Consider the following 72,089-nt stretch of genomic DNA (forward strand, 5'->3'; position numbering starts at 1 on the left):
AAATAAAGGTAACACTACAGTTTTACGAGTGCAGTGTACCTGGTACATTTCACTTGTTATAGTGCCGCATTCAAGTGGTGTCTATATGGAAGTGCCTACTGCATTATTGACGTCCATTATGCCGACTTATTTCTAATGCATTGCTATAAAGGCTTTGTAGATCCAGGCCTCCGTGCTTTCCGTTGTTTAAAGACTGCGGTCATACTCTTCGGCCAGTTGATTTGACAACTTGACTTGGGCTGTTCTTCTACACATCCAAGCAGACAGCAGTGTCTATAAGTTTAAGAGAGAAAGAGAAATGATGTCACAGAGAGTGAGAGAGAGAAAGAGAGAGAAAACAACATTAAAACTGTGTCGCAGAGTCTGGAGTTGAGATTTTTTCTTGAAAAGTCAGACGTAGATTTACAAGCTTCTTGCATCACTTTACCCATGTTAAAAGTTACTGAAAAGTGGCGTAATAAGGTTGTGGATCTGTTTGTCAGACTGTTGTAACCGATCTGTTGTCACTGCTCGGAGGTAATTATAGATTTTACAGAGAAGCTGCTGTACACTACGCACTCTGGGCCATAATATCAAGCCTGGGCGACAACATTATCGCCACTTTATTGGCAGGAAAGTGCCCTTCACATCTAACATGAGCTTCGATTGGAATTCCATAGAGCATGTTATCAAACGCATTATCGCCACTTTAGCAGCACTTTTCTGCCGATAAAGTGGCGATAATTTTGCCGCCCAGACTTGATAATATGTCCCTCTCTCCTTTCACAAATAAAGGTAACTGTTGTATCCTACATAGAGACTCTGGTAGCCATGTTGGCAGTTTCAAATCTTCTTTATTGTGTCCATGTCAGAATATTAACAATCTTAGTCCAGCCAGCTCTAACACTACAGTTTTACGAGTGCAGTGTACCTGGTACATTTCACTTGTTATAGTGCCACGTTCAAGTGGTGTCTATATGGAAGTGCCTACTGCGTTACTGACGTCCGTTATGCCGACTTATTTCTAATGCATTGCTATAAAGGCTTTTTAGATCCAGGCCTCTGTGCTTACCATTGTTTAAAGACTGCTGTCATACTCTTCGGCCAGTTGACTCCACAACTTAACTTGGGCTGTTCTTCTACACGTCCAAGCAGACAGCAGTGTCTATAAGTTTAAGAGAGAAAGAGAAATTATGTCACAAAGTGTGAGAGAGAGAAAGAGAGAGAAAAGAACATTAAAACTGTGTCGCAGAGCCTGGAGTTGAGATTTTTTCTTGAAAGTCAGACGTAGATTTACAAGCTTCTTGCGTCACTAATGGATTTGATAATATGCTCTATGGAATTCCAATCGAAGCTCATGTTAGATGTCCTTCATGTGTATGTAAAGGACTTTAGTGATTATTAGTGCAGAAATAGCCTGGCTGCAAATCAGGACTAAGATGCATTGTAAGAGCTCAAGAATCCAGAAGTGCAGGAGCTCTATTTTCTGAGTACCTATTTGCCCCAGAGAAGTGTAGTACTCTCTATTCAGAGTAACTATTTGCTCCTGAGACCATGCAGTAATCTCTTCCCGGAGAACCTATTTGCTCCTTAGAAGTGCTGGTACTCTCTTTGCTGAGAACCTATTTCCTTCAGAGAAGTGATGTTACCCCTCTGGAAAATCTCTTCAACATTTAAGAAAGGACTTTTTTAATATTGAAGAGATTTCACAGGCGGTATGCTGTACAATTTACAGTGCAAACTTTCAGTTTTCGGCTTGTTGCTAGGGTATTTGAACCAAGCCAAACAGATAGCTCAACTGCCTCGGCTCTTCTTGTTATTTTGTTGTCCCACCCACCCCTAGAGAAGGGCCCATATATCTAGCAAGGCCTACTTCAGGGCCCTTCTTTATCTCTCCTTAGTCTTACAAGGCCCAGTAAAATGCATTATTTTGCAAATCTTTCTAATCGTTAACACTCTGAAAAAGTGCTTTGTTCCCCATGTATGTATGTATGTATGTATGTATGTATAAACCATTTTATAACGCGCTCTGTTACTTGAGAGTATTCTGGCGCAAAGGGAATCAGCAGAGAAAGGAACAACGGTAATCAACTTGTGCCACACTCCTGAATAGATGAGTTTTCAGATTTTTCCTAAACTGGGCAATGCTTTGAGTGGAGCGCAGGTGGAGGGGGAGAGCATTCTTGGCTCGGGCAGCCACCACAGCTATGGACTGGCCCCCTAGTCTAGTTCGCTTAAAGCGAGGGAGAGTCATCTTGAATAAAGAGGATGATCTGAGGGCTCGTGTGGGGGTGTAGAGAACGAATCTCTTCTTCAGGTAGGCAGGTCCCTGATCATGGGTTGCTCTAAACGAGAGTACCGAAGATTTGAACAGGATGCGCTGTGACACTGGCAGCCAATGAAGGCTACACAGCTGGGAGCGAACGCTCTGCCATCTCGGGACATTAAATAAAAGACGGACAGCGGCGTTCTGGATCACCTGCAAACGTTTAACTAAGTAGGCGGGGATGCCGCTAAACAGAGCGTTCGCATAATCCAGCCTTGCTAGAATGAGGGCTCGGGCAACAGTCTCCCTTGCTTCTCTAGGAAGCAATGGAAAGAATCTACGTAGCATTCTCAGAGTAGCAAAGCATGTCCCCGAAAGTTTCTTTATGTGGTCCTCAAATCTTAGGTCCTCTCCAAACCATATGCCAAGATTTTTTGCAGGGCCACCCATCACCTTAGGACAGGGAATATTCGGGGGCCACAGCGAGTCTTTGAAGTCGGAAGGGAAAGAACCATAAAAGAGGACCTCGGATTTGTCCTCATTACATTTCAACTGTGCAATAGTTAGCCAGCGAAAGACTGAGGACAAACATAGCTGGACTACAGAAGTATCCAGATGATCATCAGGCCAGGTGAACAACAGCTGCGTATCATCCGCATACCCTATAATCTTAAGGTCCCTTTCATGGGAAGAGGAGGTTTCTGAGGTGGGAGAATCAGGCCAGTAACACTACTCAGCCTCCCTCGTTGCCTACCTTCAGAGAGAATCTCTCTCATTAATACATCCACCTGACCCATACTCTGCAGCACACTTCCTTCAAGGCCTGGTTATCGATTTTCTACCATCCTTCTACCGTGCACCTTATCTCACAGCTAACCTTGGTCCCCGGCCCCATATCAGCCACCACCCAGCTTCATTTTCCTTATTAAAAATACATTTTTTACAGATATTTATCAAGTTTATGTGTGTATATCTTTGCTGCTTGTAATGAGACGTTTTTGCTTTATTGGTACTTATAAGTAGGTGCTTATCCATAGTCTAAATTTGTTGAGGAGCAGTGTTTTATACAGTGCTGAACTTTTGACCTTTGTTGACAGTTGACTTTTGCATGATCTGTTGGGGGTAGGGTGGAAAGTTATGTCAGTTCGAAAGGTTTGGAATGTTAAATCAATAGAAATGTGTGTTTTGTTTTGAATTAATGTGTGCAGGATTTTAATTGCTTATTTATATGTATGTATGTGTAAAATGAGAGGGGAAAATGCTCCATTTGACGGTTCTGCTGAAAACACGGAACTAGAGAGATTCTGTACAAGAATATCCACTGTGTGAGTGGTATTCTTAATCTACAAACCAATTTGAAAGGTGAGTTGATAAGTTGTATGGGAGTGTGTGCGGTGCATCCTTGTACACTAAGGAATTATGGGGTGTATCAAGACAGGCGATAATATTATTGCCGCTTTATGGGTATTAAACTGCAGATAAAGCGGCGATAATTTTATCGCCTGTCTTGATAATATGCCCCTATATTCGTCCGTTTTTAAACGTTTCATAGTAGTAAATGTGTTTTGCTATAATGCATGCTGTTATGTTTTTTTTGTTTAATATCAGTTTGTGCTTCTCTGTACATTAAGGGATTATGGACCATATTATCAATAAAGGGCAATACATTATCACCGCTTTTATCGGCAGGAAACTGCCTGTAAAGCGGTGATAATGGTCTTGATAATATGTGCTTGTAAATTGCCATAGAAGCCCAGGTTAACACTAGAACCTGGGCTGCTATGGGAATTTACAAGGGCCTATTATCAAGCCCATTATCGCTGCTTTAGCGGCAGTTTCCTGCCGATAAAAGTGGCGATAATGTATCGCCCTTTACTGATAATATGGCACTGATGGGCATAATATCAAGGACCGGTGTTAAAATTATCGACGTTTTATGGGCAAGAAACTGCCGATAGATCGGCAAAAATGGTCTTGATAATACGGCCTTGTTAATTCTCATAGAAGCCCATGTTCTGGTGTTGACATGGACTTCTATGGGAATTAACAAGGGCGTATTATCAAGGCCAGATGCGGCCCGTGGAGGGAATTGTGGTGGGACAGGCGGGGCGGGTGAGGGCAAGGGTGGGGGGTGATAAACAACGCAATCTGGATGATTATAGGTAAGTAAACAATTAAATGAATAAAACGAATTTCGGGCCATATTATCAACAACATAAGGCAATACATTATCGCCGGTTTTATCAGCAGGAAACTATGGTGCGATCACTCTCTCTCTGTCAAATCAGAGCACAGGGAGCACTATGAGAATAGTTAGAAGTAGTCACTTATTGGAGATCCGATTCAGCTGTGTGGCTTATTGTGCAATGTTATGAGGCATTGCTTACATGATTACGGTAACTGAGCGTGTGGTTTGCTATAAAAAAGTTGTGTTTAGTCTTCTGTATGGGAAGCTGGATGTTTCCATCTGGCCGTCGATTCCGACCTTGAAAGAAGAGTTAACCAAATGAGCCATATAAGAGCGCTATTGTCTTAAAAAGAGGTCGCTCTTACATCTGCTAGAGAAACATTTGTCCTTCATGTAGTAAACACCTGCACAGAAGTGTATGCTTTATTAAATACAGACGTGCCCCGGAATTTTAGGGAGTTAATTTAGACTATCTATAATGCGTCCTCGAGTAGGGGGTTAGCTTACTTTTTCAAAGTTATAAGCATTGGCCTTGTGACTTCTGTAGAAACTATATTTGGTGTCTTGTCAGTGTTTTTTCATTCGATTTTTTTCCAGCATCTTTGGTGAATTGTGCTTAATGCTCACATTAGTTGCCGGTGTGCTTGTGTTAATTTGTTTACTTAAATATGGATGCACATTTTGCAGCAGACAACAATATTTCTCGGTTGTTGCTGGTCCGCAACCAAATGCTTAGTTACTATGGAGCGCTGCCTCTTTCAACGTTGAGTGCAGCTTATGGATTATCATTTCGATTCTCCTTTTACACATGCAATCAACCTGTCTTCCATTGCCTGAGCTGCGATTTCGACTTGGCCCTGGATTTGTGTCTCTGCAGTACGGTGTCTCCCAATGTGGATTATGATCAGCTGATGAGCCCCTTAGTTGCTCATGAATTGCTCTGTTCTGGCTGCGGGATTATGGCCTTAGCAGCGACACATGGAATAATGGGACGTTGGAATGTTTTTGCTACGGCGCATGACTTTTTGGCATGCAGTTACATTGAAGATGACCCGAGTTTCCCTCCGATGGTGATAGAAGCTCCGGTGGTTGAGGAACATGTATGTTCATTCCCACTATTGAATTGGATGGCTGAAATGTTTTCAGATGAGAACAATGACTTCCTGTTGGAGGCTGTTGCTACATACTGTGCTTATACGCTGGTGAAATAAGACTGTTTGATTTTTCTACCTATTCTTTATTATTTAGTTACTGCTCTTTATCAAAGATCGAATATTTTTTGGGGGAAAATTAAACTTGACTCTGCTTTTTAGGCTTGGAGTCTGCGTTCGTAATTTGCCCATGTTTACATTATGTGCTTTGGTCAAGGAAATGTGTCGTGGGCTGAGCCTTGCACTCACACCGTGTTAAGTTAGCATGGGTTTATTAGAAGCTTAAACGCCATTTTTGTGTTCCTGTTCTGGTTTGTACACAACAGGCACTTGCAATATTGTTTAGAGAAGGCTGAGTATTTTGCTTCATATGAGAATAATTTGATATACTACATTTGTAGACTGTGTCGCTACTTTAGTGTGTATAGTGAGAGCATGAAACATCAAGGTTATGTTGGATACTGTGTTTGTTATTTGGAATTATGTTCGCACGTTTGAGCCATAAGAGATATGCAGCTGTGGCATCTCTTATACTTGCGCGTTTAGTAATGAAGAGTGCAGGCATGATTACACACAGTTTGAGAACATTCGTATCTTGACTGTTTGTGTAGAACTCAATGCGATCCACTACTGCTGAGTAACAGAGGTATGGGTCTGCCTATGTAGTGGTATGTGATCTTCTGTAGTTATAAACTAACCTGCTAAGTAGGGAGGGTGAAATGTAGGTATATTTTAAATCTGTTTCCCTTTTTGCGTTATAGGAGGCTTTCTCCCTTTGTATTTTATGGAATAGTAACAATGCTGAAAACTTTGTTTCTGATAATATGTTTGCTTGTATTATGTAAGGTACTGAGCATGAGATTACGGTGTTAGAAATAAACATTTCAAAGTTGAAGGTGTGTTTATTAAGTGCTTGTTTTGGACTTGTGTAAGAATGTAACGAAAGAGTGCTCTTGTTATCTACCTTACCTGAGGTAACCTAAGTCGCATGTTGTGGGTTGACTAATAATTGATAAGTGCAGCCAAGAAAGGGAGCAAGTGTGCAAATTTCATAGTGCCTTCGGCCGGGGTAGTTGTTATAATAAAAAGCGTTGATAAAGGGCTTGTAGTTTGAATTTGAATTAAAGAAGAAGGAGTGATAACCCCAGCCAAGAAAGGGAGCAAGTAGGTGTGTGTATGTTTGGATGAAGTGTTGATTGAGCAGAAGATGAAGAAGGTGAAAAATAAGAAAGGCTGCAGACTTGCAAACTTTGTACTTCTTTGTAAGGGAAGAGCCTGTTTAGTTTTCATGTGTATGTGTGTATATATATATATATGTATATATATTAATATGTATATATATATATATATATATATATATATATATATATGTGAAATACCAGAAAATCGCTGCACACACCTTGATACTTGTTGCAGTTCCTTTATTTTAAAACGTGACAAACACCCTACGCGTTTCGAACTGTAGTTCCTGTTCACGGTAGCTTACATGTATGGTCCCTTCATTATTTCTATACATTTCAGCCTCTAAGCACGCCCTCTGGTTAGCTAGGGCATGCTGGGACATGTAGTTTCAATTAATATTTATGCCATTGTGTTTTTCTGGATGTCGTGGGTTTTTGCAGCATTGAGGAAATGTTTGACGTTACTGCATGGAAAGCGTGTCCCCAGTTTGCTAGGACAATAGCGCTTTATGACGCTCGTGATTACACGTGCGTGTATAATCAACTCTCTGTTTACCTGAGGGTTAATTGCAATGCGTAACTATATGGACTAACGTCCATTTGACAATAAAGGGCTGAGTGCCCTACGTCCCCAATGCGTGCAGCCGCTCACGACATCTACATTTTTTCATAAAGTATTGGCAAATCTTAATTAACAAAAAATAACTCAGTTGTCGTAACTGTGATTAGCAACAAAAAAGTGAAGGAAAAGTGGTGAAAAATATTGTTCATGAGAGCGCATTATTATGAAGAATATTCAAAGTTATAATGCTTGGTGTAGTTTAGTCTGTAACAAAGTCCTCATAAGTGAACATAAAGTTCTTCATCGCCGTTAAGGCCAGCAGGCTGTTTCGTTTTAAACCTCATGATTAATTTGGACTCTAGACGTCTCAGTTTTTGAATGCGATTACCTCCTCTCTCATGCTGTGGTACAGTTGCAAGTCCAAAGTATCTCACATCCAACCACGTTTTGTTTTCATGATTTGCTAGATGTTTCGCAATGGCATAGGAGTGATCGCTGTTCTGGATAGCTCGTATATGTTGGAGTATACGTGTTTTAATGGAGCATGTTGTGCTTCCAATGTAGGATTTTCCACAATAACATTGGATCATATATACAACAAATGACGAGTCACAATTAATATTGGTTCTGATTACAAAGTTCTTGCCAGCCGCATCTTTAAGGTTTTTGATGTTACGTCCTATCTTGCATGCTTTGCAGATTGCACATTTGTTAAATCCTTGTTTCCTAATGTCAAGCCAAGATTCCGGTTTTTTATTTTCGAAATGACTTTGAGTTAGTTGGTCCACAGCGATCACTCCTATGCCATTGCGAAACATCTAGCAAATCATGAAAACAAAACGTGGTTGGATGTGAGATACTTTGGACTTGCAACTGTACCACAGCATGAGAGAGGAGGTAATCGCATTCAAAAACTGAGACGTCTAGAGTCCAAATTAATCATGAGGTTTAAAACGAAACAGCCTGCTGGCCTTAACGGCGATGAAGAACTTTATGTTCACTTATGAGGACTATGTTACAGACTAAACTACACCAAGCATTATAACTTTGAATATTCTTCATAATAATGCGCTCTCATGAACAATATTTTTCATCACTTTTTTGTTGCTAATCACAGTTACGACAACTGAGTTATTTTTTGTTAATTAAGATTTGCCAATACTTTATGAAAAAATGTAGATGTCGTGAGCGGCTGCACGCATTGGGGACGTAGGGCACTCAGCCCTTTATTGTCAAATGGACGTTAGTCCATATAGTTACGCATTGCAATTAACCCTCAGGTAAACAGAGAGTTGATTATACACGCACGTGTAATCACGAGCGTCATAAAGCGCTATTGTCCTAGCAAACTGGGGACACGCTTTCCATGCAGTAACGTCAAACATTTCCTCAATGCTGCAAAAACCCACGACATCCAGAAAAACACAATGGCATAAATATTAATTGAAACTACATGTCCCAGCATGCCCTAGCTAACCAGAGGGCGTGCTTAGAGGCTGAAATGTATAGAAATAATGAAGGGACCATACATGTAAGCTACCGTGAACAGGAACTACGGTTCGAAACGCGTAGGGTGTTTGTCACGTTTTGAAATAAAGGAACTGCAACAAGTATCAAGGTGTGTGCAGCGATTTTCTGGTATTTCACGAAATTGGGACACTGCCCTTGTCCCATCACTGGCACCGACTGATCAGCGCTCCCGCTGCGACAGGACAACTCGTAAGATTATATATATATATATATATATATATATATATATATATATATACCTACTGGCGGTCGCCAGTAGGTATATATAGTTAGGATTGTTTTCCTATGCGATTTCTGAAAATTCTATGTCGAATAACTTTGGCGTTTGTGGACGGAATTGGCTGAAATGTTCAGGAAAATGGCACATTTTGTTTCTGAGCAGCCCCTGAAAATTTGGGGGGGTTTCGTCAAGGGGGACCGAGAAAAAAGGGGGGTCCCAAAACGCGTTTTTCCCATTTATTTTTCCATAGGGCGGTTGGAATCACTTTTAGCTCGAACGGCTGAATGGATTTACACGAAACTTGGCAAAATTGTAGATATGATTTGCCCGACGTGCCTTTGCTATGTCTTAATATATGTGCTCCAGTGGATTTTGAGAAATTAACGTTTCAAAAAACAGATATATCTGTGACAGCGTCCCGGTTAGCGCCCCGGTTCGCGTACCTGACGCGTAACGGAACTTCGCGAGGAGAAGCGGATTGGCTCCCCGGTGACTGTGAACAGTCCGGAGCGGCCGCCATCTTGTGTCTCGGTAGGATCGAGACACAAGATGTGGCAAAAACAAAGGGGGAAATGAGCATAAGGGGGCGGAGTACATCCTCCCTGACCCCCTAGGTTTGATGAGGGGGCTTTAAAAGGGCCCCGCGGGGTAAAAAAAAAAAAATTATTTTCGTTTTTTTTGCGGGGGGAGCGCTCGGTACGCGCACCGGGAAGCGGTCCGGGAAGCGTAATATTGGGAAAATAGGATGAAAGAATTTTCAAATATTGTATGTTTATTGATTGTTCTTTTTTTTTTTTTTTTTTTTTATTTAAGTACCAACATGTAGGTACCAATGCAGAGTCTAAAAATAAAAAAACACCGTTTTCTTTGTAAATATCTTGCATGTTGTTTCAGAAGTTATTGTGGTATATGGAATTCATAGCGTAGTCTGTCAGGAAAGCAGAAACACCATGGAGGCAGGAGATGATAAAGAGATGTTAAATACACATTGGAGATAATATAGTGGAAGAAAGGAAGTAACTATGAGCAAACTTACTATGTATAAGTGGGGCTGGCGCACAGCTAGTTTTATATCCCAGTTGATCCTAAAGTTTTAGGTGCTATACGAGTGATGTCAGGCGTCCCGCGACATCCAATGTAACAGGCTATGTTGTGGGGTCAGTGGGACACTGGCCCCATCCTTGTATGCACACTGTATTCCCTCTGTGGTGGCAGGGGTTTCTCACAAATACTTTCAAGAACAGTTTGTAATCATGATTTTTTATTCATAATTTCTCTTTAGTATATGGTAGGCATTTTTTTAGTTCATTCATCCGTTAGTATATTATAGTACAATCCTTATAAGCATCCAATGCATTTCGGGGTATTATGCACCCCTTCATCAGGGAAAGGACTCTGTAAAAATAAAGTGTGTGGGTCGTAAATATCGTAGAAAAACAAAATTAAATTACAAACGGCAAAATGAGCATGCATCTGTTGCAACGATGATAAAGTGATATGGCGTGACGGCTGTTTATGCGAGACACCTATTTGTGGCCCTGTTAACCCCGGGTGCGGTGAACGTGTTGCAGGCAATGGGAGTTAAAATGCTTACTTGTACCGTTCACAAGTGGTGGTAGGTTCCTGTAACGGAAGAACGTTAGGGAACGTATTAGTTGAGTGTGGTACGTCTCGTGTGTACGAGCGTGTTAGTACCGGTTTCTAACTGAAACTAACCTTGGAATTTATGGATGAAGTCCTCCTTTCTTAGTCGCTGGTTCTGGCGGAACGCCATTAACCGCGTTTGGCTTCGTTAAAGAGATGTGTGGTCACGTGGGTTAGTGGGAGGATAGTGGGAGTGGTTTCACTAGTCGTTAAAGGAACAGTCTAGTATTAGCGTGTGTTCAGGTTAGTGAGACATGCGGTGCAATCTGGGAATAGTAGTGTTGTGACAACGGGCTGGTTAATTAGAAGTGAAAGGCAGACCGGTAAACTGAGGGTATATAAGTAGACCATGCATAAGTACTATGATATGTGAAACAGTATCCATTAGCTGTAAAACAATAGAAAAACAATCATAAAAGGCAAAGTCCTTAAATCGATCAGGAGTCAATGACTCAGTCCATGAGCAACTTTTAAAGATAACAAGAAAATTCAATTCTTTCGTTGAGTCCCAGTGGCTTCTGGGTTGAAAGTCTATAGATCCAGAAGTTTTCTCTTTGGAGTAAGAATTTAGTGTTGTCTCTACCTTCTTCTTTAGCAATGGTTTCCAGTATTATAAATTTCAACTGGGCAATGTTATGTGTCTCTTCGTGGAAGTGGACTGCTAGTGCTGATTTGATGTTTTTCAAGCGTATATTAGATTTGTGCTCTGTGAGCCTGGTTTTGATTTTACGTTCCGTCTTCCCAATGTAAAGTTTTCCACAGGGGCATTTCAGAGCATAAATTACGTTGCTGGTGTCGCATGTGGCGTTTACTTGTAACTTAATCTTATTGCCCTTCATCGGATGATTGATTATGTTGCCTCTAATGATGCAGTTACAATTCCCACAGTTATGGCATGGTTTCGTCCCTGTATAGGTGATTTGTTTGGTTGGCTTTTGGCGTACGAGTTCACCTAGGTTGCGTGATCTGGTGTATGCAAACAGCGGAGGTTCTTGAAAAATTTGGTTGAAGTCTGGTTCCAGGTTTAATAATGGCCAATGTTGCTGAATAATCTTTTTGAATTTGTTGGTCATGGTCGAGAACTTTGAAACAATCACTACGCGTGTTTGCTGTTTTTTAGGACTCGGTTCTAGCAATTTTTGTCTTTCCAGGTTATTGATCCTCTGTATGGAATTTTCGATGATCTTTTCCGGATAACCTCTTTTGTGAAACTTCTGTGCCACTTCATTAATCCGCTGTGTTGTGTTTTGGGGATTGGATGTAATCCGTTTTGCTCGTGCCATTTGAGAAAATGGTAGATGCGTTTTCAAGTTAGATTCGTGGAAACTACTGTAATGCAACATGTTGTTTCTGTCTGTCGGCTTAGTGTAAAGATCTGTTTCAAATTCTGTTCCATTAAAAGAAACTTTTACATCCAGAAAATTCACACTGGTATTTGAAATTTCCCAGGTCAGTTGTATCCTTTCATCTATGTTGTTGAATTCCAGCAGTCTAGTTTGCAATTCCTCTTGGGTGCTCTTCCAGACAATGAAGATATCATCTATGTATCTCGTAAACAGCAATAGCTGATCTGTCCAGTTTTTGTTGTTGAGAATGTGTTGTTCTTCGAAATATTGCATAAAGATGTTCGCATACGCTGGGGCTGCTGAGTTGCCCATAGCCATGCCCACGAGTTGCTGGTACCACGTGTTTTGGTGTTTGAAATAGCTATGGTACAACGTGAATAGCATGAGTTCCATTAGGAAGGTTTGGAACGGTCTCTCAATATCAGTTTTAAGTAGGGCTTGTTCTATGGCTTCAATTCCCAAAGAGTGGGGTATTGATGTGTACAGGGAACGTACATCCGCTGTACATAAGATGAGTTCTTGGTTTGCTTCTGGTTTGAGGTTCGACTTCGAACTTCGAACTTCGACTCCGTCATTTTTTTGATAATGTGTTACCCCCCACCACTCAAGTGGAACCAGACCAACTTCTTGGATTAAGACCCCACAGCACATATCAGCCACCGATAAGTCATAAAACATTAGACCTATTCGAAAACAGAGTCAAGCAGGATCTTAACAAACTTAACCCCAAACGTACCAAAACCAAGAATATCACCCAAAAGGACTTAACTACATTGAGAAAAATAGCCAACAATAGTACCATCACATGTGTTAAAGCTGATAAGGGCGGTGCACTAATAATCATGAATACAACTATGTATGAGTCGAAAGTGTTACAACACATCGGTGACAAGACTACTTACATGAAATTGCATGCAAACCCCACAATGGAATACATGAAAAACCTAAACAATATACTAGACAAAGCACATGAAATGGGAACAATTAATACCAAGACTAAGAATTTTCTCACCAAATCCAGCCCCAGAAGCCCGATCTTAAGAATGGTCCCAAAAATCCACAAAAACCTAACGGACCCACCTATGAGACCCATAGTCTCAACGTGCGGGAGCCTACATGAACCTATTGGACAATTGTTGGATAAATACCTTCAACCCACCGTACAAAACATGCAGTCATACACTAAAGACACAACACACTTCATCACCAAACTAATGAACCTCAAACCAGAAGCAAACCAAGAACTCATCTTATGTACAGCGGATGTACGTTCCCTGTACACATCAATACCCCACTCTTTGGGAATTGAAGCCATAGAACAAGCCCTACTTAAAACTGATATTGAGAGACCGTTCCAAACCTTCCTAATGGAACTCATGCTATTCACGTTGTACCATAGCTATTTCAAACACCAAAACACGTGGTACCAGCAACTCGTGGGCATGGCTATGGGCAACTCAGCAGCCCCAGCGTATGCGAACATCTTTATGCAATATTTCGAAGAACAACACATTCTCAACAACAAAAACTGGACAGATCAGCTATTGCTGTTTACGAGATACATAGATGATATCTTCATTGTCTGGAAGAGCACCCAAGAGGAATTGCAAACTAGACTGCTGGAATTCAACAACATAGATGAAAGGATACAACTGACCTGGGAAATTTCAAATACCAGTGTGAATTTTCTGGATGTAAAAGTTTCTTTTAATGGAACAGAATTTGAAACAGATCTTTACACTAAGCCGACAGACAGAAACAACATGTTGCATTACAGTAGTTTCCACGAATCTAACTTGAAAACGCATCTACCATTTTCTCAAATGGCACGAGCAAAACGGATTACATCCAATCCCCAAAACACAACACAGCGGATTAATGAAGTGGCACAGAAGTTTCACAAAAGAGGTTATCCGGAAAAGATCATCGAAAATTCCATACAGAGGATCAATAACCTGGAAAGACAAAAATTGCTAGAACCGAGTCCTAAAAAACAGCAAACACGCGTAGTGATTGTTTCAAAGTTCTCGACCATGACCAACAAATTCAAAAAGATTATTCAGCAACATTGGCCATTATTAAACCTGGAACCAGACTTCAACCAAATTTTTCAAGAACCTCCGCTGTTTGCATACACCAGATCACGCAACCTAGGTGAACTCGTACGCCAAAAGCCAACCAAACAAATCACCTATACAGGGACGAAACCATGCCATAACTGTGGGAATTGTAACTGCATCATTAGAGGCAACATAATCAATCATCCGATGAAGGGCAATAAGATTAAGTTACAAGTAAACGCCACATGCGACACCAGCAACGTAATTTATGCTCTGAAATGCCCCTGTGGAAAACTTTACATTGGGAAGACGGAACGTAAAATCAAAACCAGGCTCACAGAGCACAAATCTAATATACGCTTGAAAAACATCAAATCAGCACTAGCAGTCCACTTCCACGAAGAGACACATAACATTGCCCAGTTGAAATTTATAATACTGGAAACCATTGCTAAAGAAGAAGGTAGAGACAACACTAAATTCTTACTCCAAAGAGAAAACTTCTGGATCTATAGACTTTCAACCCAGAAGCCACTGGGACTCAACGAAAGAATTGAATTTTCTTGTTATCTTTAAAAGTTGCTCATGGACTGAGTCATTGACTCCTGATCGATTTAAGGACTTTGCCTTTTATGATTGTTTTTCTATTGTTTTACAGCTAATGGATACTGTTTCACATATCATAGTACTTATGCATGGTCTACTTATATACCCTCAGTTTACCGGTCTGCCTTTCACTTCTAATTAACCAGCCCGTTGTCACAACACTACTATTCCCAGATTGCACCGCATGTCTCACTAACCTGAACACACGCTAATACTAGACTGTTCCTTTAACGACTAGTGAAACCACTCCCACTATCCTCCCACTAACCCACGTGACCACACATCTCTTTAACGAAGCCAAACGCGGTTAATGGCGTTCCGCCAGAACCAGCGACTAAGAAAGGAGGACTTCATCCATAAATTCCAAGGTTAGTTTCAGTTAGAAACCGGTACTAACACGCTCGTACACACGAGACGTACCACACCCAACTAATACGTTCCCTAACGTTCTTCCGTTACAGGAACCTACCACCACTTGTGAACGGTACAAGTAAGCATTTTAACTCCCATTGCCTGCAACACGTTCACCGCACCCGGGGTTAACAGGGCCACAAATAGGTGTCTCGCATAAACAGCCGTCACGCCATATCACTTTATCATCGTTGCAACAGATGCATGCTCATTTTGCCGTTTGTAATTTAATTTTGTTTTTCTACGATATTTACGACCCACACACTTTATTTTTACAGAGTCCTTTCCCTGATGAAGGGGTGCATAATACCCCGAAATGCATTGGATGCTTATAAGGATTGTACTATAATATACTAACGGATGAATGAACTAAAAAAATGCCTACCATATACTAAAGAGAAATTATGAATAAAAAATCATGATTACAAACTGTTCTTGAAAGTATTTGTGAGAAACCCCTGCCACCACAGAGGGAATACAGTGTGCATACAAGGATGGGGCCAGTGTCCCACTGACCCCACAACATAGCCTGTTACAAACTTACTATGTAACACAAAAAAGTTACACAGTATATTTAAAGTCTGACTTTACATTATAATCAATTTGCTACTAGTTTACAAAATACGTATAAAAATGAATAATGTCTCAAACAATTTTTGAATTATTAAATATAAATTTATTTTTCTGATTCGTTTTCAAAATTAAAAAGAACTTCTAATAATTCATTGTCAGACATTTTTTCATTTTCAATTAGGAAATCTACTGCTTCTACACATTACAGAAGTTCAAAGTCCCGTGATTCATCATAGAATTCAGAGTCAATTTCTGTATCTGTGTTGCTTCCTGCAACAATTTCCAAGTTAGTTTTGTTCTCTCCTTCCATTTTTGTGCTGTAAATTGAATTTTAAAAAAATATATCAGAACAGATAGGGCACTGTTGGGTTTAAGTACAGACAGGTAGTTTGGTTTTTTAAACAGTGATTTTATCTTTGGGCAGTATATGGTATCAGGCTGGAAGTAGAAATATAAAAAAATGTATGTGATAAAGCCTAAGTTAATTCTTAATTATACAAGACAAGCCTAACTCCATCCATAACTAAAACAGAGAAGTCTATCTTATTCTATAACTATTACAGAGGGATAGTATATAACTATCAGAAAATGTTTTCCTAATTAACTTAAAGTGCAGAACATACTTCAGTTTTTAAAATAACATCTTACCTTTCAAAAAGAAGTTTAAGTTCTCAGTTGAAATGCACTTGATATGTACTTCAGGAAGTAGTAGTCAAAATGGCTGTGTTTCTCTCTCTTTCTTTATATATATTCAGGTACATAACCAATCAAATGTCATGAAATAATAGAAGATATTGAAAGTAGCATTTTGATTGGTTGTCAATTCTAACACTTCATAAGTGTTTTTGTTAGGTAATTTACCTCAGTATATTTAGTCAGGCTTACAGCATAATTTTCTCAATGGAATTCCATCAAATTTGGGTAAATGGTAGGGACTGCTATGTAGTAGGGCCTATTCCATATTTGATGAAAGTGTCTGTAGTGGTTTTTCTGTAAATTACTTTCCCACCTTTTTTTATCGAGCGCTTACCGGTGCGCTCCCCGGTACGCGAACCGGCAGCGTTACGGGAGTCCTCCTTTTTGTGTATCGGTAGAATTGAGACACAAGATGGAGGACAAACAATGTTCGGAATGGGTAGAAGGGGGCACGGTAGACACTTTGTGACCCTCTAGGTTTTCTGAGGGGGGATTAGGACGCTGATATATGCAAAAATAAAAAAATAAAAATTTTGGAAATTTCGCGGGGGAAGCGCCCGGTACGCGCACCGGTAAGCGAACCGGGGAGCGTACTTTGGTGAAGAAGAAAAAATAAAAAAAGATAATCGTTTTGAATGATCAGAGGTAGGGTAGCTCTGAAAAGAGCTATTGGGTTCTGTGGCTAATTTAGGTACCTACAAGTAGGTTCCAATGCACACTTTTAAATAAAGGACGAATATTCTATTACCTTCATTGGAGAAGTGCACACCATCTCTTCTGTAGATGTGTTGAATGTTGGAACGCAAGTTATTGTTGTATATTAAACCCATTCCATAGTCTCTCATGTAAGCAGAAACAGATTTATTCACATGTTTCTGTGCTTTCTCAAATTGTGGAAAAAATTGGTTGGACCACTTACATTTCTGTCTTTGACATATATTGGAATATACCAAGGCAGTTTGGGGGAAAAGTGTCATCAAATGAAGAAAGGTGTTCTTTAAAAGCATTTCAAGATCATCCCCAGTCATAGTGCCCAAATCATTTCCACCACAGTGCACTATTAAGAAGTCAGGGTTTGGCAGATGCATAACATTTTTTTAATTAATACATATAAAATATATTTTTCCTTTAAAAGAAGAATACATTTTACAGCTTTTGATATTTGCTATTAAAAACCCATTGAAATGCACTGAAAAAACCATAGGTTATAGACCATATATAGTTAGAAATTAGCATTTACAAAACCTTAAAAATTCACTGAAAAAACCATAGGTTATAGACCATATATAGTTAGGGATTAGCATTTACAAAACCTTATTTTACTCGCACAAAACCATTGAAATTCGCATATATAGTTAGTTCCACTAACTATATATCGCGCGCCCGCAATCCACTGCTAATGATGTCACATATTACATCATTCATGACATGGTCAGTGACATCACTGATGACATCACTGATGACATCTCAAATGACATCACTGATGACATCACTGATGACATCTCATTTGACATTACTGATTACATCACTGATGATATCATTCATGTGATAATACGATGAACCTCTTCAGACTCTTATATAACCTTAGATACAATCAGTGTAAACAGACACTCACAGACTGTCACTCATCCATGGAGTTACTCACACACCCAGTCAGTCATGCAAAGAATCAATCACACCTCCATTTCCTCAACTATACAGTTATACACACCTTACTTATTACAACATATACTAACACATATTTACTCTTTTATAAAATCCTTGATTGAAGTTCACAATGATCCATACAGCCACTCACACATTCACTGGCTCTTATGCACAGTTATTTATATATGTCAACTCTCACATGTACTGTGTTTTACATATGTACTTACTTTGACATGTAGCACTGAGATATCCATTCACTCACCAATACACTCATGCACACAGTCAACCGCCCATACAGCTGTTTCCACATGCACTTTTGAAGTCATACATCTAGTGAATCAACTGCTCACACATCTATGCACAGAGTCATACCCCTCCCAGCCACCCACACACATACTCAGTCTCCCATACAAATTCTTGGACAACCAATCAATAACCCATATACTTACTCATATAGCTACTGATTAACACATGCAGCAGTTTACAGAACAACAGACATAATGATGCACAAATTAAGACAGTTTAGTCACTAACCCATGCACTCAGTGAGACACATTTAATCACTCACTCATACAGTCAGTCATCCACCTACTAAATCCTTCATCCAGACACTTATACATCCACTCATTCTTCAATATGTAAGACATATTTTAACTTTACAGAAACATACAGTCACTGGATGTTGTCATCAGTGATGTCATCAGTGATGTCCTTTGAGATGTCATCAGTGATGTCATCAGTGATGTCACTGACCATGTCATGAATGATGTAATATGTGACATCATTAGCAGTGGATTGCGGGTGCGCGATATGTAGTTAGTGGAACTAACTATGTATGCGAATTTCAATGGTTTTGTGCGAGTAAAATAAGGTTTTGTAAATGCTAATCCCTAACTATATATGGTCTATAACCTATGGTTTTTTCAGTGAATTTTTAAGGTTTTGTAAATGTTAATTCCTAACTATATATGGTCTATAACCTATGGTTTTTTCAGTGAATTTTTAAGGTTTTGTAAATGCTAATTTCTAACTATATATGGTCTATAACCTATGGTTTTTTCAGTGAATATATATATATATATATATATATATATATATATATTCACTGAAAAAAACATAGGTTTCAGGCACGTTATAGTTAGGAATTAGCATTTAAATAACCTTTGAAATTCACTGAAAAAAACCATAGGTTTCAGGCAAGTTATAGTTAGGAATTAGCATTTAAAAAACCTTAGAAATTCACTGGAAAAACCATAGGTTTCAGGCACGTTATAGTTAGGAATTAGCATTTAAAAAACCTTAGAAATTCACTGAAAAAAACATAGGTTTCAGCCACGTTATAGTTACGAATTAGCATTTAAAAAACCTTAGAAATTCACTGAAAAAAACATAGGTTTCACCCATGTTATAGTTAGCTGGACATTTCTCTCATACAACACCATTGAAATTCCTCTGTTATAGTTAGTTCAGCTAACTATAACTCGCGCGCCCGCAATGCACTACTGATGACGTCACATAATACATTACTCATGACATGGTCAGTGACATCACTCATGACATCACTGATGACATTTCAAATGACATCACTGATGACATCACTGATGACATTATCCTTGTGAAAGAGTGGGAGACCTCCTCTCAGCGTAATATAACCTTTGATACACACATTGAAAAATAGAAACTAAAAATTTCAAAATAATGGAGATACCAATACCAGTTACAACAGCCTGTTCAGTAATTCCAACATCTACATACACATACACTCATTCACCAACAGTTTTCTATAGTCAGACATACATGTACTCACTCATCATATGTACTCATACACCTATACATCCTGTTACACACAATACTCATCCATAGAGTTACTAACACACATACTCACATGTGCAAATACACTATCAAACATCCATTTACTTGCATATATAGCGATACACACACCACTACACTTACTCCTACAGAAACATACACATACTTATTCTCTTAAACAATCACTTATAGAAACACATACTTATTTATATAGGAACTCTTCCAATCTGTCACACTGTCACTGACCATGTCATGAGTGATGTGATATGAGCCGTCATCAGCAGTGCATTGCAGGCGCGCAAGTTATAGTGAGTCCAACTAACTATAACGTGGGAATTTCAATGGTTTTATGTCAGTAAAATTTCCAGCTAACTATAACTGGTGTCAAACCTATGTTTTTTTCAGTGAATTTAATAGGTTTTTTAAATGCTAATTCCTAACTATAACTGGTGTGAAACCTATGGTTTTTTCAGTGAATTTCATAGGTTTTGTAAATGCTAATTCCTAAATATATATAGGGCCTCAAACCTATGTTTTTTTCAGTGCATTTCAAAGGTTTTTTTAATAGCAAATTTCTATTGCTATCAAATATAATATTTTTTATAATGAATCCTATATTGTATATTTATGTAATACAATTTTTTTCATGTATATTGTTCATGTTTTTTTTTATTTTTTTTGCCCTGGAGCTCTCCTGGTGCGCGTACCGGTGTGCGCACCGGAAAGCGCAGTCTTGCGGCGCGCCCCGGTGCGCGTACCGGTGAGCGTCCCATTTGCGCTATTGCCGTGAACGAAAACATCATCGTGACGTATCGCGTAGCCGCGTCCGCATGATACGCACGGTGTAAGCGCACCCGGAAGCACCCGTGCGCATACGATCACGCTACGAAAGCGCCCCGGGTCGCGCCGCGGGGCGCGTAGCGTAAGCACGTCGGGTCATGTGACCTGAAAATAACACTTTTTATTGGTTCAGAACAGTTTTTTTTCCAAATGATGAAAGCCCCCACCTTTTTTCCTCATTCTCACTTTGTACTTTGACTGAGGAAGACCTGTTTGCAGACCTATTTGTACTGAGAAATGGCTACAGTAGCAGCAGCAGCAGGAGCATCTCAACCCCCACCACCACAAGGACCACCACAACACCACAGTGGAGGAGAAGAAGAAGAGGAGGAGGAGGAGGAGAGGCGGTTCCTCCCTGAAGATAATACCCCCTATAAGCCAAAGGAGCACATTGTCTGGGAGTTTTTTAAAATCTCAAGGGGCCTAAAGAAAGTTAATGCTCCGAAAGTTACATGTCTGATCCGTGGCACTGTACTTTCCACTGGGAACCCTGCCAAAAAGTATTCTTTTGGCAATAATACCATGATTCGCCACATGCAACGCCGGCACCCAAACAACTATGCTGCGGCAGAGGTCAGAGAACTGACCAGAAACCCTCCCCAATCTTCTCCCAGCACCTCCCAAAGTAAACAACCCACTCCAGTGGGTCCAGAGACAAGGGAGATGGTCCCAAATATCCAAACCCAGTTTGGAGATTTTAAAATAGTTTGTAAATTTTGCGGGACTACAATTTGCTATGGAGAGCAAAGTATTAAACTGATTAACCGTGCTGGAGACAACCACACGTGCAAAAACAAACCTTAATTTTTTCCTGTTTTTTTTTTGCTCCAGTTGAGCCGTTTACAATTCCCTGTTTTTTGTTTGTCCCCATAAAAATTACAAAAAAAATATAAAATTGTTCCTAAAAGCCAAAAAAAGTAGAAAATGTTCCAAAAAACAATAAAAAAAATATAAAACAACAAAAAGAATAAAAAAACAGTTATTTTTAGAACTACCTCCAATTTATAAAAAAATGCTACATTTTTTAAAAACTCTGTCATTCTTTTTTCCCCATGGTACGCTCCCCGGTACGCTCCGCGGTGCGCATACCGGGTGCTCCCCCCGCGCAAATCGAAAAAAAAAATGTTTTGTTTGCCCCGCGGGGCCCTTTTATGGCCCCCACATCATACCTAGGGGGCCAGGGGGGGGTCTACCCTGCCTCCTTTTGGTCATTTCTCCCTTTGTTTTTGCCACCTCTTGTGTCACGATCCTACCGAGACACAAGATGGCGGCCGCTCCGGACTGTTTGGAATGTTGACAGACACCCGAGAGCCAATCTGCTTTCCGCTCGCGAACTCGCGTAGCGCGCTGGAGCGCGCCCCGGTGCGCGTACCGGGGCGCGCTTATAGATATATCTATTTTTTTGAACCTAAATTACTCAAAATCCACTGGAGCACATATCTTGAGACATAGCAAAGGCACATCGGGCTACCAGTCCCTACAATTTTGCCAAGTTTGGTGGAAATCCATTCAGCTGTTCGGGCTAAAAGTGAGTCCAACCGCCCTATGGAAATTAACATGGGGAAAACACGTTTTGGGACCCCCCTTTTATCTCGGCCCCCGCTTGACGAATCCCCTCCAAACTTCCAGGGAAGGAGCAGAGCGCAACGAGGCAAATTACAGGCAGATCCCTCAATCGGCGCCAAAGTTATTCCCAATAGAATGTTGCGGATTTCCTATAGAAAACAATCCTAACTATAACTACCTACTGGCGACCGCCAGAAGGTAATATATATATATATATATATATATATAATATATATATATATATATATATATATATATATATATATATATATATATATATATATATATATTACCTACTGGCGTTCGCCAGTAGGTATATATAGTTAGGATAAATTCCCTATGGGACTTTTGAAAATTCTATGTCTAATAACTTTGGCGTTTGTGGATGGAATCGGCTGAAATTTTCAGGAAAATGGCACATTTTGTTTCTGAGCAGCTCCTGAAAATTTGGTGGGGTTTCGTCAAGGGGGGGCTGAGAAAAAAGGGGGGTCCCAAAACGCGTTTTTTGCATTGAGTTTTCCATAGGGCGGTTGGACTCACTTTTAGCTCGAACGGCTGAATGGATTTGCACGAAACTTGGCAAAATTGTAGGGACTGTTAGCCCGATGTGCCTTTGCTAGGTCTCAATATATGTGCTCCAGTAGTTTTTGAGAAATTAACGTTTAAATCAAGATATATATCTGTAACAGCGCTCTGGGCAGCGATCCGGTCCGCTTACTTTTCGCTTATCGGAACTTTGCGCGCAGAAAGCTGATTGGCTCTCCGGTGTCTGTCAACATTCTAAACAGTCCGGAGCGGCCGCCATCTTGTCTCTCGGTAGGATCGAGAGAGAAGAAGAGGTGAAAAACGAAGGGTGAATTTAATGAAAGGGGGCAAGGTATCCCCCTCTTGACCTCCTAGGAATGTTGTTGGGGTTATTAAAGGGACCCGTGGGGAAAAGAAAAAAAAAATGATTTTTCACGGTAGAAGCGCTTCACGGGCCGCGAACTGGGCCGCAAACTGGTAGCGAAACGGGAATTCGCCATTTTGTGCTTCGTAAATTAAATTACTAGTTATAAGTGGGTACGGGAGACGTATCCTAATCCCCTATGTTTCCTGAGGGTGGGTGAGGAGGCTGATATATGTTGATACATCTCTTCCAGCGGCTGTGCGTGAGCTTTTTTTTTTTTTTTGCTGCGTGACAGTCCGGAGCGGCCGCCATCTTGTCTCTCGGTAGGATCGAGAGAGAAGAAAAGGTGAAAAACTAAGGGGGAATTTAATGAAAGGGGGCAAGGTATCCCCCTCTTGACCCCCTAGGAATGTTGTTGGGGTTATTAAAGGGTCCCGTGGGGAAAATAAAAAAAAAATGATTTTTCACGGTAGAAGCGCTTCACGGGCCGCGAACTGGGCCGCAAACTGGTAGCGAAACGGGAATTCGCCATTTTGTGCTTCGATAATTAAAGTACTAGGTATAAGGGGGTGCGGGAGACATATCCTAATCCCCTATGTTTCCTGAGGGTGGCTGAGGAGGCTGATATATGTTGATATATCTCTTCCAGCGGCTGCGCCATCTTGCCTTTTTTCGAATGCCACAATTTTGTCGTGCACGGCAGCCATTTTAGATGCCAGGCTGGTCCCAGGCTATCACCTACCCCTGCGGATGTAGTTTATGGCCCCAGCTGTAGAGAATTCAGACATGCCAATTCTCCTGATTCAGGCGTGTGAGTACTGATTTCAGTGCTAGTCTCCCGCCTCCCGATTTCTGCAAGCAAAAACCCGGGGGCATATTACTAACAACTAGCGATAATTTTTGTCTATAACTTGTTTAGAGACAAAAATTATCGCCGCACATCGGCGATTTTTATCGCAGATAAACCTTGCTATTATCGCAGAAAAGTCAGCGATATTCATGTATTATCGACCTAATGCTCTTAGCCATGTTATCCACCTCCCATTGGATAACATGGCTAAAACCTGCTCAGGGCAGGTGTTAGCTTTTGGAGATATTCGCGCTTAGTGCGAATATCTCCAAAAGTTGGTAATAGAAGGTAGCGATGTTAGGGACTGTTTCCAGTCGCTAACATCTTGGCACGCCACTTTGCATGTCATTAGTGATAAGTATCACTGACATGCAAAGCCGGGCCCAAGATGGTCGCTATCTCCTTTTAGGTGTCACTAACTGGTGTTAGCGACAGCTTGATAATAGGGAAATAATTTTATCTCCGCTTTCATGGTTTTTAAAGCCAAAAAAGCGGAGATAAACCCCCTTGCTAATATGCCCCACGATTCCTTGGGGGTTTCAGCTGATAGGGCTTGGTATTGTGTTACATGGTAATTTTTCCATGAAACGTCAGAGGGTCGATGTAGGGGTTCTAGAAGAGGTGATAAACCATTTAAGCCTCATGAACAAGCGCATGGTCTTTTAAAGATTTCTGAAGTACTCGGGGCGGCGGTGTGTGTGTGCCCTCTTTCAGGAGCGGGCGGGGGGGCACTGCCAGCAACTTGCCAGGTCAGGTAGTGTTCAACACGTGCATCACCCTTTCTCTGCTTGCTATTGCGCTCCATGCTTCGGAAAGGTAAGAAAAAGAACGTGCATTTGAGTTTGAAATGTCCGATCCTGCAGCAGCACACTTCCAAAGCCCACACATGACAATAACCCGATTCAAGGCCCCATTCACCCGTTTTTCAAAAAATAGATAACACTCCAACAAAGTAAGGTTATAAAACTTTATTAACTTTTAACGATAATGAACAGAACAAAAACTAAAAACATTTAAACATTTATTAACACAAAAAGCAACAATGGTTAGAAGCTGTCTTTTGTGCGAATAGTCCCAAGGCAGCACAACGTGCAGAGTTCTGGACGGCACCCAGGTGATGTCGCCTGGGTGCCGCACTGGTTTAGGGATCCTACAATGCTGCTCCGAAAATTGGCGTGGGGCGTCCCGGGTGGGGCGGGGGGAGGCCTCGTCAGTAGCGGTCTGTTGTGCGAATAGTCCCAAGGCAGCACAACGTGCAGAGTTCTGGACGGCACCCAGGTGATGTCGCCTGGGTGCCGCACTGGTTTAGGGATCCTACAATGCAGCACAGAAAAACAGCGTGGGGCGTCCCGGGTGGTGCGGGGGGAGGCCTCGTCAGTAGCGGTCTGTGTCCAGTGTCACATGGCTGACACAACATGTACGACAGGCACCCAGGTGATGTCCAGTAAACTGCCGCACTGGTTTTGGTATCCTACAATGCTGCTCCAAAAATTGGCGTGCGGCGGCCCGGGGGGGGGGGGAGGCGGCGTGAACGGGCCTCCCCAGGTGGCGGCCATTCAGCTGTTTACCGCCCGCTCTTGCGACTACAGCGTCTCGCTCACCATGTAGTTGAGTTGTTCCCACTCTTGCGGTGCAGCGATAGGCGGCTGCCACATGACTCTTAAAATGGCGGACGGTTCTTCGGTTTTGGGCCTGGTCCACTGAAATGGCCCTGGGACACCTTGGAAGTCGGATGCTTGCCTGCTAGGGCTTGGGCTCCATTCTCGAAAAGCGTCCCCTCAGCCGTGAAGATTGTATAAAAGTCTTGGGGGCTCCCAACTCCCGCAGGCTTTCGGTGGGGAGCGGCTGCCATGATCGCTCGCGGAATGACCACGACGGAGCCACGAGATGGTGGTGCTCTCATGCTGACGCCAGCTTCAGTCTGAATGATCCAGAAACAAGGTGGGGCTTTCATCGTTTGGGAAAAAAAAATGTTCTAAACCAATGAAAAGTGTTATTTTTAGGTCATATGACCAAGCCTTCCATCTTTAGGAAACCAAAAGTAAAATGAACCAATGAAAAGTTTTATAAACAAGTCACATGACCTGTTATGCGACATAGGGCTACAAAAAGCGTAGAAAATCCGTTGGCACGTGAGGCGGCGTCAGTAGCGGACCGATGTGCGAATAGGCCGAAGGCAGCACAACGCGCCGAGATCCGGATGGCACCGAGGTGGTGTCCAGCAAATTGCCGCACTGGTGTGGCCATCCTACAATGCTGCGCCGAAAGACGGCGTGTCCAGCTGAATTGCGGTCACTGTTGCGGTACAGTGACTCGAACGCGCCGAGATCCGGATGGCGCCGAGGTGGTGTCCAGCAAATTGCCGTACTGGTGTGGCCATCCTACAATGCTGCGCCGAAAGACGGCGTGTTCAGCTGAGTTCCGGTCACTCTTCCGGCACAGTGACTCGAACGCGCTGAGATCCGGATGGCACCGAGGTGGTGTCCAGCAAGTGGCTGCACTGGTGTGGCCATCCTACAATGCTGCGCCGGAAGTCGGCGTGGGGTGCCCCGTTGGCTTATGAGGTGATGTCAGTAGTGGACTGATGTGTGAATAGGTCGGAACCAGCACAAGGCGCCAAGATCCGAATGGCAAGTCCTGGATGTTGAGTGCCTCAGTTGAGATTTCTGAGCAGTGCTTGTAGAACTGTCTGAAGCTTATTTGCACCTGCTGCAGCTTCACTAGGTCCGGCGGAACTTGTTGCCTTTTCCTTTGTGCTTCTTTTCCTACAATGCGTTTCTTCTGAAGACACGACCAGGTCCCTGAATGTGTGCAGGGGGACGCTATTGAATGAATGAACGCGCCGAGATCTGGATGGCACCGAGGTGGTGTCCATCAAATTGCCGCACTGGTGTGTCCATCCTACAATGCTGCGCCGAAAGTCGGCGTGGGGTGCCCCGTTGGTTTATGAGGTGATGTCAGTAGCGGACCGATGTGTGAATAGTTCGGAACCAGCACAAGGCGCCCTGCACTGTTGAGCCTTTTTCAATGTCTGTTTTTTGTTCTTTCCCTTCCATCAAAAACAAAACAAAAATACAAGGCGCCAAGATCCGAATGGCAAGTCCTGGATGTTGAGTGCCTCAGTTGAGAGTTCTGAGCAGTGCTTGTAAGACTGTCTGAAGCTTATTTGCACCTGCTGCAGCTTCACTAGGTCCGGCGGAACTTTTTTCCTTTTCCTTTCTGCTTCTTTTCCTACAATGCGTTTCATCTGAAGACACGACCAGGTCCCTGAATGTGTGCAGGGGGACGCTATTGATTGAATGAAAATGGCGGCTTGACACAAAGCTGACTCAAGCGTTACTGTTGGTGCTATACAGACAAAAATTGGTTTTCAGTTTGTACATTCTTCAGGTTTTTTTTTCCATCCAAGTCTGATTGAGAGTTTGTAGAAAAATGGCTTCAGATTTTCCACATACTACTCTTCAACATTCTTCCTAAATGTAACAATGTGAAACTCACTAGGAGAACGGCTGTTTCTGTTTCCTTTCAAAATGCTGCCACCAATATTTTCTGAATGGAAGACATCATCTTGTAACATAAAGGGCCGAAAGGGGTTCTGGTCTGGCCGATGGTTGGTGGAGACATTTTGACTATATCTTGGACCTGCCCGGCCTCGCCCAAAATGGCGCCGGTATAAATGGGACTCGTAACTCTTTGCCCGCAAATGTATATCTAGAAAATGTTATTGTAAGTGGCCCTGTCGTATTTTAATTACAAAATGTACGTCCACCGATACCGCAACTGTTAGACACCTTTGTTCTTGTCACCTAATGGCCCGCTCGTTACGTTCTTCTACAGTGTAAATGTCTCCTCATCATATACGATTTGAGTTTGCTCCGTGGCCGGCCCACGTGGTTATAGGCCCGTATTTGTATACTGACATTTTCACAATAAAGGTTTTTAAAACAAAACACGGTAGTAGTATTTTCATTTGTAAAGTTTTTACTTTTAGTGACTGTTTTCGAATCAGTAAAAGGCAAGTGAAATAAAGCAGTCCAATTACATGACGGATAAAAGGTATAATATGTAGGAACGCAGTAAAGATAAATGGTCAAGGGCAGTTGTGTTTTTCATGTCTGCAACATAAAGTGATCGATAAGAATCTGATAATCAGGCGCATCGGCGACTAAGACAGCAGGCCGAATCTCTTTTACTCAACGGCTCCGTCATGGAAGGAAGAAACGCCCTTTTTCTCGAAAAAGGAATATATTTTACTTGCCAGACAGTTGTAAATTTTCCGGGAAAGTACATTAGCCTGGAATATTATAACATATGTTTGAAAAAAAAATATTGTTCGAAAATAATAAAAAGCGTAATTTTTAGGTCATATGACCAAGCTTTTCATCATTAAATTAACAAAAGTAAAATGAACCAATGAAAAGTTTTATTAACAAGTCACATGACCTGTTATGCTTACGTTACGCGCTGCGCGCCGCGCCTCGGATCACTTCCGGGTGCGCTAACGCGGCGTGTCATAAAACGCATTACGCGACAACGTAGGTCAAGAATATAGTCTAAATGTCTCCACCAACCAGCGTTCAGAACACAACCCCTTTCAGCAGTCCAAAAAGTTCTGTTAAATGACAACAGAGGGGACAGGCAACAAGAACCATCAGTCAAAGAGGGGAGGGCAAGTTCTTCTCTTCCGGGTCATGTTGGGGCGCTACCGGAACTGATCGAATTGGTAGTCTACAGTGTTTCTGGATGTTTCAGACTAAAGCTGGCGTCAGCATGAGACCACTACCATCTCGTAGCTCCGTCGTGGCCATTCCACGAGCAATCATGGCAGCCGCTCCCCACCAGAAGCCTGCGGGAGTCGGAGGCCCCCATGACTTTTGTAGAATCTTCACGGCTGAGGGGACGCTTTTCGAGAATGGGATCCAAGCCCTAGCAGACAAGCGTCCGAGTTCCAAGGTGTCCCAGGGCCATTTTAGTGGACCAGGCCCAAAACCGAAGAGCCGGCCGCCATTTTGAGAGTCCTGTGGCAGCCGCCTATCGCTGCACCGCTAGAGCGGGCGCATCTCAACTACATGGTGAGCGAGACGCTGTAGTCGCAAGAGCGGGCGGAAAACAGCTGAATGGCGGAAGAGGCACAGTGTAGCAAAAGCGGGCGGAATGGCAACTAAAACGATAAAGGGGCGCCTCACTACAGCTTGTCTTCAGGTCAAACGGATTGTGGGACAAGGTCCAGAATTGAAGAGTCATCAAAAGGCAAAAAGTACCGCCGGACCCCGGGAGCCGGCCGCCTATGTCGGGGGCGATCTCAGGCTACACCAGTGCTATAAGACTTGGGGAGGGTGTCGGAGCCAAGCGTCTTCTCCGAGTCCATGGCCATCACAGCGCCCCTCAGGGGCCTCCGTCAAGCTGTTTAGGAAGGTAACATATCATATTGTTTTCTAATGCAGTCAGGTCCACAAACGACACTCACTTACTTTGAGAATAGTGAAGCTGCAGTAGGAGGAAATAAGCTTCAGACAGTGTTACAAGCGCTGCTCAGAACTCTTAACTATGGCACCCAACATCCAGAACTTATGCTATTTGAGAATGGTAGTGACATCGAAGCATCTCGGGGACCAAAACCATTAACGTACTTTCACGTATGAAAATCTTACTTGGGGAGGGGGCAGGAGCGAAGCGCCCCCTCCCAGTCAGCGCCACCACACCGTATGTTGAAAATCTGAAGCCATCGTTCTACAAAGTCAACCAAACTTGGATTGAAAAATCTAGAAAAATGTACAAACTGAAAACCAGTTTTGGTCTGCATAGCATCAGTAACAACGCTTGAGTCAGCTTTGTGTCAAGCCGCCATTTTGATTCAACAAAGCACAGGCATTGAAAAAGGCTGAAATTCAGAACTCTAAACTATGGCACCCAACATCCAGGAGCTTGCTATCCGGATCTTGGAGCCTTGTGCTGTTTTCGATCTATTCACACATCGGTCCACTACTGACATCATCTTATAAACCAACGTTATGTAAATAGTTTTTTAATAAAATGTTTTACCCTATTTCTTTGCTGGTGTGTTGTCTATATTTTTAATATTTGCATAGGGTTTGTCATTATTTTGTGCGGGATGGGTGATGGAGCCGAGCTGTCTTGCAGCCCTCATGGTGTGGAGCTCAGTTCATCTCACTATTTTCGTATTTCTCAAGAAGGGTTGTTCCTAATATTTCTATTTTAGCGAGGTCAAAAAGAGATCCAATTAGTGGCCTACTGATTTTGCTCGATTACTTTTATTTTTTTACACGATTTTTCACTATCTGCAAAGACTAAACAGAGTATTGCGACTTTGTGCTTGTTTGTAAATAGAGAATGATCCAAAGAGAACCAATTCTAAAACAGTAAATGCTTGGACAACAATCAATCAAATGGAGAGACAAGGAGGTACGACGGATTACAACGGGGGTAAAGGCCTGCGTTAACTACCCTTCTGTATCTGCAAAGAGAGAGTACTAACAAAGGCAAAAGAGGGGAGGGGGGGGGCAGCGTTCAAAGCACATCAGCGTGCATAAATACGAAAATGTTTTTATCTATCACGTACTTGACATTTTAAAGCTTTTCATATTTGCTATTAAAAAACCAATGAAATTCACAGAAAAAACCATAGGTTATAGTGGATATATAGTTAGGAATTTGCATTTACAAAACCTTGAAAATTCAATGAAAAAACCATAGGTTATAGGCCATATATAGTTAGGAATTAGCATTTACAAAACCTTATTTTACTCGCATAAAACCATTGAAATTCCATATATAGTTAGCTAACTATAAGCGCTAACTATATATCGCGCACCCGCAATCCACTGCTGATGTCACATATTACATCATTCATGACATGGTCAGTGACATCACTGATGACATCACTGATGACATCTCAAATGACATCACTGATGACAACTCAAATGATATCAATGATGACATCTCAAATGACATCACTGATGACAACTCAAATGACATCACTGATGACATCTCATTTGTCATCACTGATCACATCACTCATGTGATAATACAATGAACCTCTTCAGACTCTAATATAACCTTACATACACTCAGTATAAACAGACACTCACAGACTGTCACTCATCCATGGACTTACTCACACACCTAGTCAGTCATGCAAAGAATCAATCACACCTCCATTTCCTCAACTATACAGTTATACACATCTTACTTATTCAAATATATAATAACACATATTTACTCTCTTATATAATCCCTGATACAAGCTCACAGTGATCGATACAGCCACTCACACATTCACTGGCTCTTATGTTCAGTTATTTATATATCTCAACTCTCACATGTATTGTGTTTTACATACGTACTTACTTGCACATGTAGCAATGAGAAATCCATTCACTCACCAACACACCCATGCACAGTCAACCGCTCATATAGCTGTTTCCACATGCACTCTTGAACTCATACTCCTAGTGAATCAACTGCTTACACATCTATGCACAGAGTCACGCACCTCCCAGCCACCCACACACACACTCAGCCTCCCATTCAAATATTTGGGCAACCAATCAATAACCCATATGGCTACTCTTATAGCTACTGATCAACACAAGCAGCAGTTTACACAACAACAAACATACTGATGCACGAATTAAGACAGTTTAGTCACTAACCCATGCACTCAGTGAGACACATTTAATCACTCACTCATACAGTCAGTCATGCACCTACTAAATTCTTCATCCAGACACTTATACATCCACTCATTCTTCAATATGTGAAACATATTTTAACTTTACAGAAACATACAGTCACTGGATGTTGTAATCAGTGATGTCATCAGTGATGTCACTGACCATGTCATGAATGATGTAATATGTGACATCATCAGCAGTGGATTGCGGGTGCGCGATATATAGTTAGCGCTTATAGTTAGCTAACTATATATGGAATTTCAATGGTTTTATGCGAGTAAAATAAGGTTTTGTAAATGCTAATTCCTAACTATATATGGCCTATAACCTATGGTTTTTTCATTGAATATATATATATATATATATATATATATATATATATATATACTAGCAGCCCATCCCGATGTTGTCCGGGTATGAATTGCTGCCGGCCAGTAGTATATTGTTTTGTAGGATTTCGTTTTGATAGCATTTCTTATCTATGACAGGCCTGTGAAACGCTCCGATTCACAGTGCTCTGCTGATGCACTTAAGAGTGCGCGTTCAGTAGTGTGTGAACTCAGGTTTCCCTACTTTATTTTTTCTTGCAATATTATATTGCGCGAACTCGTCAACATGGCATGAGCACAATTTACATTACAGAAGAACACATTCATTTGTGGTAGGAACAGGGAGACAAAGCGATTTGCCAGGAAGCACAGGATGTTAAGCTGATGCTGAGATTCGAATGTAGCTCCCTAGCTCTAAAGTTCGCAATTCTAGAACTTGTGGCGGGAGGTGTGTCTAAAAGTGTATGTCAGTGCTGGCCATCAATGAGTGAGACCTGTGCATTTTTCAAATGGGTGGTTAAAAAATATGAGTATGTTGCTGGAGATGTGGGCCGCCGTGCCACCAATGTACTTACCGGGGGAGGGTAAACACCCATTATTCAGTAACTTTCTTTCTGCATACCATCACTCCGCATACTTTCATTACGAAAGTACCATGACTCCGCAATGCCATTATAACGCATGGCATTACATTTTATATGATTTTACCACGCATACATTTACAACGAAATTCGTTGTAAATGCATGAATGGTAAAAGCATGTTTTTTTATGTTTGGATAATGTAAGTATGGGTATAGGGGTATATGTTTTGGGATACTGAGGTATATGTTTTGGGGTGTTTGGGTATTTTAAGGGTTCAGATATAGTTTTGGGTTATGGGGTACCGGGGTAGTTTTAGGGTTTAGGGATAGGTATGGGTTTTGAGGTACAGGGGTATTTTAGGGTTCAGGGGTAGGTTTCAGTTTTGGGGTACAGTGGTATTTTTAGGGTTCAGGGCTAGGTTTGGGTTTTGGGGCACAGGGGTATTTTTAGGGTTCAGGGCTAGGTTTGGGTTTTGAGGTACAGGTGTATTTTAGGGTTCAGGGCTAGGTTTGGGTTTCGGGGTACAGGGGTATTTTTAGGGTTTAGGGAAAGGTTTGGGTTTTGGGGTACAGAGTATATTTATAGGGTTAAGATGGGTTAGTGTTTAAGGGTGTTGCGGTATTTTAAGGAGTAAGGGTGGGTTATGATTATGGGGTGCAAGGGTATTTAAAGGGAGCAGGGTGGGATTAGCACACGATATGAGACATGATATTAAGGGCGGAATATACCACACGCCCCCAGCGTTTGTCACGCCCCAGCACACGCCCACAGCACAACGCAGACACGCCCACAAGGGACTACTTTGCTGGCACGGTTCTTTTACCTTTTAAATGTATATGGTGGGTGTCTGCATAGCCTATGTCCTTCTGCTGCAACTGCCCTTTCTAACGTTGTATTGGGTGTTGTGATTGGTGCTGTGGTTCCTGAGATTACCCGCCTCAAAGGTTTGGGCTCTCTCTTTATTATATTAAAAAAACGGATGGAGGAGAAGTTAAAGCGGCCCCTACTATAGGGTAAATACTGTCCTGTACTACAAGAACCAGGATGCAAAGCAAGTTTACGCCTACTGTGGCTTTAAATGAACTACGAACTGCACATACCGCTTTCTATCTCACCAGCATGCCGAGCCAGTGAACAAGGAACATTTCCGAAACGCGTATGGCGAGAGGCGCAATGAATTGCCTGCAACGGCCCATTCCTCAATGCTGCTGCTGTTTGAACATTAAAGGGTGAATAATAATCGTAGCGTGGGTGTTCTCATTGCACGAGCAAACTTGGTGGAAAATAAATGTGGCCTGCTCTGGCCACGAGGACTACCCCTCTGCTATCACAGCGGATCCCAGTGCCTGATTGTGAGGGCGCGATTCTGAGAACCACGAACCTGTTCAAGTTAGCGCAAAAGAAGCAGCAGGCGGACTGTGTCCTTTGCAGCAACCCGACGGTAAAAAACGGATGGGGGAGAAGTGAAAGCGGCCCCTACTATAGGGTAAATACTGTCCTGTACTACAAGAACCAGGATGCAAAGCAAGTTTACGCCTACTGTGGCTTTAAATGAACAACGAACTGCACATGCCGCTTTCTATCTCACCAGCATGCCGAGCCAGTGAACTGTCATATGGTTACTGCGTTTCTATATATTGTGTTAAGTTAGCATGAGTTTATTAAATGTTTAAACAACATATTTTCCTTCGGCTTCAGTTTGCACACGACACCTAATTGTTATTGTAGCTTTCAACCTAGACGAAAGATGTGATTTATTTGAGAATAATATGTTATTGCTCTGATATCAGTTGTGCTTAGTACACTTGGTACAACTGTCTGCACACTGAGAACTGCACCCTCTAAGAATAACCTAACACAAGGTTGCTGAAGGCCTGATCCTCGCACCACATTAGACATAACACAAATAATGTTGCTGCCAACATTGGGCTCTACGCGGGTTTAAGATAGAGTTACAGGGAATGAATCAACACACTTGATGCTTCGCATGCAGAGAGCTGGTAGCTGTTGATGTGATCTTCTCCTACTGACATTTAGAGGTATGCGCCCGCCCTGCTAAAAACCCAAATGAGACCTTCTTAGATATAATCTAGTATGCTAAATAGGGTGCGCGAAATATAGGTGATACAGATTTCAATAGAGTTTGTATTATAATATGCTATCACCTTTTGCTTACTATGGATTAGTGACTATGCTGATAACTCAGATTTTTATAATATGTATGCTGGTATTATATAAGATACTGCGTTTGAGAACCTTGCATTGAAAAATAAACATTTCAAACTTGCACGTGTGTTCTTTGACTCCCAGTTTTGGTTTGTAATGATTATATAATGAAAGAGTGTTCATGTGTTCCACGATACCTGAGGTACCCTATGTTCATGTTCTGGATTGTCTAAGTCATTGGGAGTTTATTAGAACCAATGAGACACTGTAGCTAGCTCGGTAAGGGGATTTCTGATACTAAGGTGAGTTTTGGGTCACCCTAACTCACCCAGGTTCTAGATCTCTGTGCACAGTTCTGTGGGAGAACGGAAACCCTGCTACATGGCGCCCATACGTTGTTGGCCTTATATCATGACACTCGAGTAGTATATCGTTCAAACCTTAACCCCTTCATTCCCGTTTCCGGAAAACGGTGGTGTCGGACAACCTACCTATTTTTCAAATAGGTCTTTTCAAGCTTGAATTCATCTAAAACGGTTTCCTTGGATTACTACCCAGTTGTGCTACGAAGTGTTCTTTGTTTTTTCATTTTCCTGTGCTGACATGGCACAAGCCGTGGACATCCCGCAATATAGTCGCATTGCGGTGCGTGACCACTTGCGGGCGTTTAATGTTCCTGTGGAAGGCTTGGCTGTGGTTCTGGTGGTGAGTGCGGAACATGCTTACCCGTACGAACTCTTTTATTCGTGGGTGACTTTTCCGGCGGTGGACGCTAATTCTGGGGTGTTCCACTCGTACACTGCCTCAGCTGTACCGGCGGCGTATGCTCCGTACAGGGCACTGGAGGTTCCTATTGATGTTTGGCAGCATGGAGTTTGGTTTGGTGGCGCCCTACCACACGCTTTAACCGCTCCGAGGTTGGGTCCTTTGTCCATTCCGGGCACTAATTGGCCCGCTTTGGCTGGATTCACTCCTCACCCTAATCGCACCACTTGTAACGTGGCTGATCTGCGGCGACTTCATGAGGTTGCTGTGTCAGTGATTCGAGCGCTTGTTCATTACACAAGCCGTAATGTTCAGGACGCGGCCCCTAGGGGTGCGCAGCTTCGAGCAGAACAGGCTGGTTTGAAAATCAGTCCTGTCATGGTGAATTCCGTAATGGGCAAAAAGCCCCAGGATAAGGTTGATTTTCCTTTCTGGCTTGCCGAGAAATTCGACCAGCTGGAGGCTGTGTTTCCTAATACGAATCCTGGTGAAAAACACCGGATTCTTACGCTTAGTTTACCGAAAGATTTGGCCCCTGAACTTGTTGACTGTGAGACCTGGGGTAAGACTTTTGCAGCGGTCTATTCGAGGTGCTATGGCACCCCGTCTGTGACCAACCTGTCTGCGGGCCCTAAACGTGTTCAAGATGATCACGGACCGGAGTCGGCGGTTGAGTTGGGTATGCGCCTGTGTGGCACCTTTGATATAGTTTGCGATCTGATCCTTGCGAATGTGAAGGGGGATGCAGTGAACTTTCAGGTGGCTAACGCTTTAGCGTTAATTCCCGAGGCCGAGAAACCCCGTCAGTTAGCAAGGATAATTGTGGCGGCTTATAAAACGGTTGGCCGCAATGCAAAGGGTCTTAAGACTTTTTCTGATAAAGAGAAAAAGCAGCCCCAGGGTCAGTCTTCGGAAACTAGTGGTCAACCTAAGTCCAAGAAACAGAATTGGCCTAAAAAGCAGAATCAGGGTAAGCAACAACAACAACAAACACAGGTTTCTACTCCTGCGTCTCCGTTGCCTGCGCAGTCGGATCGAGTTTATGATTTGCGCGATCGCGCGATGATTAAATCACCTGAAAGGTTTCAGGCTTCTGAACAACGCTCTCCTCGTTCCTTTCAGGACTCATCGGCTCCGTCAACCGGTGGTGGAGGGGGCGGCAGGGGCCGGGGTGGCCAGCAAGGACGTGGTCAACCCCGCCCGCGTAACGGTGGAGACCAGCAGGAAGGCACTACGCCCAAGAGACCACAGTTTGCCACAAAGAAAGTCGCCGCCTTGACAGCGCATCGATATGCCCCAGATAGTGAGAACGCGGCTTCGGACTCTGACGTGGGCTCTGACCTTGCTGGACAGCGCGGCGGAGATTACCATAGTGAGAGAGGCCCTCCGTCCACTGTTGAAGGTGACAGCGACTGACACTTATGTTGTAATTGAAACGGCTGATACGCATGTTGCTCCCCCTGAACGTCTTTTTGAAATTGTCCTGTTAATCGAAGGTGACATGCAGCGAACTGTAAAAGGGGTATTTTGGGAAAATCTTTCGTCTACGTATGACATTTTGCTATCGGAGGCTGACTGGCCCCCACCTTTTGTTCTCGCAGCTCCGCGAGGGGAGGAGGTGATCCTCCCCAGTTTCGCGCACACTGTATCGAGAGTGGAAGCGCTGCATTTTGCAGAAGAGTGGGCTCTGGCGCTTGCGCCGGCTGTGTACCGCAATCAGTGTGGCTAGGATAAATTGTCTCCAAGCCACGAGATTCCTTTACGGTCTCAGCCGCAGCCTCAACCTCAATATCCCATACGGCGTGAAGCCAAAGCTTCAGTCGCGGCTATCCTTGAACAATTGGAATATCAAGGTGTAATTGAAACGTGTGTGTCACTGATGAATAACCCCCTTTTTACTGTGAACAAGCCGGACGGCTCATATCGTTTGGTTTTGGATTATAGGCATTTAAACTCGCATTGCCGTAACTGCGCAGTACAGAATACTCATGGCTCTGCTTTAGTGAATAGTCTTGAGCGTAAACGGTTCAAAACCACGCTTGACATTTCCAATGGTTTTTATGCCCATAGATTAGATGGTCTCAGTTCCCAATGGACCAGCTTTACTTGCGGCGGTGTGCAAAAAATGTTTCGACGTCTCCCGATGGGCTATAAGAATAGTCCTGGAGTATTCTCCGCACGCATAGTCTCTCTTTTGGAGGGATTCGACCCAGTTGCTTGTTCGTATGTGGATGACATTTATCTCACAGACGACGATCTTTGGGAGCATCTGTGTCGAGTTAATAGCATAATTTGTAACTTTGCAGACATAGGTTACAAGTTTAACTTTGCAAAATCACACATTGCAGAGTACACAGTGTTGTTTCTTGGCTACGAGCTTAACAACGAGGGAAAGGGGTTGGCACCTCACTTCCTGGAGAAATGCGCACAGTTGCGTTCTCCGACAACACTGAAAAAATTACAATCTTTACTGGGCTTTTTGAATTTCGGGAGGACTTACATTCCGGAATATGCCCAGCGTATCAAGCCTTTGTATGCTTTGATACAACCATCTTTTTCCAAATCATGCTGGCTGCCTGAGCATTCAGCCATTCTGCAGTCATTGCAGGCTGATTTGCTCGCTTCTGAATACTTACAGACTCGTGATAACCAGACCAACCTGGTGATAAGAATTATCCCGGGGACGGTGGGTTTCACGTACCTGACCTTTAATGAAGGGGATACGGTACCTATTGTTCGGCTGAACTGCGTTTTTCCACTGTGGAGAAAGTTTTAACGGCTGTACAGATGGCAATCCTTAAGGAACGTGCCCTGTCACAAGGAAAACGCATGTTGGTTGTTACCCCGTGTCCTGCCTTGGAGGCAGTTACGAAAGCCAGTGTACCTAATTCCAAAGCTTTGCACCCTAGGTGGATTCAGTGGGCTGCATCCTTGACATCCCAGGATGTCACGTTTATTTTTGACGCCACTTTACGGTCGCAGGAGTATTTACAGTATGAATTTGTTCATCCTGCTCCTTTAGCAATGCGGCCGTTGGAGGATTTCCATTGCATCATTTACACTGATGGTTCGGCGCAGGTTGCGCATGGCTCTAAACATGCCTACGTTTCCGCATGCGCCATTGTGGTCGGTGCCATGATGAACGATGAGTTCAAGTCCAGTGTCGTGCACACGCAGACGCTTGGGGACTGCACCGCACAATTAGCAGAGCTTCGTGCTCTGATGCTTGCATTGGAGTACGCAGATCCTAGTGTGACGACTTTGATCGTAAGTGACTCTTACTACTGTGTCCAGTCTTACAATGAAAACTTGTTCTTTTGGATTCAGAATGAATTTCGTGATTCCAAAGGTAGCACAATAAAACATAAAATGATCTGGGTCCGAGTGGCGGAACTTAAAGAGAAGTTGCCACTCGTGTTTGTGATTCATACTCTCGGCCATCAGCGCGTGGGGGTCCACGCTGTTGGTAATTCATTTGCTGATGAAGCAGCGAAGTCGGCGGTATCAAAATACTTAGTTGCAGCAGTCACGAGGTCCAAGAGCAAGATAGATGATGACATCTTGGCAGCTGTTGCTGCCACCGAGAAGGGAGGTAAATATCCTGCGGGGTTCCCTTCTAAATACACATACCACTTAAGTCCCGATAAGGTTCCTTATGTGAAAATTCCTGATGTTGGCAAACGTCTAGTTCCCAACTCGGATCGCAGGGCTGCTTTGATTACAGCGGCTCATGAAGGTGTGGCGTCTGCGCATGCGGGCGTCTCAGCCACTGTAACTCAGCTACAACAAAGGTTCTGGTGGCGGGGACTGTACAAACAGATGCGCGATTATGTCCTTCAATGTGACATTTGCCAGCAGATTAAACCTTCAACTGCTGCGCGTCCGCCTCAGACACAGTTGTACATCTCTAATAAACCGCTTGGATGCGTTTATTTGGATCACTGCAGTCCATTTTCTTCTGATACTGCATACAAGTACATCTTGGTTGCAGTTGATTCATGCACACGCTTTGTGTGGGTATGGCCACATCGGAGCGCTGATTCACGGACTGTCATCAAGGATTTGCGAGTCTTTATAGGGATTTTTGCCTGTGGTACCTTCCATTCGGATCAGGGTCCGGCTTTCGCATCTAAGGCGTATAAGGATGCTATGGTTTCGTTGGGGGTCCAAGTCAAGTTTTCGAGTCCGTACCGACCCGAGGGTAATAGTGTAGTGGAACGAATGAACCATGACTTAAAGCAATCTTTGACAGCTCGAGTTATAGGCACTGGCAGAAACTGGTTGGCCCACCTCAATGGCGTGCAGCGTGCGCTTAATATTCTCCCTAGAAGGTCTCTGGGTGGGCGGACCCCGTACGAAATGCTCTTTGGTATCAAGATGTATGTACCTGACCTCGACGGTCTAGACTGCAAGGCCCAGGCAGCGGCCTTTGACGTAGATGAACATTGCATTGTTTTACAGGATCTACAAAAGCCCAGAGACACTCTAGCTAAGGAACATTTGCCCTCCACATCGGATGATGCGTTGCAGATCCCGGTAGTTGGCTGGCTACCCCAAGTTGGAGAACTGGTTCGAGAGAAGATCGATAACAAGAAAGAGTTTGGTCCCTCATATCGTGCACCAGTTCGAGTTCTTGGAGTGAAGGGCACAAGAACAGTCATTTTACCACCACTTCCAGGTCGTAAGGAAAACAGATTTATCTCAATTGACAATGTCAAGACACACAGGGTGGCCGATTCTTCATAGCATGACACCGGCTGTATCCTGTCCTTCCATGGTGAGGCACTCTGTGCTGGCTATTACTTCTGGTGCAGAACCGGAGGTGTCCCTCGAGATGCCTGCTATTTCCAGTCCTTTATTAAATACTATTCCTGTTACTAACATTGATGAGCTGAACTACACCTATCCTGCTGATTTATCAATGCCTGATTTGCAGACTCGTTTGGCCGACCAGTCCAGATTCTCTTTTGACTCTGTTTCGGAACTTTCAAAGAAACCCTCAACTATTGCGAAATATGCCACTTTGTTTAAAAAACATTTTTTAATTCCCCCTTGGACATACATTTGGTTGATTCTATTTTCATTTTATCTTTTTATGTCAATTGGTTTTGTGTTTTATTTTTTCCGCCTGATCGATGGTCATTATGTCAAAGAAAGAACAGGAATTCGGTACCTTAATGGAACATTGGCCCCTCCCTCCTCCTCATATTCAGCACACAGACTGAAACGAGAATTGAATACAGTCAACATTACTGCTTGGCATGTCCTTGATGGGATTGTGTGGGATGCGGTTAGATTTCAAATACATGGCCCCACTGAAGTGATTAATGTTCCGAATGTGCTTAGAGTAAACATGGGGGATGTGATTAAACAAAATATACGTTCTGATGATTGGGATATTCAGGCCGTAGAAGCATTATTCTCTGATTTAAAATATTATGCAGCTTTTGATGCTGAAGACTTATATTTAGATTCTGTTAATTATGGTGATTTGTTTTGCTTCCAACATTATGGTAATCATTTTCTCCATAAGACGAATTCCAGGAGGGTTGCTGTGAATTACACGCAGTGGGAGCACTGCCCAGCTCCTTTGATAGGAAGCTCCAGTACATTTCTGAAAAAATACAGTTATTTTACAGATTTTAATCAATCGAATACTGAGTCATTTTACTTCAGAATGACACAAAAGTCCATGTCCAAAGTTAGACTTACCGATACAAAGTTGCTGTATTCGAAGTCCTTTCTAGACAAGTTGGCTGTAGATGGCTACGAGTTCTGGAAGGGAATAATTGACCTTAAATCGGTTTGGGGTACCAAAGATTGGCAGGTACAAGGCACTGAGGCTTTGCACCGTGCATGTCTCATCCCGAATCACATGTTGTTTCTAAATTCTACTATTTCCCAAACAACATGCTTTGGATTGGCTACTTCTAAAAAATTAAATACACCAATTATCCCCGAATTAGAAGAATATTCAGGTTGGGGTAATTTTTCTGATTTGTCTATTCGTGAGATACAGTCTCTATTACACAATTCGTCCTTTAATGTATCCAGTTTGGATCCAAAGGGTTGGCTGTTGTGGCAAAGAAGTGCTGATTCTTGCCAAAGTCGCTTTCTGGGGTTGGCTGAAGGGTTCACACAAGTCAGACCAGATTCCCGTTTTGAAACTGATTATACTGTCACCACTTATTCTGTGGGGAAACTGTGTCAGAATTGGTTACAACATTCCACGTTAGCTGCAGTTAAACTACATCTGTCTCAGTTAACTGAAAATGTGGATTTAAATGATTTTATAAAAGGCCCGGCAAAGGGTAGATCTAAACGGTGGATTTATGCGGTTTACAATGAAATTTGGAAAGTTTCTCAAATTGAGGCTGCTAAGCGCCTAAGGGCAATTGACCAAGCAAATTTGGAAAAAGTACTTGCAGTTGTCGATAACAGTATTAACATGCTTTCTTCCCGAATTTACACGTTGAACAATATTGTTTCTTCTGTTGTTGACATTGTGCATGATGAAGTGTCCGTATTGTATCATGGTCAAAATCAATTGCGTTCTGTTATGCAGTTTGCTTGGACACTACAGACTCTGAAAGCTGGTCGAGTGCCTTGGAGTTACATGAACGTCTCATCATTATTTGCCCCATTTAATTTGACTGACAAGCAGCGCATGCTTTCCATGCGAGATGCATCATTTTCTATGTTACACATTGAAAAATTAGAATCTTTGCCCTTTTCTGTAGCTGAGGCAGCTGCTGCTACATGGCTTATCCATGGTATTATTACTTTACCATTTGCTCTGTATAAATTTACAAATTGTATGCGATATATTGCTATAGGGAGATATGAACCACTAGGCAGTGCTTTCCTACATGAGACATGGTCTTTACCATATACATACAGATGTCTGAAGGAAGGGAAGGAAGTGAATCTGAATGGTGAAGAATGCACTCAGTCGCCTGACCGTTCACTGATATGCAGACACATCCAGTTGCATGGTTCTTGTAATCAGGACCGGCCTAATTTAGCCTGTGTTTTAAAAGGCACACCGGTTCCTGCAATAGTTCCCACATTCACTTTATTGAGTAACGGTAGTTATTTACTTTTGAATAACGAGGAGTGTTGTGGGTTAATGGTCGATATCGCCTATGTGGTTACTGTATCGGAACGTGTGGTGTGTTGCAAGAACGTGTTATATCCACCCACGCATGGGAATTCAGATGTTTCCATCTGGCCGCGCATCCCAACCTTGAGAGCGGAGTTCAACGGTTTGAGCCGAATAAGAGCCCTTTTGTCTCAAAAAGAAGTGGCCCTGAGCTCGGCCCGTGAAACTTATGTCCTTCACATAGCTAAAACACGCACAGAGGTGCAGGCACTTTTAAATACTGACTTGCCGTTTCATTTCTGCGAGCTGGTTCATCAAATCTTTAATGCCTCCTCCACGTCTGGACTCGCACATTTTTTTAAATTGGTTAGCAGTGGTCTCGTGACTACGTTTGAAAAAGTATTTGGTATTATCCCTGCGTTCTTTCATTCTATATTCGCGAGTTTGTTTGGCGGATTCCCTGTTTTGCTGGCTTTGGCTGCAGGCATTTTGGTGATATTTTGCTTTATAAAACATGGATGCCCATCCTGCGCAAGAAGCTGCTCAGCCCCTTCTGATACTGTTTCGCAACCGGATGCTTGATTACTATGGCACCTTGCCGCTTGCGACTTTAAGCACGGCTTTTGGATTATCATTTCGATTTTCCTATTTCACATGTGTCCAGCCTGTGTTTCATTGCCTGAGCTGTGATTTCGAGTGGGCCATTGATTTGTGTCTCTGCTTGACGACTTCTCCTGACGTCGATTTTGATCAGCTGATGAGCCCCGTAGTTGCTCACGAGTTGGTTTGTTCTGGCGAAAGGGTTATGGCCGTGGCAGCGATGCATGGACTAATGGGTCAGTGGGACATACCCGCAGTGGCGCATGACTTTCTGGCACATAGCGTTCTCGAGAACCCACTGAGTTGTCCTCTGATGTTGCTAGAGGATTCGGTGCTGGAGGAGCACGTATGTTCTTTCCCATTGCTTAATTGAATGGCTGAACTGTTTTCGGATGATGACAGTGATTTCATGTTGGAAGCTGTGGCTAACTATTTTGCATATTCTATCCACCCATGAGTGGCTTTGGAGACTTTTACTATTATGGCACGTGACATTTTAGTAATTCTGAATGGTGCCTTTTCTGTTACGAACATTCGGCTTTTATATGTTCTGGGCCTATGATTTTATAATTGGCCTCAAGTTCAAGATTTTTTATATTTTTGTGTGGCCACTATAGACAGTCATACATATTTTGTATTATTGATTTTTATATACATCTACATACATTTAGCGTGGCTCAATATTGTTGAACTCTGCTTTCATGTTTTGCCTTTCTTATAGTATTGGCTTGTGGTTTTTTTCTTTTTGACCGTCCTCGGATCATTGGGGGGGTGTCATATGGTTACTGCGTTTCTATATATTGTGTTAAGTTAGCATGAGTTTATTAAATGTTTAAACAACATATTTTCCTTCGGCTTCAGTTTGCACACGACACCTAATTGTTATTGTAGCTTTCATCCTAGACGAAAGATGTGATTTATTTGAGAATAATATGTTATTGCTCTGATATCAGTTGTGCTTGGTACACTTGGTACAACTGTCTGCACACTGAGAACTGCACCCTCTAAGAATAACCTAACACAAGGTTGCTGAAGGCCTGATCCTCGCACCACATTAGACATAACACAAATAATGTTGCTGCCAACATTGGGCTCTACGCGGGTTTAAGATAGAGTTACAGGGAATGAATCAACACATTTGATGCTTCGCATGCAGAGAGCTGGTAGCTGTTGATGTGATCTTCTCCTACTGACATTTAGAGGTATGGGCCCGCCCTGCTAAAAACCCAAATGAGACCTTCTTAGATATAATCTAGTATGCTAAATAGGGTGCGCGAAATATAGGTGATACAGATTTCAATAGAGTTTGTATTATAATATGCTATCACCTTTTGCTTACTATGGATTAGTGACTATGCTGATAACTCTGATTTTTATATTATGTATGCTGGTATTATATAAGATACTGCGTTTGAGAACCTTGCATTGAAAAATAAACATTTCAAACTTGCACGTGTGTTCTTTGACTCCCTGTTTTGGTTTGTAATGATTATATAACGAAAGAGTGTTCATGTGTTCCACGATACCTGAGGTACCCTAAGTTCATGTTCTGGATTGTCTAAGTCATTGGGAGTTTATTAGAACCAATGAGACACTGTAGCTAGCTCGGTAAGGGGATTTCTGATACTAAGGTGAATTTTGGGTCACCCTAACTCACCCAGGTTCTAGATCTCTGTGCACAGTTCTGTGGGAGAACGGAAACCCTGCTACAGAACAAGGAACATTTCCGAAACGCGTATGGCGAGAGGCGCAATGAATTGCCTGCAATGGCCCATTCCTGAATGCTGCTGCTGTTTGAACATTAAAGGGTGAATAATAATCGTGGCGTGGGAGTCCTCATTGTGCGAGCAAACTTGGTGGAATATATATATATATATATACTAAAGTACATACTAAAGGTCTCAAATGCTCGACCTAAAAAGTAGTCTCTTGTATGTAAGTAGTGAAAGGACTCAAGTCGCTCAATCAACAGATGATGTGATGATATTCACGGTTATCAGCCCAGGCATTATCACCAGCAATACTTTAGATTCTGGACTTTAACAGCTATATGCAGAAATGTGTCTGCAATCTCATCATGCGTTTTATTTGTTGGTTTAAAATACATGGCATCTTGCTTTCTGGTGGGAGGGGTTACATCCAATCCATGTTTGCTTGTGCTTAAATCGAGTACGTACTTTCATGTATTCATAAAAGACTGCATTTGGTGTGTACATGATAGGGGAGTTACCTGTTAAACTGACTGTGGGTGTAAATCTCCTAGCCTCTCTCTTTCTTACTCAAAACATGCCAGATTTTGTCCAGAGAAGAATTGGAGCATGTTATGTCACTGTATTGCCATCTTTCTTTGTTGGGTATGCAAGAATCATACGACATACTACAAAAGCTCATTGCACTGTAGCTACGCTGATAAGGTGGCACTCAATGCTGGTTTCTGCAGTTTTATTGTTCACTTTTCAACACCTCTAAGGCCTGCTGGGTGATGAAGATAACATACTGTTTTGCTGCCAGCAGAGCTGAGTACCCCTTGCTGTAAATATAAACTCCAGCAAATTGTAAAGAAGAGAGAAAAGTTAAGGCAGGCAGCACTTTGATTAGAAAATTCAGTTTCCTATTCATGCATTTAAAGTGATTTACATTTTGGGTGAGTTGAAGTTAGTAAAAATGGCAGAGTTGGTTATGATTTGTTGTGTCCTAATCCAAAATGAGATTCTCTAGAATCATTATAGAACACGTACTCGTCAATCACCACTTGGGACTGCACAATTGCGATATTCTACTGTCTGAAAGATTGTGATGTTCAATAGCCCGCTGCCTTGCAATGTGGGATATTTTAGAGAAGTGTCAAGCTGTGTAAGCAAGAAGTATCACAACTGTCAATTTAAGTTAGCTTTTCTGACTTTCTCTGAAAGAAAACAATAAGCTCTTTCGGGACCATCATTTGGGTGCTGAGAAAATGTCTTATGCAGTGGAGTGGGCCATCTTGTCAGAAGATATGTGAAACTCTTAATCTAAGAAAATTGGAGATTAGGGAAAACGCAAAAAAAATAAAAAGCTGCTGAGTCTAAAGACTCGACTCTTTTCTGGAAAACCCTGAATCAACCATTCTTCAAAGATGTCCAATCTGTAAAAAGTGACACTGTAGTAACTCCTGCAGACTGGATAACCCATTTTGATGCAATTTTTAATAAGATACATCAGGGTATTGTAAACACTGAGGATAAAACTGTTATAGTTTTAAATGTCACCAAAATAAGTAGTATACCTCAGGACGAAATTAGAACACCCCTTAAGAATAGTGCTAGTGGTAAGGCGGCTGGCCCCGACGGGGTCCCAATTGATGTATTTAAATATGATATGGATCTTTGGGTACCCGTCTTGCACAAATGTTTTAATGCAACAATTAAGGGGGTGATACCGGCCACCTGGGCGGAGAGTATGATAGTCCCCATTTTCAAAAAAGGAAATAGGGGCAGTGCTAGTTGCTATCGCCCAATATCTTTGCTTGACTCAACCTCTAAAGGTAAGGGTAGAATGTTGTTGGCCAGGCTGGAGCAATAGGTAGTAGAAAATAATATTTAGACGAGGCATTGGAACAATTAAACAATGTTTGAATTTAGAACTAATAATAGGAAAATATACTTTTGCAAGGGAGGGATGCCTTCACCTCTGCTTTGTTGATTCGTCAAGCACTTTTGACTTGGTAAATCATTCACAGCTATGGGACACTTTGAGAGGAATGGGCACCCAAGGACATTATTAGTTTCTTACCTCAAATCTACGCTCATCTGTCTGCAAAGATACGTTATGGGAAACATGGGGAATGTACAAAGAATTTTAATATTACACATGGGATAAGACAGGGATGTACTCTTGCACCTCTCTTGTTTTCACTGTATATAAATGGTGTTGATGTTTTATTACTGAATTTGGGGGTAGTTGTGCCAAAGGTCGGCAATCGACCTACTCCCTTCTTATTGTATGCCAATTATGCTGTCTAATCTCGAGGACAGCAAACGGCCTACAAACCTTGATGGATAATTTTACAAGTTTTATGACAGAGAAATCCTTAAAAATTAATTTGACCAAGACTTTGGTTATGTCCTGTGGTAAAAGGAATATTAAAACAAAAACACATTATATTAACGTGACATTATTAGAGAGAACAGCTACATTCTCATATCTAGGGATTATTTTTAACAGTAAGGGTACTTGGAATAAACAGATAACTCTATGCAAGTTGAAATTTGTAAAAGTAGTAGAGACTATTTTCATAATTTCCCATAGAATTGGTAAAAAACCTGTATGGGAGATTCTAAAGTTATACGGAGTGAAGTGCATTACAGGGACTTGTTATGAGGGAGCCCTATGGGGCCAGACAGATACCACCCAGATACAAACTGTTGAAAATAATTTTTTAAGACGCTTATTAGCCGTATCTGCCTCAACCCCTTCTATTATCTTGGATAGAGAAACCGGCTCTTCTCACATACATGATTTGATTAGTATGGCCGCTTTAAAATTGTGGCACCACGTCTGGAATAGGAAAGAAACCCATTTTATGAGCGACATCATTTTTGACTGTCTGTCCCAAGACCGTTGTAGGAAAATACCTTGGTTAAGTTATATCAGTGGTCTTTTAGACGAATGCAATTTGGCCCTGAATTGGAATCAACCGGATGATATACAAAAAATTAGCAAGATTGAATTAAAAAAGAGCCTCATAAATGCTAGGATTACTTCAAGAGAAGAGGTCGCGAGTACCAAAATGACTGTTGTATCATATTTTGAAGGGCCAATTGCTAGGGGCATACAGCCATACCTTGTTTTTATAACTAACGTTCAGTATAGATTCTACCTAAGCTGAATGCGGATGAAACACATTACATTTTCTCTTTGCCTTTCCTAGGAAGGGCAAGTGGTGTGCTAATCTTCCAAATTGTCGATGTTATAGCAGGTCCCAACAAAGTACCCTTCATTTTTTACTTTTTTGTAATTTCTATAAGGAAATTAGACATTTTTTCCTTCGTCCTATTTTTAAAACTGAATGCCTTTACTCCCATAAAGCTTGTTTTAACAATTTATAAACTTGAACACAATATCAGTCTGTAATGCAGTACTTGGTTATATTACGTCGGCAATGAACTCGTTTACTTAGAAAATTTGAATTATGAAATATTATAAAGTGTATTTTCTTTATGATATGTATTATTGTATAATGACTTTGTGTATTTAATTATGCTAAGATGCCTCATCTGTTTCTTTTTCTTTTTTGTTTGTATATGGATTTTATTGTATTTTATAGTATGCTTTTATCAACATTCTATATGATCCGAATAAAGCTTGATTTGATTTGATTTTATATGTGACCCATGCTCACCATACCTTTTAGGGGTCTTGTCACAGAGGCCCATAATCTTAATTAGGGGCAAATTACAATCTTGTTAGGAAAGTCTTCTGACTGAATTTGTTTCAGAATCGTTTACGAACGAATTTGTTTCTGCGAGTTTTGACCAACTGATACGATACTTCCCAACATCGTTCGGTCAGATTCCCATTGACCTCTTTGCCCGATCTATTTGACCTTCCTCTTGGCTCCCAAGTCGACACTATTGATTTCTGGCTGTCCTCTCCCTGTGACCTGGTCACCCCCCTTCGAAGGGTCAAGGATTGTTGCCTCCACGAAGCCAACAAATGGTTTTCTAGTGATCTTAAAGCCCTCAAACTGGCTCTCCGTCAGTCAGAGCGCCAGTGGAGGCGCAACTACTGCCCCCTTTTGAGGGACCGATAAAGGTGTCTTCTTAAAAACTACAAGAAAGCTATTCTCTCAGCTAAGCTGGAATACTTCTCGGGTAAAATTTTATCAGCAGCTAACAAATCCAAGGAGATCATCTCCATTGTCCACAACCTGGCTGCATCAGACAGAGTTAATCTTAATCTCGTCGCCTCCCAATCTCTTTGCCTCTCCCTGAACGATTTTTTTTCTTGAGAAGATTGTTAATATTAAACTGAACATCCCCCCCCCATCTTCTCTCCTTCCCGCTGCTCCCTTTCCCCCTTTGCTTTCCTCCCTTGACCATTTTCCTCCTATCTCGAAGGAATCCTTCCTCGTTCTGCTCGGGAAGGTCAAGTCAGGCTCCCCCGCTGACTGTGGTCCGGCTCGTATATTAAGGGAGCTGTTCTCTGGCTGTCCTGACCCCCCCTATCCCTCCTCAATGCATCCATTTCCCAAGGTATAGTTCCTTCCTTGTTTAAATCAGCGGCAGTCATCCCAGGTTCCGACCCTACCCTTCCTGCTAATTTCAGACCCATTTCCCTCCTCCCCTACCTTAGTAAGATTCTGGAGAGTCACATCACCTCATGCCTGTCGACCGATATAGAGGAAAATCATCTCTTAGCCTGTCAAGTCAAGTAATTTATATAGCGCGCTACATACCCAGAGGGTCTCAAGGCGCTTGAGGAAGGGTGGGGAATTACTTGTCGAATATCCAGGTTTTAAGTTGCTTTCTGAATGTAAGGTGGTTCTGAGTGAGACGAAGGTGGGTGGGAAGTGAGTTCCAGGTTTTAGCTGCCAGGTAGGAGAAGGATCTGCCTCCCATGGTGGTTTTGTTGATGCGAGGTACAGTTGCAAGGGCTTGGTTGGAGGATCGTAGGTGGCGGGAGGGGGTGTAGAAGGAAAGTCGTGAGTTGAGGCATTCGGGTCCAAGTTCGTAGAGTGCTTTGTGTGCGTGGGTTAGGAGGCGGAACGTAATCCTCTTGTTAACGGGGAGCCAGTGGAGGTTTTTCAGGTGTCCAGAGATGTGGTCTTTACACGGGATGTCTAGTATGAGTCTGGCTGAGGCGTTCTGGATGCGTTGGAGTTTTTTCTGGAGTTTAGCTGTGGTACCGGCGCATAGGGTGTTTCCGTAATCCAGGCGGCTCGTGACCAGTGCGTGGGTGACCGTTTTTCTGGTTTCGGTGGGGATCCAGCGAAATGTTTTTTTGAGCATGCGAAGAATATTGAAGCAAGAAGATGAGACAGCGTTGACTTGTCTGTTCATAGAGAGAGAGGAGCCCAGGATGACACCTAAGTTCCGTGCGTGGTCCGTTGGGATGGGTGCTTTTCCAAGGGCCTCTGGCCACCAAGAGTCATCCCAGGCGAAGGGGGAGGTGCCAAGGATAAGGACTTCAGTTTTGTCAGAATTAAGTTTAAGACGGCTGTACTTCATCCACTCGGCTACTTCTTTCATTCCTTCGTGTAGGTTGGTTTTGGCGGTGTTAGGGTCTTTGGTGAGTGAGAGGATCAGTTGAGTGTCGTCAGCGTATGAGATGATGTTGAGGTTATGTTGGCGTGCGATGGCCGCAAGGGGGCTCATGTATACGTTGAAGAGGGTGGGGCTGAGTGAGGATCCTTGTGGCACGCCGCAGATGACTTCGGTAGCTTCTGATTTGAATGGTGGGAGGCGTACTCTCTGGGACCTTCCGGTGAGGAACGAGGTGATCCATTCCAGTGCATTTCCCTGGATTCCGATGTTTCGGAGGCGTTGTATCAGGGTGCGATGACAAACTGTGTCGAAGGCTGCGGAGAGGTCGAGGAGGATGAGGGCGACTGTGTCTCCGTTGTCTAGCAGAGTTCGAATGTCATCTGTTGCTGCGATGAGTGCGGTCTCAGTGCTGTGTTTGGCTCGGAAGCCGGACTGTGAGGAGTCGAGGGATTTGTTGGTTTCGAGGAAGGCGGCGAGCTGGTTGTTGACAGCTTTCTCGATGACTTTGGCCGGGAATGGAAGGAGCGAGATATGGCGGTAGTTTTTGAGTTTGGTGGGGTCAGCTGTGGGTTTCTTCAGAAGGGCGCTGAGTTCGGCGTGTTTCCAACTTTCCGGGAAGGTGGCGGAGTTGAGGGAGCAGTTGATGACGTCTCGGAGGTGCGGTGCTATAATGGAGTCTACTTTGTTAAAGATGTGGTGAGGGCATGGGTCTGTGGGGGATCCTGAGTGGATGGAGTTCATCAGGCGAATGGTGTCCTCAGTGGAGATTGAGTTCCAGTCATTAAGGATGTTCAAGGGGGGTGGGGGTCCTGCAGAGGGTTGAGTGGGTTGGTCTTCGGGTCGGTTGTCGAAGCTGTTGTGGATGTCTGCAATCTTGTTGTGGAAGAATGAGGCTAGGGAGTCGCAGAGGGCTTGAGAGGGGGCGATGTCGTTGGAGTTGGATGAGGGGTTGGTAAATTCCTTGACGATGTTGAATAATTCCTTGCTGTTGTGGGCGTTGCTATCTAGACGGTCCTTGAGAGCGGCTTTCTTGGCATTCCTGATCAGTTGGTGGTGTATGCGGGTGGCGTTTTTGAAGGCGTCCTTGGTGCTGGTGTTTGGGTCTTTTTTCCAGGCCTTCTCAAGGGAGCGACAGAGTTTCTTAGATTTCTTAAGATCATCGTTGAACCAGGAGGCCTTCTTGCTGCCTGGTTTGATTTGACGTTTTTTCAAAGGTGCTAGGATGTCGGCGCTGTTGGATAGCCATTGAGTGAGGTTAATGGCTGCTTTGATTCCAACTCCCCTCAGGCATTGGTGCTCCTTGATTTGTCCGCTGCCTTTGACACGGTCGACCATTCCATCCTTCTCGACCGTGTCAGGGCAGCGGGCATCCAGGGCACCGCCCTTTCTTGGCTCTCCTCATTCCTCCAGGGTAGAACACAGGCCGTCCGTCTCCCCGGTTTTTCTGCCCCTCCCCGTCCTGTGCCTTGTGGAGTTGCCCAAGGTTCCTCCCTTTCCCCTCTTCTTTTTAATCTTTATATTCATCCCCTCATCATTTCTCTGCTCAACATGGAGGTCTCTGTGTATAACTACGCAGACGATCTTCAGCTTGTTTTTGATCTCTCCCCTGCCCCTGATTCTCTTCTTAAAATTCAACCCGTACTTATTTTTATTTCTGACTGGATGAATCAAAACCACCTCAAGCTCAACCCGGACAAAACGGAGTTGGTCCTGACTGTTGGGGCCACCAGCCCTTGGACTCCTGCCTTTTGGCCTTCCATCTTCGGCCCCCCACCGGTTCCTTCGGTGACAGTCAGAACCTTGGGCATCAAAATCAGTCAGGACCTCTCCATGCGTCCTCAGGTTAGCTCTGTAGTTTCATCTTGTTTTCTTTCCCTCAGGATTATACAAAAAATTTCCTGTTTCTTTTCCACTGATGCTCTTAAATTAATTGTTTTGGCCATGATTCTCTCCCGGTTGGACTACGGGAACTGCCTGTACGTGGGCATTCCTGCCTATGAGCTCCGGCGCCTTCAGACCATCCAGAACCAGGCTGCCCGCCTTATCCATCGGCTCCCCAGGTCCCACCATACCACCCCCCTCCTCAAATCCCTTCATTGGCTTCCCATCCTGCAGAGAACTCTCTTCAAGATGGGATGCCTAGTTTTCATGGCCTGGGCCCGCACTGCTCCCACTTTCATTAATTCCATGATTACCCATTACCACCCTTGTCGTAATCTTCATTCTTCCAGTCAGGCTCTCCTCAGTGTCCCCCTCTTCCGCAAATCCAGAACCGGTGGCACTAGATTTTCCATTCTTGCCCCCGCTTCTGGAACAGCCTTCCACCCACCATCAGGTCCATCACTGCCTACCTGCATTTTCGTAAGGCGCTTAAAACTTATCTGTTTACCCAAGCCTACACAAACCTGCAATTCCCCGCCCACCTCTTCCATCTGTTACTATCAACCCCCCAGCGCCAGGAAACCGCTTGGTCACAGCGCGCTTTACAAATATTTTCAGCATCAACATCCCATTGACTTCAACGGGAGCCTGTGTTCCTAACGAGAACACAGGCTCCCTTTACCAAAAGGGGTGGTTGGGGAAATCCTTGCACCCTGTGGCATGCACCCTATGGTGCCTGCCACACTGTGCAAGCATGGAAAGGGAGGACCCATGGGTACCCCCACGGGCCTGATTTGGAAGGCCCTGGTTCAAGGGGGCCTGGAACTGCCCCCAAAGTCTGATTCCTACTGGCGATCTGTCTTGGAACTACGGATTCAGAAAGGCTGCCTAATCGCTCGGCTGGAAACGTGGTCCGTAGACCACTATGATTCGGCTTCGACCAACTGGCTCAGTTACTCCCGGTGCCTTTCAGAACCAAGTCGGACAGCCTGAATGATTTTCAGCCATCGTAATCGCTTGTTGGGAAAAGTTTCTGAGTTGGTAGGAAAGGTGGGTTCCAAATTGTATTCGGACTAATCAAATGCTACTCTGAGCCTTTCACGACACCATAATCGACCTCCTTAGTTGTAGAAATTGCTTGTCTGTCTGTTTCTCTTTTATCTGTTAAGGCCCAACAGCAGTGGGCCTCCAGTGGCCGGCTGCATAGGTCCAGATCTGAACGCAGGACGAGGTCCCACCTTTTGGTGGGGTGCCCCAGCTTGATGCACAGAGGCAGACAGGGGTAGACTTTGTCAGTTCAGGGTTAGGTGCACTTGGTGTCCCCACTGGGTAAGAAAGTGAGCTCTACATCTGGCCTTATTCTGGAAACATCACGTTCTGAATCCTTCGCTACTTCTGGCCTATAGGCCCAGCTCTCATTGGAAGTTTGGAGATGGGCATCTGTTCAGCATTGATTAAGTCCATAAGGTCGTGAGCACTAAGTAAGGGTCAAGTGTGGCCTTTCAGATCATTCAGGTGAACTGGAAAGGGATTTCTTGGCCTAAAATGGTTTCTGTATTTGGCCAAGAAATTCTAAAGTGACCAGATGGAGAAAAAACACTCCATACTTGTTCAGCTGTAACTTATCCGTGTCTCTGGGCAAAGTTACTCTTTTGATGCAAATTTACAGAAAATTATGTGATTATGTCTGTTTGTGTAATTATGGGTAATTTGGCACCAAACTCCTACGCATGAGCACAAAAACAATTAACTTAGTGAGCGGCTGCTGCTGTCCATGTTCTGTTGCATCTTCCACTACTTTCTTGGCACAAAATGCATCCTTGGGTCCATTTCAGACATGAGGGTATAGTTTGCAAATAAAATAGTGCTAAATGCTGAGTTACTATGCTCCTCGTGTAATTCAGAGGGGAGAGTCTGTGGCTGCTTGTGGGATTTATGGATTTTTGTAGCGTGACTAGTAGGCATCCAACCTGTGCAAATCAGACCGCACAGTACCCCTAAAGCAGTAAACTGCCACCAGCGGGTACCTTTAGTACAGCAGGCACTTCCCCTCAGAGTATTCCGGTCAATATTTATTACACTGTCCTCTGGTGCCTTACCATGTGGAGAATTAACGATGCGTTTATCGCTTCTGCAGCACTTTACATACTAATTCTTCAGCTCCACTTTAGTTCTATACCTAGTGAGGCAGTACACATTTGTTTTGTGGAGCATCATGCACATTTACATAAGCTCTTGTCATTGTTGGAGGAATTGATGTGCAGGCTGTTAACTGTTCCTTTTGGGTTTTCTTGTGATAAACTGTATGTATTTTTCGTCTCTGAAACCCATGTAAGGGCCTTTAGTTAATCTTCGTTTTCTGTGACCCAGCTACTGTCTCCCTGTTTTTGTCCGTGAATATCTCACAGTCCTGGTAATTATTTTAAAATCTTCTGGCCCAATGTACGTGTCAGTGTCTGGGTGGCCCATACTGTACCTTTCCCCAGTCCCAGTGTGTGTGTGCCCATGTCACACTGTCTCTGTGTGTATGCCTGTCAGTCAAACTGCATCAGGGTATATGACATTCATCCCCTGTCCCAATATCTTTGCATTTCTGCCATCGTTTGCGTTTTTGTCCTAAAAGTAAGTGTCTCTTCGTTACAGTCTTTGTATTTCTCTAGTGAATGTAAGTGTATTCTCTGTCCCGTTGTTTGTGTAATTTGGTGTTAATATGCCTCCATTTTCAGAGTTGGTGTATATGTTTCTATGTACCATTACATTTTTCATATGTGGGTACTGGTCTTCCTGGTATTTTGTCCTGTGTCAAAGAATCATTGCTCCACTTTCTTTTGTTTTTCTTTCAGAGTATTGACATGTTGGTCGTGTCCCAGTATATGTCTTTCTTATCCCAGTGGAGTTCTCAAGTTCCAATCTGAGCATCTCCCTGTTGTTGTCAGTCTTTTTATTGTTTCTGTGTTTATGGTTGCCTGGACCAGGGTGCATGTATTGCCCATCCTTGGTGTCACTGTATTGTGAGTGACTGTATTCCCTTTCCCTGAGTCTGACTGTTCTTTAAGTCAGTACATCATTGTCCCTGCTGCCCATGTATAATCTGCAGCCCGGTGTTAGTGCATTCCTTGATTCAGTCTTGATGTCTTTCCAACCACCAGTGTCTGCTTTGGTCACCTGGGAAGGGCCTGCCTCTCCCAGTGCCCTCCCGTCAGTGTCACTGGATTGTCATCATGGTTTCAGTATATTTTCTGTCACTTTACAGGGTATGTTCTGTTCAAGTGTCTGTCCATCCAACCCTCCTAATTCTTCTTTGTAAATACTGTTCTTTGTATATTCTGTAAACTATGGCCTCGGTGGGTGCAAACCGAGCCCGGGGAAGCTGTGAAAACACACAGAGCCAGACACTGCTAAGGACAATTAAGATTTGTGGTTAAAGTGGTAGACTGAGCCAGAGAGGTTTGAGATAAAGTCCTTGCTAACTGGGTATGTTTTGGAGTACTCTTAGCAGTGGATTTGGTGCAAAGTTTAGAAGATTAAAGCTTCAGTGATTGAGACCATTAAGGTGGTTACTAGTGAATTTTAATCATTGCTGGGGATCATTGACTGTATGTTGTTGTTGTTGGATTTAACAATATCCTTTAAAAGGAAAGACTCTTTTTCAAATATGCTGCCTCAGCTTGTGGTCTGGAAGAGGCTGTCAGCAGTGAAGAAAAAGCACCCAATTGGTAACTGGATTCCTAGACGCCCATGAGCATAATCTTTTTTAAAAAAAAGGTTTTATACATTTCTTCTTGGCCAGATTCAGGTCTGTTGTATACCAAGGTACGGATGGAGTAGAAAGCTGGGGAACAAAGGACTTCTTAGGAAGGGAAACAAAGGACGTCACAAGAAGGTTAGCATATAGAACATTGGTGGTCCATTTATTTAACTAATCTACATAGTTGTCAATACTACCAGGAGGCTTGGGCACAGTATGCTCTAAGGTGATCAATTTAGGAGGGTACAATTTAGACCATGAGTGATCAGAAATGTTGGACAACTCATTGGTTTTCATTGTGGCCTCTCTTCTTGATTGACATAAAAAATTGCTTTGCGGTCCATCTCTGTCACATCTAAAGTAGAAAGAGTGTTGACTGCAGGCTGGCAGAACCAGATATGGGCAAGAATATGGCCTGCCAAGTGAGTTGGTCCTTGTACAAGTTATAGCAAATCAAATGATGAATAAATAGCAACTTTGTGGCTTCTCAGATCCCCTGTCCACATGGAGATTAAAAAGTTAAAGCAAGATAAAATTGCTAGGGCCTCATTTATGAACAGTGTCCCATCTATGGGGAAAAGCTGCGATGCAACACTTTTCATTGAGCCCTCTTTGCAACACCATGGATGCGCAATATTTACAGTATGGCTCTCCATGTTGCAAGGATTTAACAGATACGTCAGAAATCCTAACGTATCTGGTGGCCAAGTAATGACGCATTGCTGGAGTGTGTCAGTAACCTGACGCAACTCCAGCAATGTGTAATTTCACATGGGGCGAGTTCCTTGTGAAAGGCGTTGCGTCACACCGTATGCCGGCAGTAGGCGTAAGGATTTGATTAAAAACAAGAAGGAGGTACCCTTTTTCAACTGGAAAAGGGAGTGGGTGTATAATACTACGAAAATAAAAGAGCTCTCTTTCCCTGCTTTTGTACAAAATGAGGCTAAGTGACTCTTACAATTCTTAATGTGAAATATTTACCATTCTATTTCTTATTTAGTTGGTCTAAAGTAGGTTACCAAAAAGGAATGTATTCTGTATTTCAAAACAACATTAATAACAATTAAAACAGGAAAAACCTGGACATTTAGAGTCTATTCGTTATCTATTTTATTTGCTAAAAAGCATGAATTCATTGCACATAACACATCATTACAAACATATCAATTTTCATATAATAAAAATAAATCAATTACAATAAAATACAAAATTGTTAAAAAAGTTCTGTCAACGCGGCGTTTCGGTGTTCAGATGAAGATTGTCACCTTCTTCAGGACTATACTTTCAAATGGAAACATCTTATTAGACTGGGTGTAGAAACTGCTTCAATTGGGTTCTTGACTATTCGCTTGGGTTCTTCGTTCATATAAATTAGAAGAAAAAACGGATAATTGAATTCTCCTGCCTTTATCAATGGACTTTAGAGTCTCATATAATCCAATGTGTCAGTTTCAATCTTATTGAGTCAATACCTTTTCACTTAAGATAAGACTTGGGCGCAGGACGAGTCTGTAAACAATCTTTTCCTTCTGGTCTTTTTGACCTCAAATTCTTCTTTAAAAGATGGCCAAGGTATTTAATCACTCCCCCTCTTATAAATTGTCTCTCCTGGTTTGGGAGCCTTCAATTGGTAGAGAAATCCCTGGTGTGGACCGTCCTGCAGCGTCACCCTAATATAAAAAGATAACCAAGAGGAATGTAAGATAAGGGGCTGAGTCTGCTTTAAGCAGGTTTCTGTTATAAATGCAGAATCAAAATGAGTCTTCTAGACTCTTTCCCTCAGTCACAGATTTAACCATCAAACAGACATTGATTAGAATGCATGTTATAGGTTGATTCCGACATGTATGATAAACAGCTCAATTAGAAATTCTAGAAGACAAGAGGGAGGGGGTAAAGATGAAATATGTGTGTTGCGCCTTAGATATTCGGTTGCACAGTGAGACACTTCAAACAAAGGGGTTCAGTGCTACACAGGTGTAATTCATTTAACAGTAGTATTAAGTCTTTGCTTACCGGCTGCGGAAAAAAGACTGTGCAGTGTCCCAGGCCCTGGACATGGTCAGGGCATAGAGGAACGATGACAGGCCTGCCTTTAGCCTGCTTCTCGCTGCTGCCAGTCTAAAATAGGGCATGGGTGGATGACTTATCCCAACTGGCAAAGACTAGAGAGCACACTTCGAATACAGCATCACTAAAATGGCACAATTGAGAGTGAAATTAAAATGGCCGATGATCTCACAGTAATACAAATGGACATTAAAGTTAAATTAAAACAAGCCTTGGCAAAGTCAATAGGTTTTGCCTATGCAAGAGATATTGTCTTCCAAATATATTGTTGCCATGTTGTCTTCATAGCTGGGTCTGGGACTAATGCATCCACTGCAGGGGCCTTTGTTCGACCTCATGGTCACAGGTTCAAATTCCAGGGGGCCCACTCAGCCTTTCATCTATCTGAGATCGAAAAAAAGAGTACCATTGAGTTGGGTAACAATAAACATCTGTTATTCAGCACCAAGAGACCAATGGGTGAACATGCACTTTACAAATACACATGTTATGTTATGTTATTGCACTGCACTATATTTCACCCTGTACCTCTCTGAATATAGCTTCTACTTCCACTCTCTGATTCATCCCAAACGTCAATCTGCTACTATGATCTGAAAATAACCTTTCTTTTCCCTTGAGTTCATTACCTTGTGAGGCAGTACACATTTGATGTGTTCAGCACATTTGCATAAGCTCGTGTTGTTGGAGGTTTTGATGTGCAGACTGTTAACTGCTCCTGTTGGGTTTTCTTGTGATAGACTGTATGTATTTTTCCTTCTCAGATATCCATGTAAGGGCCTCTAGTTAGTCTTCAGTTTCGGTCTCTGTGTGCTAGTTACTGTCTCCTTGTCCGTCAGTGTCTCACAGTCCTGGTAATAATTTTAACATCTTCCGGAAAAACCTAAAGAGTACACTTCCAATACAGTATTTCTAAAATGGCACAATTGAAAGTTAAGTAAAGATGGCCGTTGCACTTGCCGTAATACAAGTGGATAGTAAAGTTAAATTAAAACAATCATTTGGCAAAACCAATAGGACTTGCCTACACAAGAGATATTGTTTTTGCGAATGTATAGTAGCCATGTTGTCTTCAATGCACTACCCTATATTTTACCCAATACCTCTCTTAAAATAGCCTCTACCTTCGTCCCAAACCTCATTCTACTACTATGATCTCCAAAATATTCCTTTCTAGACTCTTCCCTCCTCTATTCCTCTTTGGATCACCCCAAACCTCATTTTAATACTACGACTCCCTTATCTTTTTCCAGAGATTCTTCCCTCGTCCATCTCTCCTTATACTCATCCCAAACCTTGTCTTACTACTATGATGATCTTCCTTATCTATTTCTAGACATTCTTCCCTTGTCCATCTCTCCTTATACTCATCCCAAACCTTGTCTTACTACTATGATCTCCCGAATCACTTTCTAGACTCTTCACTTCTCTATTCCCCCATTATCCTTTTCAATCCAACAAACAGACTCACATGTCCAACACTCAAATTACCTCAAGTTTCACTATACTAATCCACCATAATCCTTTTTGTGTTCCGGAGTATAGTGCTACTCGCCAAAAAGTGCTTTGACACCTCATTAGGGGTAGTAGCGTTATATAAATACAATGGCAATATAATATAATTTTGCCCCTCCCCATGACCTCCTGCTTGAATTCTCCTGCTACCATGGGGCGAATGTGCCCCTCAGCTCTCCATAGCACTTCTCTAACATACATTTAATTTGTTGTAAAGCACTGGTAAAGGCTTCTTTTACTTTTAAGAATCTATATCTACCCAGCCTAACCTTTTTTAGCAACATTATGAATAGACAATAAGAGACTGGGGAAAAACATAACATCCTAACCTATGTTGTGCAATTTGCATGCAGCTCTTGGAGGACAGTTCTTAATAGTCACTGTTCTATATTAGGGTTGTATCTTAATTGGCAATTCAAGTCAATTGGCAATGAAATGTTATTATGATTTGGAACTCCAAAGAGTTCCACATAAAATATACAAAAGAAAAACACTCCAATATATAATATCATACAGTTCTTAATAACAGAAGCAAATACATTTGGAGACCTAACAATTATGTATTTCACTATGCAATATATAATTTATAGCAGCATTAAGAAAAACTAAGAATTACTCCATATATAATCACAGTACATGATGTATAAAGTGCAAGTGTGCTTATTTAGAACCCATAATACAAATTGGATATAATACAGTGCAAGATCTGCAGATGGCTTTATCCCAATTCAATATTCTAACCCCTTCATTTATGCAATTCAAGTGCCATAAGTTTCAGTTTATAATATGCAAAATATGCTACCCAGCAGCGACCACATTCAAGATACCAGAACTAAACACAGCGTAATAATCCTCTCTAAAAAATATTATTTTTAAAAAAAAGCTATTTTATTTAAAGCGTAGTGATTCAGAGGAAGGGGCCAAATGACAGTTCTGGGCCTTCTCTGCAGTGGTGATGTTATGCTTTAAAAATACAGGTCTTAATAAGCGATGTCGTAAGGGCTGTAGTTTGGTACAAACAAATAACACGTAATTTAAATCTTGTACCCAATTTCCACATAGGTCACAAAGTCTGCCCTCCCTAGGTAATCCCTCCCATGCCCCTGTTAAAATTTGCTAAGGGAGAAAATGTTACCTTAACAGCATGATGGTTCTATGCACCCAATGGGGAAGGTTCCATAAGACATACAATTGATTTTTTTTATACATGCTACCCCCCACTGTTGTCATTCCTAGAATGCCCTGAGCACAGTGCAGTATCTCTTTTGCGAATGACTTCATAGATTTTTTTTATTCGAAATTTCAGTACAGGGTTGGAAGAGGGCTTGCACCACTATGCCCGATTTCAAATAATCTAAGGCTTTCTCATAATTTCTTAAAACACCACTTTTTTCCTACATGCTAGAAAACATGTCCTGTCTTAGCACTGCCCGTATAAACTTACATCACTATTCAATAAAGCATTACCTTACCTTAAACATGCTGCCAAGGCAAACACATAAGTTGAGAGAAGCCTGAATTTGAGCTGGAGGGCCGCTATGATGGCTGTACAATTCAAGTTACAAATTTGGTGCCAAAAGCGCCCTTCCACCTTCCCAAAAAAGTTCCAATGTTGTGCATCCTCCGATTCACATGTGTAACTCAATACTGGCAGGATTTTAATTTTATAGGCAGATAAAACATGTGCACAATGTCTTTTCCCACGGCATTTGTAAATCCTACAAAGTGCAGAGGCCTGTGTTACTGCCTTACTTCTGCACTGGCCAATATGATCCCTGCTCGAGAAAATTCTTCCCAAATACGAGTACTGCTTCACTACATCAAGTTTATCATTCCATAGAAACCAATGCATATTTTTCCAAACCCTACATCCCCAAGAATTAAAAACCATAATTTTACTTTTTAAAATATATATATTTTTTAATTATCATCAGAGTAGTGACCGAGCTCATTAAGTTGCCTGTGTAAACGTATTGGAGTTAAATCCAATAGGATGGCATCATCTGCATAAAGTAGACAAGCCAATCCCATAGGTCCTATTTTTGGTGAGTCCCCTTTGCTGTTCCACAACCGGTTCGGCAAGTCATTTATTCATTCACTAGTACTTTATTTGAAAGTATAGAAAACATCCATAAAAATGACATTTAAATCACACGACATTATACAATAAAAAACAGACTCATGATTCTTAAATGAATAAATAAATAGTCAATTATCAATGGGTATTTGTACATTATAAGTATCCAGATAAAATATAACGGACTGCCCGCTTTACAGGGACACCTATGGTATCAGACATACCCAAAAATAATTTTTACAATGTCTGCATAGTGACGTTAATTATTGTACCAATTTCATCATGTTTCCATTGCTTTACAATTCTTCATCGTTCAATGCTCATATAATTCGACTTATTCTTGGGCGAAACCAATACATACCGGGAAATGACTTATACCCAAAAAGAAACTAATCAGCTTATCCATCCATCTAGTAGCATCCACAAATACGCCACGTTAATCAAAGATAAAAAATACATATATATAGTCTGCTCATACGCTCAACTACTTGTGGCTAAAAACTGTGTGTGGAGGATGTTACCCAAGCCCAGAGATATTAAACACAAATCCATACAGTGCATTATATTTCATTAGTCGAAGACTTGGTACAAATATATCCTAGTCTGGTAAGGTCAATAAAATATTCTTTCTAATGTAAAAAGCTGCCCATAAAAACGATGACAGTCTGCAGCCATTCTCTAGAGTAGGTAATGATTGCAAAAATAAATATGCCGGCCAACTTTGTTTAAAAGTATATGCTTTGATAATCGGTAAAAAACAATTTTTCCTGTAAACAGCTATAGAACTTACAAAAAAGAACCACATGCCTTGTATTCTGGGGCATTGTGTTGTCACAGGGCAACTGATTAGTTTTATTGACTAGTCATTCATTTTTGGAAAGGGGACTAGTCTATAAAATATATCTAATCTAAGGCGGGTCAAGACCAATTCATGCCTACCATTCACTACTACTTTGAGGTAGGGTTGCATATTGAAAGTGGTTAGGATCAATTAATGTTTTAATACACTTGCTTTGGGGACTTCGATTAACAATCGGAAGTTCCCCAAATGCGTCATCCCTTCCTCTTTCAGAGTCATTCTACTAATATTGTTCAATGTTTCTGGTCTTTCAAAATATTCAGGATGGCATATGTCATATAAGAAACATTCAACATATGCTAACCATGAAAATCTTAGATTTAAACTTAATTTAAGACAATCCTCAATGATTGCTCGGTTAAGCACTGTATATTCCAAGGTCCAGATCGTATACCAAAGAAGAATTGGTTGCAATTTTATTAGATCTGTAATCTATTGTGCCCCCAGTTCTACATGACAAACATACACTGATGTGCTTTTAGGTGTAGCAAGTAGACCTCTAAGAAATTCATTATCTACAGTTTGGATTTCTGTGCAATTTCTATATCCCCACAGTCCTCCCCATATGTGGCTATACTATGACATTTGACTTTACCAATTTTCATCATCACCTCAGAGGGATTTGCACCCAGTTGATACGCAAAGCTCCTAAGGGCCATACAAGATTTACTGAATTGTTGCTTCCTATTAGCTATGGCCTTGTTTCATAATCCATCTCTATCGAATAAAATCCCCAGTTAACTAAAATTGTTCGTAACCCCAATGGTTGCACCATCTATTTTTAAGTCTCTGCACTTCTTATTAGTCATATATTTGGAAAAAGGGGACCCCTACTGACAACAATGAGTCTTTCTAGCTGTAGGGAAAAGTTACTTTAGGTAAAGAATTTTGCTAGATACAAGAAATAGCATGTTATCCGACCGCCAGTGATGAAAGTGTTTTGTTGATTTAGGAATTTCCACTTCAAAATTTTTATGTATTATTGTATAGCACTGTCTTGTATTGTATTTGTGTATTTGTATATATGTAGTGAGCACATGTGGTTGCAAACTAAAATTGTGCACCAAATGTAGTATAACAAAATATGAACAGTAATTTAAAAAAAAAGAATTATTGATATCATATGTAAAAAAATGAAATAAAAAAAAATATATTTTTGATCAAAAACAAAAAGTGCACCAAGTTAATATGTTTTTTGCTCTCTAAGCAACCTCGTTGAGAATTAGGCCTGTGATGTTGTTGTAAGTCTATAGTTCTTGTATCTAGCAAAATTCTTCACCTAAAGCTTCTTATTAGTCATTCCACATTTCATAATGAAGGTTTTTCCTTGGTTAACTATAAGGCAGAGTTCCTTCAAGCAATCTACAAAATTCGATAGTAAAGACTGTAGGGTCAGCGGTGTTCGCGCCATTAAGACAGCGTCATTGTCGTAGAGGAGGGGTGGGACAGGGCACTTTCCCATTTGTGGTAGATCTCTGGTAGATACAGCGAGTGCCTCTCCCTCACTGTTTATATATAGTGAGAACAGGAATGGGACCATAATGTATCCCTGTCTCACCCCTTTCTCCACACCAAAAGCTTCAGTACATTCTCCCTTTCTGCCAAATCTAACCCTAGATTTACATCCTGTGTAAAGGTCCTTCAGTACACCAATAATCGATGCTTCCACCCCCATATCTTTCATTTTTAGCCAGAGTTTAGAATGTATCATGCAATCAAAAGCCGATGACAAATCGACAAATACCAAGTATAGATTTTCCTTTTTAATATTAACATATTTTCCAATTATCATTTTTAAATTGAGGATCTGCTCTATCCTACCAATCACTGGGCGAAAACCATATTGTAGATCTGATAAGCTATTTTGAGATTCTGCCCAGTCTTGGAGCCTCCTTAAGATGATGCAGCCTACTACTTTGACAAGCGAGTCAAGCCGTGATGTAGGTATGTAGCACACTGGGTTAAGACGGTCTCCTTTTTCTAACATTGGTACCATAATAGACTTGCGCCAAGTTGGCAAGAAACCTTCAGTGCAGCATGCCTTCAATACTAATGTTAATACAGGCCCCCAAAGTTCTATTTTAGCCTTTTAAATATCTAGTGGCATTGTGTAAGGTTCCAGCGCTTTGCCACACTTACCTTTTAACATTGCTTTATTAACTTCTTCCAATGTGAAAGCTGTAATAGCGATGGTATGCGATATGGGGGTGATATCATTATCACTGTAACCAGGTTCAGGTACTAGTGTTCTATCGGATAGGGAGTAAATATTAGAAAGTGCCTTATTCATTCTTACTCAGGAACGGCAAGCTCCACCCTAGGAGCCTCATCCGTTGCTAGGGGAGAAGAGTAAACCACCTGCCATAAGGCTCGTTTGTCGTTGCTTGAACTAGATTCCTGTAACTACTCCCAAGTGATCTCCCTCTAATCTAGTTTTCTCTGCATTACTGCTTGCTTATTTTTAGACCTACATTTTCATACCTGTATTATACTCCTTGTTGTCTTATTAAAGGAAGAATGCATCTTTTATGGGCTCTTGAACCCAATGGATCGCACCACCCTTTTGTTTTACCTTCTCTCTGTTAACAGTGAGACCCTCCCTAATACAGATGGTCAGGAAAGCAGTGATGATTTTATTGTTTGGGGTGGTCTCATCAAGACAATGGTCAAAAGCCCCTTTCTTATTACTTATCAGCTTCTTAAGAAAACCTTCCGGAGCAATCGGGGGCCCTACATAGATGGGAAGCGTTACTCCCTGCAAGTTCAATTTCTGTTGCTTGTTCCAGACGTTTACCACATTTCATTTTTCGAAAATAAAACTGTATTTAAATAGATACTCAAGGGAAAATGATCGCTAATTGCTATTGTGTGGGTAGAAAAGTTAGAAACATAACCAATACACTTATTTGAGAGTAAAATATCATCTATAATGCTATGGTTGCTTCTGCTGTTTAAAGTCGGTTTACGTGCCACAAAGAGGTAAGAAATTTCGTTAGCAAATGCCAGATCAAATTTACTTATTAGATCATTAATTTTGTCCCAATAAAAGTTGTGGCTAAATTGAGACTGTGTGCCATCCTCTGCATCTGTCATGCCACGGATTTAATCTACTTTGATATTGCATTGTTGCACGTTAAAGTCTCCGCCCCCCAGAATTAGAATTTGATGCCCATTATCCAAGATAATATCCTCCAGATCAGTGTTCAAATTATGTAAAATCTCTATAATTTCACTAATCATTGAGGTGGTATAAAAATTGATTAACACCAGCCTTGCCGCTCCTGGCGACTCTCATAGTAGAAGTTGGTAGTATGGGTTTTGTTTAACCATGTTAATATTAGAAAATTGAACACAATTGGAGATATAAGTGCACAGGGCCCCCTTTGTCCGACCATGTTTAGAGTTAATAGCTATTGTAAAGTAGGGCCTATACCTGTTCATATGGATGGGCTCAGTAAGCAAAGTCTCTTGCAGGCAGACAATTTGGAAGTCGGACACAAACTCTAGCCATTCTTGGTTTTGGCACTTATTGCTCAACCCGCAATGTTCCAGGTCAAGTAACCCAAAAAACCACGGTTATCGGGTGTGAGTTTTTCTTTATTACTATGTATCAGTGAGCCTAGTATGTTACTGTCCCCAGTTGTGTCATGCTGTCACTCATCAATGCGCCGTCATTTACAAAGAGAAAAGGAGAGGGGCTAATAAGCACCCTTGCTTCAACCCATTGTGAGTTTCCTCTTTACTCAACAGGCCCTGGTTGCCTCCCATCAGCATCTGTGTCTAGGTCAGAGAGCGTAATGCAATGATCAGTCTTAACAAGTGTGCCGGAATTCCCATTGCAGAGAGTTTCCTCCACAGCAACCCCTGGTCCATATGGTCGAAGGCCGTGGAGAAATCTATAAAGCGGCATACAAGGCCATTCCCTTGCCTATTGGATATTTTTTGATCAAGGTTTGTAGAGCAGTGATGTTATTCAAAGTGCCACTATGCTTTTGGAACCCTGCTTGCTCTTCGGGTACAAGGCCATTACTAAACGCCAAATCCTGGAGATGAAGAAGTATTCTCTTAGCAAACAGGTTTGCGGTTGCATCCAGGAATGAAAACTGCCAAAAGCTGGAAGGAGGAGTTCTAGGGCCCTTTTTATATAGTCGAACCACTATGCCTCCTCTCCAAGAGGACTGAATAATCCTGTAGGCAGATCAGTAAGACAACACCGGGTAAAGCTAATGAGCCTGTGCGAAGCTGTCTTGTTTAATACCAGCTATCAGTAGATCATCCAGACCCATCGCACCAGAGTACCTTGCCGCTTCAATAAAACTCCCTATTTCCTTATAGGAAGCGGGGCCATAGGCATTTACTGGGGAAGACTCAGGAATTGACTCTAAATTTAATCTGTTCCTAGCATTTAATGCATATAACTGTGAAATATATTAGGTCCATTCTGCATCAGACATTGAGATGGCTTCTGCCTTAATTCTACTGTCAGTATTCAGCTATTCGAGCCCAAAAGTTATGTGAATCACCAGATTGTGCAACCTCTATCAATTTAATCCATTTTAAATTCTCCACCCCCCTACGCTCTGAAACATTCAATCTATTTCTTACCCACTTTAATCTATTAATTTCCCTTTGCCTAGTCAATAATGCCTGCTTAAATCGGTCCCTTAGTAAGGCATTTAATTCCAAGTTTAACTTTTTTACCTACCAGTTAATGCCATTAACTCGTTTTATACTTCCACATGATCTGAATAGAGCCAAATGCTTCTCAAACCAGATGATGGGATTTTCCTCACTGGCACCAGAGCTCGTATTTTTAACAAGCCTCCTTAAGCATGTCAGTTTTTTATTAGACCAAAAGATACGTCCATTCGTTCTATTGTACACAATGTTTTTGTTACGCAGATTCCAATACTCGAGCATCTTGAGTTCCAAATTCACATCCAATGATAAAATACTGTCGTCGCTCAGGTCTAACTTCAATACCTTAAACTGAGTACATGCTCCAAAGAGTTGATATGATGCCACCATATAGTCAATTAGTGACTGCCCAAGCGGCATGAAAAGTGAGGGAGGTGGGGGAGTCCTCTGTAAACCCCCCATTTAATATGACAAGGTCATTTGTTCTTAGACAATCCAAAAGACTCAACGCTCGCCTATCTGATCTAGTATGGCCTGGCAACATTATTTCAGGGATTGTCTATACATCTTCCAACTCTCGTTTGCTGAGGGCCAGAGAGGAACAGTTTTAGATTTTCGCATTAAAATCACACACCACAATTATCAGTGTGCACTATTCTGAAGTATTCATTTTATGCACAAAAGAAAAAATGGAATCAACAAGAAAGTCAGATGCCCTCCCAGGTGGAATATATACATGTACCAGTAGAAGGGTTGAGTAATAACCTTGTGCTACATTACTCAATGTCAGTTTTAAACACATACAGATATTTGACAGATTGATAAAAACCAGAGGATTCCAATTTATACTGCTGCCAAGTAAAATTGCTGGACCTCCACTTGCATGACCTTTCACTGAAGGTGTTGTTATACAACAAAGGACAAAACTATTCTCATAACTAAAATCTACACAACTCCATGTTTCCTAAAGGCAGATTATCTTTGGATCATATGTTATTAAGGAACTTAGCTTAAAGCTTGGGTGTCCTACACCTGCCACAGGATTTTTCCCAAGGGGTTACCTCTACAGCATAGAGAGTTTTATATTTTCTTTAGAATCATGCAGTGAACCAGCTACCCAACTCCACTGGGCCAATTCAACCTCCCCACTGGATTTAATGGCCCTTTGGTCCTCATATCCCGCAATGTTAATCACTCTTTCCCCTATGTTACTACCAACTGAAATTGTAATATCTTTCACATTTATGAACCCCCTGTTATTGGATATTACTCTTCTTTAGCCCTGGCGGTCTTTCCTATGGAATTCAATCTGAGCAACTACTGGCTCATTTTAAGAAAAAACTTCAATTCCATTTTTCTCAAATTTTCAACATTCGCCAGGACTAACATTGCGATTATCGCAAAGCTAAAGGTAACAACTTGGGATTCGGGAGTCCACTTTGATGGCCTAAGTAACCTGCTCAATATCTCTACTTGTTACCAATCTCAGGCCCTCGATTACGGATTATAACTGCAAGAGGAAACTTCTGTTAAGTGGGCCCAGTTCTCTATGAAACAGGGAAGCAAAAATCAGGGTATTGGATACTTGTCCTGACTCACTCCCTTCACATACCCTATCACTATGCTTTCGTTCAGCCCCTAACTCCACTGTCTGTGTTAAAGAAGAAGTAAAACCAGCCCTCCTTCATGGAACCATCCTTGATTGGGATCTAGCCGTGCATGGAGAGTATCCATGCGGAAAAGGTAGGGGGGGGGGACTATCCACAATCAGCCCTACCTCTAGCGTGACACCATTTGTTTTTACTAGCATACTCTCCACATCAACCAAATCTATCCTTGTTTTTTGGTTCTCCTATTCATATCCCAATACCCCCTTGCCCTAATCCCCCTGATATAGGTACTATTGTAATAGAGGAGAAAGAGGATTTTTATCCGGGCGCTCCAATTCCTGACCAGCACGGAACACACCAGATTTGAACTCTTTTCCATTTTGGGGCAAAATAGCACTATTGGGTTCTTCAAGTACCTCAAAAAAACCTCAGTTTTTGGGTTTGGGTTTTGTAATACGCTGGAACTTTTTCTTCTTTCCCTTATGTGCTTTTACCCCATTACAATCAGATTGAGAGGCACCCTCCCCGGGGGGAGCAACATCAGTTTCAGCCTTAGACTGCTTAACAAAGGAAGGGAAGAACATTTATTAAAGCTGTATCACTAGATGTGCAGGAGATCCCTTTTTCAAAAATTAAATAAATGGACGAAGAATTGTTAAGTGCTGATACCTTTCCATTTTCCTTTGCAATGGCTAGCCGATGATCCCCTAGCATATGATTTTGGGGGGCACTCCAAGTGGCCTAGTTGAAGGAGCCCCGGGTCACTTGGACTCCCAATTCCCTCACCACTGTGTTAGTCTGCGTTGCCTGAGTTTTCGAGTCAATACCCATTTCTGAATTTCCTAAACGAGTACAGGCAGAAGTAAGGTACTGCGTACCCATTACAATCAGGGACAGGGTGTGGCCAAGAACGTCAAGATGGCGGTCGCACCTCAGGAGTGCTCCGGACCCCTCCGTCATCCGCTCTTTATTCGCTCGCCATGTGAACCCCAGTAATCTGCCAACTGTTCGCCTGCTTACCTGGGAATCCAGGGGGTTCCTCTGTGATGCTCCTGGCGATCCTGGCCGAGGCAGGTGGCCCTGAACTCCTGGACTGGCCGCGCTGCCTTTCAAAATGGTGGCCGCAGTAGATTTCACCGGATTCCTGCCTGGCCTCAGGCCCTTAACACTCTGCCTAATGGGAGCCGGTCCTGGCGCTTTACGATACATCTGCCGGCAGACCCTATGACCCGGTTCCCCCGCTGCTGCCTGTCTGTCCACATCTGGTGCCCTGGTGACTTTCGGGGGCCGCCTGCCCTGCTCTGATGCGGCCCCCTGCTGACGAAGATTCTTGGTGCCTGCTCGACCTCCGATCAGGTGGTGATGTGCTGGTGTGTGCGTCTCCCCTGGAAGTCTTGCGGAGCTGCATCGCAGAAGCTGCGGTTGTCCTGAGCTCCCATAGAGGCCTCCCTGCAGCGGTGTGGCGGCTGCAAACTTCCCGCGCCCACCCAGCCCTCGCCCTGGCGCTGAGTCCCTTGTGCAGCAGCCCCCGTTGGAATCTGTCCTGGAGGCCTGGGGCATGGAGACATCAGCGATGAGGTGAGGAGGAGTGCTGGTGGTGATTGTTTATGAGGGGCCTGCTTGACGCTGAGTCGGCCGTCAATTGGGCGGCAGAGAAGCGTTTCTCCCCCCCACTGATTGCTCCTGAGCCCAGAGGTGTCCCTCACTTTGCCGGTCCTGTGCTGCGGGGGTACAAGGCAGTGGCCTGATTGAGGTGGTGGAGGCTCCCCCCCTTGGTGGTGCAATTTGCTGAGGGCCTCTTGACTCCCATTCCGGGCAGTGGCGCTCCGGGTTGGTGCTGCCTGCCCTCTTCTTGAACTCATTACATGAGACGCTGACCGGGCCCCCTGTCACAGTCCTGCCTGGTTGGGGTGCCACATGAGGCCTGATTCTTGGGGCGCCTCTGCTAGGGGGCTGCGGAGTGGGGGGGGCCCGACTGCCATCTATCTTGCTGGAGTGAGGGTCTTGGGAGCTGTGACAGCCGATTGGGCGGAAGTGGGTGACCTCTGCACTGGTGTGGCCCTCTCCTCTGTTCTTTGCTGCAGGGTGGTCCGGAGGCCATGGCTCGAGACGATCCGGCACGCCCTGCCTGCCGTTAAATCGCAGTGCCTGGGTACGGCGACTGGCCTGCTATGGTGGGGGGCCCCCCTCCTCCCCTGGTGCTTGAGTGGGGCATGAGAGGGTGTTGCGACTGCCAATTCGGGCAGTGGTGGCCCTATTTGTGTGGAATATACCTCCTGGAAGACCAGAAGTTGGACAGTAGAGAACGGTTGTGACCCACCCAGTGAATCTCGGCCACTATATCGAGTGACGGTGTCTTAGTGCTCTTGTTGTCCCCCAGTCACTCCTGAGACTCTGACTGCTCCCTCATTTTGCCATCAGACGGTTGACTGCGGTCCCTCCGCTCTAAAGGATCTGGAGGTCCTGGACTGATACCAACCTTGTCCCCTGGGGGTCAGTGTGCCCAGAGTTCTCTCCGCTGCCCGCGGGGGTCCCCTGCGGAAGATATTGGTGTGGCCTAGAAGTGTCTTGCCCCCTTTGCCCCTTCTTTGCCCCCCCACTGGCCTGCCTGACTGCCTGGTGCCCACGCTGCAATCTCTCCTTGCTCGAAGGTAGCCATGGGTAGAGACAGAGTAGCCAAGACCCCCATCCCCCAAACCAAGATGCATCGGTTTACCACCACAGAAACCGGGGCCACTGGTGGTCCCACAGACAAACACACTCCTGCCGTGATGGACCATCCTACCATTCTCCAGGCGATCTAATCCTCGCAATCCTTGGTCGAGGGTAAGATTTTGAGGTCAGAGTAGACATGACCTTGATCCGGCAAGATCTCCGCAATGCTACTGCCCGGATTTAAGAAGCGGACTCCCGCATATCTACCGTGGAGGAGGATGTCCATCAGCTTAAACTCCAAATTACCCAACTCCAGTCCCACATGCAGGAGTTACATCGACGGGCCGAGGTTGCTGAAAACCGATCCCATCTCAACAACCTTCGCCTGATTGGTTTTTCCGAGGGCGTGGAGCAGGGTCGAGTGGCGGACTTCGAGGAGCGCTGGATACTCTCCTTGATGCCCAAGGGCTCTCTCTCTCTCCCTGGTTCTCGGTCGAGAGAGCGCATCGTTCACTAGCTCACCGCCCACTGCCAGGCGC

The sequence above is a fragment of the Lissotriton vulgaris genome, chromosome 3_1 (assembly GCF_964263255.1).
Source record: "Lissotriton vulgaris chromosome 3_1, aLisVul1.2, whole genome shotgun sequence".
NCBI classification, from domain to species: domain Eukaryota; kingdom Metazoa; phylum Chordata; class Amphibia; order Caudata; family Salamandridae; genus Lissotriton; species Lissotriton vulgaris.